The sequence below is a fragment of the Felis catus genome, chromosome B3 (assembly GCF_018350175.1).
Source record: "Felis catus isolate Fca126 chromosome B3, F.catus_Fca126_mat1.0, whole genome shotgun sequence".
NCBI lineage: Eukaryota > Metazoa > Chordata > Mammalia > Carnivora > Felidae > Felis > Felis catus.
This window is the reverse complement of record NC_058373.1, coordinates 85,395,435-85,467,523: the sequence shown is the minus strand read 5'-3', so window position 1 is coordinate 85,467,523 and position 72,089 is coordinate 85,395,435. Positions and strand designations below refer to the sequence as shown.

The following is a 72,089-nucleotide window of genomic DNA, read 5'->3' as shown; positions in this document are numbered from 1 at the left end:
TAATGGGGTAGATGATTCTCCAGTAAGGCAGAACCTCTGGACTATCTCTTGAGGAACCACCAAAATAAATACTTGAGAACGATTACCATTGTTCATTTTTTTGTAACTGCTTAGACTAAGGACATTAGTACCATACTGCACTGCTCTACCCAGTTAGAGGAAGTATCAGACCTTAATACTCAATTAAGCCAAAGGCCCCATTAGCATATGCATGCGTATGTGTGTGTGTGTGTGTGTGTGTGTATAATATTTTCAGATTAAAATTTAGTAATTTTAACTTTAAGACCATTTCAAATCAAAATTTCATGATTACTACTTCAAGGCTGTTAAATATGAATTTCTATTTTATTTCTTTGTTTTCATTTTACTTATCACCATACTCTCAGATCTTCTATACTCAGTGTATGCAGCAGATATGGGAAAGAACCAGGAGTACAATTTTGGGAAGTGATCAAATCCTCAGGGACCTTAGATTGACTAAATGTGGTCCTTGGGGTACAGTTTGAAGACTGACATTCATAACCATAACTTTTCCTCTAAAAGGCAAGGTACTATAAAACTACTGAGGAACAACAAAGTCAACACAGTGATATAAATCAAATGCCATGAGTTAAAGTACTGCTTTTTCAACTAACTTCTTGAGTTCTACTTATTTTGTATAGCTTCCTCATCTGAAAAATAGGATTGTACTATTCACCACAAACAGTTTTAGGGAGTAGTCACTGATGAAAATTTCTGCCTTTGGGGTGGCCATCTGTTAAGTGGAATAAAACCTATTAGGGATCATGAACACTTAAGAAATAGAACACTGAATTCTCTGACTTAACATTTATTTTCTTCTTTACTTCTTCTTTTTACTTATTTCTAGAATACAAGTAAAATTATGAAATAAATTTTAGTGAATAAATCAATAATTAGGATTTACTAATTTTATAATCTTTACAAATATAAAGACGGGAAATTTTCATTAAATTCAACTCAACTCAATTCAATAATATTAAGTAGTTGCTTCTATATAATCATTGCCATTACTGCTACCATACCTATTATATCTAGCTACTTTATATATGTTTCATCATTTATTGACAACTCTGAGGCAGATCCAATTACTATTGACATTTTATTTGCTTTTTTATTTTAAAAAAACCACACATGGGGCTCAAACTCACGACCCCAAGATCAAGAGTCATATGCTCTAGCAGCTGAGCCAGCTAGGTACCCCTATTATTTTTTTTTTTTTTTTTTTTTTTTTCAATGTTTATTTATTTTTGGGACAGAGAGAGACAGAGCATGAACAGGGGAGGGGCAGAGAAAGAGAGAGGGAGACACAGAATCGGAAACAGGCTCCAGGCTCCGAGCCATCAGCCCAGAGCCTGACGCGGGGCTCGAACTCACGGACCGCGAGATCGTGACCTGGCTGAAGTCGGACGCTTAACCGACTGCGCCACCCAGGCGCCCCTAGGTACCCCTATTATTGCCATTTTATAGGTGAGGAATTCGAGGCTCTAGAAGCTAGAGTAGTTTAGCCTTCTCTACTTCTCTGTCAAGCTCACCTTGGATGTGAACCCAGATATGTCTCCTTCTAAAAACCATGCTTTTCCTATGAAACTATGGTTCATGCTTTAATTAATATAGGACACAATGAATTTTTATTTTTCATGACTTGAAAACACAGTATGCTCTTTTACGAGGTAGCACATGGGTACAGGGTATTAGGTAGCATATTTATATTTTATGATATATGTATGAGTCTTTCTAATAATTGTAACATAAGTTAAATCAACCTTTTATCTCCAGGTGGAATAACCAAAACTTTTTTGGATAGCTGAATTAATTTTTCTTAACTATTTCTAGAGAGTTTTCATCAGTGACCAAATTTATACTTGAAAATTTTAACCAAAGACTACTTTTATCTCAAAGGCATGGTCTATCTCACCAACCAGATTGAAACACTTAAAGTCTAACAGGAACCCAGTCTTCAGCTTTCTCAAAACATTTTTGTAACAAAATATAACTTCCTCGGAATTTTTTCTTCAGGTGTATCCTTAAAACTCCTACAATTTAAAACAGTCTTTTATTCTGGCTTTAGCTGAATCCACAGTTTCTTACTACTTCCCATTAGGTCAAATATAAAGGTTATAGCCTCATGTTCAAGTTCACAGAAAACTAATCCTAACGTACTATTTCAACTTTTAATCTCACCCTTTACTCCAGTTGAGCAAATCTCATCTCTCCTTCTTCCTTGCTCATTCTCATTTCTGGCTTCTTACTTGCTGTGTTTCTTATTAGAAATAACTTCTTTCCGGGGCGCCTGGGTGGCTCAGTCGGTTAAGCGGCCGACTTCGGCTCAGGTCATGATCTCACAGTCCGTGAGTTCAAGCCCCGCGTCGGGCTCTGTGCTGACCGCTCAGAGCCTGGAGCCTGTTTCAGATTCTGTGTTTCCCTCTCTCTCTGACCCTCCCCCATTCATGCTCTGTCTCTCTCTGTCTCAAAAATAAATAAATGTTAAAAAAAAAAAAAAGAAATTTTCTTTCCTTCTTTTGATTAAACTAAACCTAATATTTCATGTCCATCTAATGATATATCTTCTTCAAGGAAATTTTCTTAACTCACTTAACACTTATCTTTTCCTTAATTTCACCTACCTTTTTTATTTTATTTTGTGGCCTATAAACCATTCACTGGAATGATATGATAGTCTGCCTCATCCTCCAGTTGTTTCATGGAGCCCAGACCTATGTTTCCTGACAAATTATAGCCTCCTTGGGGGCTAAAGAAGAAATAAGTCCATAAACAAATGAGTGAAGAATAAAAGTTTATCCTAATGCTCCATATAATATTCTCTTACATTTCTTCCTTTGAAGAAAGTTATCATCCATCAATATCCTTCTCGTCCTACAACTAGAAAAGGAAGCAACACTCAAATCTGGCTTGAACAGAGAATGAATTAAAAGAGTTGCCATCTCCAGTCCATTCTAGATGAGTATAGAACTCATTAGTATACTAAGTAAGTCTGGCCTTTCTCCTTCTGAGCACATGAGGGGACTATCATTCTTGATCCCATTTGAAGTTAGCATGGCCATATCCTTTGCATTAGTCAAGTAATGTGATCAGAAGTAACAAAACATCACTTTTAGGGAGAAGCTTTAATATTTTGTGCTTATTTTCCATTTTACTTTTTCTTTTCCACAGTAATTGTGAAACAGTGTAGGTAGACCCCCTCTTCAGCCAGAGTCTCTAAATGAGCATAATGTACAGGAGAGTCCCCAGCCAACTAATGATGTACATGTAACAGGAGCAAGAAACAAAAACTTGTCATGTTTTAAGGCACTAAGGTTTACTACATCAGACTATGCCTGATGTAGTAGCTTACTTAGTTCCCTATGGGAATCAATGTCAAGATATGAGAAGACTGAAAAACAGAATGACTAAATTAAAGCATCTTAAAATATAATCCATAAATATATAAAATTAGGCATTTCACTTTTTAATCTGCTGGGTAAAAAATCAAGCTAAATAGATCCTTCAAACGTCTTCTTACTGAATTGTCTACAATTTCTTTTCTTTCTCGTCTTTGGTATCCATCATACTTTCAAACTCTATACATTATTTTAAAATTTTATACTGACCACAGACTCTACTAAAATGTTAACCACCACAAAATTTAGTGTTAGATTTCCATAACTTTTATATATGTAATATTTCTCATTGAATATTAAAATATCATTTGTATCCTTGTAGATACAGCTACAAAAGGATATGCATATTTTGGGCATTATTTTGCTGTTGGTATTGTCCAGGGAGTCAAAATAAGAAATCACAGATCTAGCTTTATTCACCTACTTACAAGTTTCTTTTATTTAGTTATAGCATAAGTACACACTTTAAAAATTTTATTTATTGTTTTATTATCCTTGTTTCAAAAAAGAATATATAGCTCAAGTTTCAAATATGACATATGATAACTTACTGAGTATGCTTATTTTGTTTTTACTTCTATTCTTTTTTATATACTAAGATTCTGACAGATGCATTCCCCTCTGACTACATTCTTCACCATACATAAGTACTATATAGTTATGAATAATGAAATTTAAAAAGCACAATGAAAGAACAGCACAACTGTTTTTTATTTCTCACTCTTGAGGACTCATCGCAATATTTCCTGCTCCATATTAAGTTTGAGAGCTTCTGAGTAGTATTCTCAGAATTCTGATCTTTTGGAAAGAATAATGATTCAATTAGGGTTTTTTTTTTAATCATGATTACTTTATGATAATGATCTTATATAGCTAAGATGTTGCACTTATATTGCACTTAGATGCAGCATTTCATTTTAGCAAATTCCAAGAATCATCCATGACTTTATTATTGTACCTGATTTTTATAAGTTCTTTATCCAAGAACCTCTTCATTCTCAATTGAAATGGGGATGCTATTTGATAAAGTGCAGTGATAACCAGTAGCAGCTGAAAAACATGACAAAATGAAGACTATCAGAACTATTTGAAAGCAAACCAAAAATTCCCATTTGTAGTCTTCAGAATCCACCTTGGAACTGGTTCAGAAACCTGTCATTCAGAGGTGCCTCACAATTCCCTTTAAGTTTCATTGGAGAAATCTAGACTTTAGTAACATATTTGATATAAAGCATTAGTTTCCTCCAACAATAAACACAAGGAACTATGGCTATACCACTATCACCATTTCTAATAACATCCTGCTAGCTTAAAACTGAAGCTGGCCAAATTGCTGACAATTTCATCTTCATTCACTGGAGTGGCGAGACATGGATAGAAATAGCATTTAAAATGAATTGTTTATTAGAGTGATTAAAGAAAAAAGTTTATTTTGTAAAAAGATTAACTATTTTTTCTTTTGCCATCCCCATGTAAGGTATTCAATTTATCGATGTTCATTCAACCAATGTTTATTGAACCCTATGTTATAGAAATGAAACCCATGGCATTGCACAGAAGTAAAAGGCAGGTTAAGATATATATCATAGGAGCAGCACAGACAATGCTGGTTCTCTCAAGAGAGCTTCCAGTTACAGGGGCCAGAGAATGTTTGGTGTGAGAGATGAGTCTTAAAAAATAGGTGAGATTAAAAAAAAAAAAGTAGGCGAGATTTTAGTTGGTATAAATGGGAATAATAAAATGACAAAATACGGGGCACCTGGTGGCTCCGTCGGTTAAGCATCCGACTTCAGCTCAGGTCATAACCTCATGGTTTGGGGGTTTGAGCCCCACATCAGGCTCTGTGTTGACAACTCAGGGCCTGGAGCCTGCTTCAGATTCTGTTTGTGTCCCCCTCTCTCTGTCCCTCCTCTGCTCACACTCTGTCTCTGTCTCTCAAAAATGAATAAACATTAAAAAAAAAAAACAGACAAAATGAATTCAAGAGGACAATATGGGTGACAAGGAAATAAGTATGCTATAGTAATTGCAGAGAACTTATACAAAAGGTAAGTATGAAAATGGGATGGTTATAGTCAGTAGGGTCAGAATTTTAGTTGTTGATGATGGTGATGGGTTTCAGAGAGGTGTGTTTAGATATAATGAAGTTGTCCTTCTTTGAGAGAGCTGAATCACTTTCAAAGAGGAAGCAGAAAGGAATGGTAAGAAGAGTTTAGCCCTGGAAATAAAAAAACAAAACCAAAAACAAAACTCTTCTTTCTTTGCAATAGGAAACCATCCTTCTTTACTAAGAACATCCAAGGTCAAAATTACCTATTGTGCCCTTCCATTCTGTACTCCTCCTCTATGTAAAGTATCTCAGCCCCTAGACCTATCTTTTCATCAACACATAGATTCATTTCAACAGTTATTGAGCACCTACTATGTGCCAGGAACAAGCATAGAGCCCGGCACATGGTTGATAATAAAAGTTTGCTGCTTGAAGGTAGAGATAAGGAAAAATTAAACAGCACTAGTTACCTGTAAATTTCTCAGTAAAGTTGGATGGATATTATCTGGTGAGAATGGAAAGGGTAAGTAGTGAATCAGATGTGTGAGCAGAAAGATCTGAAGCACCTTCTAAGGGAAGTGTGCTGGGGAATAAATGGGAGATCAATATCAAGATTGTCAAGCAGCAATGAGAACCCAGTTGGAGTAGGTTAGATTGATTTTGCAGTGGGCCAGGGGTACACATAGTGTTATGACGTTCTCCAAGAATACTATTTGAACAAAATTCTCTATTGGACAGGAAAAGGATCAGGGAAACACATAGGGTAGGGTAGGGTAGTGACTAAAGATGAGGGCATGGCAGAAAGATAGGGGTTTAATAAATGCAAAATGCAGCTTCTCATTTCCCTATAAGCAAGCCCTGTCTCCTCCAAATAACATGGTGTTACATATTTCTCTCATATTCTTAATCCATAAAAAATGAATTAGAATTATATTGTAAACTGTCCTATTCTAAAATCACATTTTAACATGACTTCTGAAATAGCTGATTAGTAAACTAGTCTTAGAATTTTTATTTATATTGAATGTCCACAGAAGTGTCCTCTTATGATAAACTTCTATACTAAACTTTCATAAAAATATACAAGTATTAAATGCAAGATGTAATAAAATTAATATTAAATAAATAACATTTACTTTACCATTGTGAGATTTTGGCAATCCCATACTATAAGCCTTAGAAATCATTTTTTAAAAATAAATTGGAGATCCTTCCAGAGGACATTAAATCTACACAAAGTAAAGAACAGCCTCTACCGGTTTAGCTATTAGCACATTCATTTATGCTGCTCATTGTCTAGTCAGAATTTATATATCCCATGTGTCTGCATATCTGAAACGACCATAAGAAAATATGGCAAAACTGCATTAGCTTATTAAAAAGTGATAGGATTGAATACATCACAATTCTAAAACTCTGTGGCAGAATTAGTATCTTTTATTTTAAATCAATTTTCTGACACCTGGATTTTCTTCAGTGTAGAGGGGTTCCTAGTCTAAGATGGACAGAAGCTGACTGATTCTGGCTATTTTCAATTCCTCTCGTTCAGAAGCCAGGTAGGTAGTCCAAGGAAGCTATTATGCAGTGGTCAAAAAAACATCATTTAAGAACTAAAAGGCTCTTCAGTATATGTAGTATTTTTCCTTTGGGAACCCTGAAATTCTCAGGATAGAGCTAGGTACACACCAGACACTCAAATACTTGTGTGACTAGACTCCATAAAACCCAAGGATGGATCTGTATCTCCTGTTCATAGCTGGATCTCCATTGCCTACCAAAGCATCAGATACATAATTGGTACTGAGGAGGAAGGAAGACATGAGGTCCAGAAGTAGTTCAATTGTAAGTAATAACATTCTCCTGGGCAATATCTTGAAAGGGCCAGGCACTGAAGAAAACATCTGCACTTTAACAACTGTGTTAATAATAGCACATGTTATTAAATACCAAAAGACTTTGAAACCACTCACATTAAAAAAAATTTAGAAAATTGCATTCAAATTATAGATAATCTACATATGAAATCCCTTGCAGTTAATGTGTTGCTTAATAAAGACACGTTTGTGGGGTGCCTGGGTGGCTCAGTCGGTTCAGCGACCAATTTCAGCTCAGGTCATGATCTCACGGTGTGTGAGTTCGAGCCCCGCGTCCGACTCTGCTGACAGCTCAGAGCCTGGAGCCCGCTTCAGATTCTGTGTCTCCCTCTCTCTCTGCCCCTCCCCCACTCATGCTCTGTCTCTCTCTGTCTCAGAAATAAATAAAAACACTAAAAAAAAAAAATAAACACACGTTTGTTCCTGTAAATTTGGTATTTTCTTCCCCCGTGATTTAACTAACTCACCTTTTAGAGAAAGTTGTAAAACTGTATTTTAAATCTCAATAGTTTTATCTTTTTTTTTTTTTTCACGGGGATACTGCTGTTGCCTGGGTACAAGAGCAGGAGGTAAAACCAGCTTAAGGGGCTTTGTTTATTATCATCATGGTAAGAGTTCAAAGCAATAACAAAAAAGGTAATATAGTTTATTATCCTCAGGGAGATTTTCGAAGTGTTCTGCTACCCCATTTGTATTGACAAAAATAAATTAGATGAAATTGACCGAAAAGAGAGCTCTCTATAGGAAGAGTTCAAAAGATGAATTATATTACCCTTCAGTTATTGCTAATAACAATAATTTAGCTTACTACTTCATTTTATAGTTTACAACATGCTTTCACTTACTCTGTCTCAATTGATTTGAACAACTTGTAAGTTAAGTCATGCAGCGAACACTAGACCATTGATTTTTTCCCCCTATTTCCTTGATTTTTCAAGCAATTCAGTCATCACAGAAAATTATAGGAAAAATTGTCAGGAAAGTATACAAAAAAAAACCTACTCTAAACCAATCACAGTTAATATTTTGGTGAATTTCCTTTCAGTCTTTTTTCTATGCATCATTCCAGTATTCGAGTTAACAATCTATACAGTTTATTATCCTATCTTTTTCTTTTGACATTATAACAACCATGTTCCCATTTTGAGTCTTTAAGTATCATTTGACTGAATGCACAAGATACTTCTAGTTTTTAAACATGTATAAATAGAAGGGTATTTGGGTATATTTATGCTCAAAACTTTTTTATTTTTTTTTTAAATTTATTTATTTATTTTGAGAGAGAGAGCACAAGCACAATTTATTTATTTATTTTGAGAGAGAGGGGCAGAGAGAGGGAGACAGGGAGAGGAGAGAGAGAGAATCCCAAGCAGCCTCTGCATCGCTAGCATAGAGCCTGACACAGAGCTTGAACTCACAAGTGGCAAGATTATCACCTGAGCCAAAACCAAGAGTTAGATGCTTAACCAAGAGTTGGAGACACTCAGGCACCCCAAAACTCTGTGTGTTTTAGAATAATTTCTTAGAATAGATGGCAAGATTACATTTACCAAATACTAGAAGCAGCCACAGGATTAGAAGGGATTTGATTTTATGTAGTCAATGTTCTTGCCTTTGAGAACAATCCTATTTTTATAATCCTAAAAAAATCTATAAAAAGTTTTCCTTGCATCCCCCTTAAATGTTAAAGACAGAAGCCCTCAAATGTGTTTTCATTTTCTCATCTCACTACGTTCTCTGGTGAAGAAAGAAAACAGCTAGTTGCTATCTTAGTACAGTAAGATATTAAATGAATATATTTAATATGTTCAAAGAGATAAAAGAGATCAACAAACAAATAAAAACAGATGATAAAACACACAATTACTTAGTAGTTAAGAAAAATAACCAGACATTTTAGAAATAAAAACTATATTTTATATTAAAAAAACTCAGAAGATGGGCTAAATAGAAGACCAAATATAAATGAAAAGAAAATTAATGAAGGAAGATGGAACTGAGGAAAGCCCCTATCACCAAGATATAAGAAAAAATATAAAAGATGGGGTGCCTGGGTGGTTCAGACGGTTAAGTGTCCGATATCAGCTCAGGTCATGATCTCCCAGTTCGTGAGTCTGAGCCCTGTGTCGGGCTCTGTGCTGACAGCTCAGAGCCTGGAGCCTGCTTCAAATTCTGTGTCTCCCTCTCTCTTTGCCCCTCCCCTGCTTGCTCTCTGTCTCTTTCTCTCAAAAATAAATAAACATTGGGGCGCCTGGGTGGCGCAGTCGGTTAAGCGTCCGACTTCAGCCAGGTCACGATCTCGCGGTCCGTGAGTTCGAGCCCCGCGTCGGGCTCTGGGCTGATGGCCCGGAGCCTGGAGCCTGTTTCCGATTCTGTGTCTCCCTCTCTCTCTGCCCCTCCCCCGTTCACGCTCTCTCTCTGTCCCAAAAATAAATAAACGTTGAAAAAAAAAAAAAATTTAAAAAAAAAAATAAATAAACATTAAAAATTTTTTTTAATTAAAAAAATTTAAAAAAGAAAAACAAAATATAAAAAAATGACATTCATATTACATATTTTCAGGAGGAAAAAATAGAATGGTAGGTGGGCAATACGTTAAACTAAAATGAGTAGCAATTTGGCAGAATTTTAAAATTTTGTCAAATGCTGATCAAAATTAAGTTAAAAAAAATTCATATCTGAACTCATGGTGAAGCTTGTGAAAAGTAAAGGATATTGACAAGCTTCCACAGAGAAAACACAGAATACTGTAAAAAATGAGAAAATACTGTCATTAGATTTCTCATTAGTAACACTGGTACTAGGAAAACAAACAAATACAAGACCAGAAAAATACTTTCAAGGTATTGAGGAAAAAGAAAACAAAACTTGGAACCTAGAAACCTTTGACAAGTCAAACTATCACTCAAGAATGATGACAAAATAAAGACTTTTCAGGCATACAGAAAGTTTAACACTCACAGATCTTTGCTTTAAGATGTTTGGAGAAGTGGACTTGTAGTTCTTGAAGCAAACTTAGTAGCAGAACCACTCTTTTAAGTGGTGTTAAATCAGAGTCAGAGAATGAACTTCTAAGAACAGTAGAATATTAGAGGTCGAGTCATTGTCAGGGACATCTGGGAATTATCTGTGCTTTGACCAACACCTTCTCCCTCCCTTATGAAAATGTAGCCCTGATAGTACTAATGGCTTAGAATAAATTTGGCTTTCCCAGTTCTGGAGGATGTTACCTGTGCCGAGTGTCACAACCACTGCATGAACTATAAGGGAATCAAAAGGCCTAATTAAAGCAGTGGCAGACGGCTACATCTGACCAAGGGGCAAGATTTATCCTCCCACTTAAATGACTAGGTGGGGGGTGGGGGGTGGGAAGCAAAAACACAAAAAAGAAGCAACCGTCTTTTGGATATTGGATAATAGAAAGTATAGAACTGTCATCCCTGAGGGAAAGGAAACAAACAAGTTGAGCCCAGTAATTGTACAAGTTTGCTGCCTATAGACAGTTTCCAGTCTGCAGGTCAGGGAGATGGAATGCAAGTAAAGTCTGTCTCACTGGGTTGAAGAGACAGCAATCAGTTTGCAGAGTCAAGGCAGTTAAGAGTCTGTGGGACAGAGTATCAGAGAAAAGGGAGCTCTGCAGAGAGAGTTCTGGAGATCTATAGAGGGGTATCCTAGAATCTTTGAGTATTGATCCAGGTACCTGTGAGAGGAAAGTACTCAAGACTTGAAACTAATAGGCAGAACAATTCCCAGTGCTCATTAGAGGGCTGGGGATAAGAATAGTTTGTTTTCACCAAGAGTGAAAAGCTCTTGCAATGCAAGGAACATTAACTAGAACACTCAGAATAGGTATTACCTTCGTTGTGGGGCTAAATTAGCCCTGACCTACGGCTATTCTAAACTTGCCAAGACAAAACTTAAAACCAAACCTCAAAAGCAGCTTATTACATGTAATTTAACTGCATTTCAAAATAAAACACTATTTAAGTGAATGCTTCAAATTCCACAAACCAACAATGTAAAATTGATGTAATATTTGTGTAAAATGTCTGGTAACCAAAAAATCAGGAAAATATGACTGATAACCATAAGAAAATCAGTAGAAACAGACACAAAATTAAGAGATGATGTAACTAACAATGATATGTGAAATAGCTAATATAAATATACTCTGTATATTTAAGAAAATATGAGGAAACATGACATGATGAGGAGAGATGTGGAGGATATAACAGTGACTCAAATGGAACTTCTAGAGAAGTACAATATAAGAAATGAAAAATACAATGGATGGGATTTAGAACAAATTAAACACTTCAGAGATAATGCCAGTGAACTTGAAGACACAACAACAGAAATTATCCAAACTGAAGCATCAAGAGAAAAAGAATGGAAAAGAAATAAATAGACTTCTGAGATAATATTAGGTGGCCTAACAGATATATAGCTAGAATCCCAAAAGGAAAATAGAGAGAAGAGGTAATAGAAAAAAAATATTTGAAGAAATAAAATTTAAAATTTCCCCAATTGATGAAAACTACAAACCCACAGACCCAGGAAGTTCAATGAACTCCAAGTAGAATAAAAACAAGGCGCAGCATAAACAAAGTTGCTGAAAACCAGCTATAAAAAGAAAAATGTTAAAAGTAGCCAAAGGAAGAAAGAGATATATACAGCAAACTTCTCAATAAACCATGCAAGCCAAAAAATAATGGAGACACATCTTTAAAGTACTGAAAGACAAAAAATACTCAAGATTTTTTTGTCCAGCAAATATATTAAAAGCTGAAAGCTCAATAATAATTTTGTATGTGTGTAGATTTTCCTGACTATTCTTGTCTGTTTATTTTTCCACATTAACTTTACTTTTTTAAAGATTTTTTTAATGTTTATTTATTTTGAGAGAGAGAGCTAGCAAGCAGGGGAGGGGCAGAGAGAGAGGGAGAAGGAGAATCCCAAGCAGTCTCTGCACTGCCAGAAAAGCGCTCCATGAGGGCCATTCAAACTCATGAGCTGCAGGATCATGACCTGAGCCAAGATCAAGAATTGGATGCTTAAGTGACTGAGCCAGCCCGGTGCCCCCATATTGACTTTAAAATGAACATTCCAGGTCCAGAAAAATTTTTGTTCGATATTTGTATTGGGATTGTATCAACTTTATACATTCATATGGAAAGAACTGTCAAGCTCATAATGTTTAATACTTAGCCAAGAATGTAGGTCTTTTAATTTGTTCAAGTCTATTCAGTGTTTCTCAGAAGTGTTTTACAATTTTGTTTATATAGATTTTGTACATTTACTGAGAAACAAAAATCTTAAACATTTGGAACTACTGACTTGTAAAAATGAATTAGAAATGAAGACTAACTACCTCTGAAATTAAATTACAAGTCAAAGGGGGAGAAAGTGGGATTGAATTTGTAAAGCTTGATTTATATGACTTTTTCAAAGAAAAAAATATTTTTTTTTAATTTTTTTTAACGTTTTTTTAAATTTATTTTTGAGACAGAGAGAGACAGAGCATGAACGGGGGAGGGGCAGAGAGAGAGGGAGACACAGAATCGGAAACAGGCTCCAGGCTCTGAGCCATCAGCCCAGAGCCGGATGCGGGGCTCGAACTCATGGACCGCGAGATCGTGACCTGGCTGAAGTCGGACGCTTAACCGACTGTGCCACCCAGGCGCCCCGAAAAAAATATTTTTAATGTGAAGTATTTATAAAAAATAAGGTGATTCATAACTAAAATAAAAGAAGAAATGTTAAATGTGTCTTTCCTCTCTTGAATGAGTCATTTTCTTTTACTTAGTGTATCTCTACCAAATGTACCAACCCACATACTGGTTTTTTATTTTATTTTTTTTTTACCAATTATTAAGAGAAGAGTGTTGAAAACTCCAAATATAATTGTGGATTTATATCTTTCTCCTTTCAGTTCTATTAGTTTTTTCTGATAATATGAAACACTTTTGAAGAATTGTTGTTGCTGCACAAACAATATTGTTAAAGCTTCTTGGTAAATTGGCCCTCTAACATTACATATTGCTCTTAGGATACCTACATTGTCTGATATTAAAATAGTCATTTTAATATTTCAAGATTTATTTTTATGGATACTTGCATGGTATTTTTTTCATCTTTTAACCTTTAAGCTATCTCTGTCTTTATATTTAAAGTGAGTTTCTTTCAGTCAGAATATAATTAGAACTTAGTTTTTAATTAGCCTGTAAATTTGAGTTTATATCATTTACATTTAATGTAACTATTAATACGGTTGAATTAAAAACTATTACCGTTAGTTATTTTCTATTTGCTCCATCTTTTTTGTTTCTTTTTTTCTGACATTTTAAAATTAATTATTTTATAATTCCTTCATATTTCCATTATTAGCTTATTAATTATATTTCTTTTAAAAATATTTTAGTGGTTACCTTAGGGCTTAAAATTTACATCTTTAATTTATCACAGTCTACTTTCATATAATATTATATTGCACCATGTACAATGGAGAAACCTTACAAGTGTACACTTACAATTGCTCCCTCCTGATTTGTGTTATACATTCCTCTTATGTATGCTATATCCACAATAAATTTGCCATTATTTTTGTTTTGGATAGTTAGTTATCTTTATAACAAATAAAAATAAGGAAAAGATGTCTTTTATATGTTACTTTATTTTAACTATTGGTTAAGGTCTTCATTTCATTGTGTAGACACAAATTTCTTTCTGGTATTGTGGTATTTTTGCCTTAAAGAGTTTTTTTTTTTTTTCTTTTATTTATTTTTGGGACAGAGAGAGACAGAGCATGAACGGGGGAGGGGCAGAGAGAGAGGGAGACACAGAATCGGAAGCAGGCTCCAGGCTCCGAGCCATCAGCCCAGAGCCCGACGCGGGGCTCGAACTCACGGACCGCGAGATCGTGACCTGGCTGAAGTCGGACGCTTAACCGACTGCGCCACCCAGGCGCCCAGCCTTAAAGAGTTTTTTAACATTTCTTATAATGTAGGTCTGCTGTACTATAGGAACTATATTTTGTTTACATAAAAACAATCTTTACTTACCCTTCATATTTTTTTTTAGTGTTTATTTTTGAGAGAAAGAGAGACGGAGCACAAGCAGGGGAGGGGCAGAGAGAGAGGGAGACACAGAATCTGAAGCAGGCGCCAGGCTCTGAGCTGTCGGCACAGAGCCCAGCATGGGGCTTGAACTCACAGATAGAGAGATCATGACCTGAGTCAAAGTCAGACGCTTAACCAACTGAACCACCCAGGTGCCCCTCCTTCATATTTGAAACAGAGATGTGGAACCTAATTTCTCTCCTCTTGAGTATGGGCCAAACATCATAACTTGCTATAACAAAAAGAATCAGATGGAAGTGGCACTGTGTGACTTGAGAGACTAGGTCCTAAAAGGCACTATGACTTCTGCTTTCTCCTCAGTGAGTGAAAGAACCACCAAAGCCACTCCTGAATTTCTGACCCAAAGAAACTAGGAGACAAGAATTTTTTGTTGTTGTAAGCCACTAAATTTTGGGGTAATTTGTTATATAGCAGTATACAATCAACACTGGAGTTGCCTGGTTTCTTGGATCTGTCGTTTGATGCTTTCATTATTTTTTGGAACTTTCTCAGTCATTATCTCTTGAAATGTTTCTTCGGCCCCAATCTCTCTCTATTCTCCTTTAGGGATCCCAATTACATGTATATTAGACTGCAAGGTGCTGTACTACAGTGCTTTGATGCTCTGTTTGCAGTTTTAAACACTTGCCAAATCAGCCTAATCACATCCCTGCCTCTTAAGACACCAGTCCCAGCTGAGCACCATCTCCTTCTCTGAGGAACTCCACAGGAATGCTCCCCTAAGCTCTAAATCTTAATAATTCCAAACTCTTCACTTTGCTTCCCCAGCCCTAGAGGGGTTAGTTGCTTCCTGAATTTGCTAATTGTGATATATTATTGTTTCTTGGTATCTTTTGAGTTAACAATGTACCCTAATAACATTTTTACTAACATTTTCTCTGTTCAAGTAACAGGTATGGTTTCTATTTTCTAACTAAATCTTGACTGATTCAGAAATTGTTATGGAGAGTCCCAGGAAACAAATCCTCAAAGGTAGGATTCTGGAATTTGTTTAGTTGTGCCTCGACTTGATCGTAGTGTGAACTCCTTGCTAATAGGAAGTGGAATACTGTGACCCATTTCATGACATGGCAACACAATTAGTCAACATTACTCCAACTTGTTTGGCCATGGAAACTTCTGTTGAAAGAAGCATCTTACAGAACTAGTATTCAGCAGAACAAACTCTGGGAAATGCTGGCTCAGCCATCCTTCTCTATTCAGTATATCCTCCCGAAACACACCAAGCATGTTCAAGTTGCTGCTTATGCTTTATCTAAATTGAGAATTTATACTCATCATTTGAGCCTCAATCCACATTCTATATCAGTTTAGAGCTTCTCCTGACACTGAACCCAAACATTTCCTCAAAGGAATTAACTGGTTGTATTATCTTATACATACTTCTAAAATGATCATTGTCACACTATATCATAGTTGTTTGCTTACATATATACCTAGCCCACTAAAATTGGAGCTCTTTGAGAGTCTTTGCCTGATTCATCTTTATATTGCCTATGCTGATCATAGTGTCTGGCACACAGAATGTACAATTAATTGGTATGGCTAACATTCATGAGAATGTTTATGGAGGCTAGCTATATTTATTCATTAAGAAAAATTTGAGCACTTTGAAATTGGCATTATTCTAGAAGAGGATAAACAGACATGCTTTGTTATTTGAAATGAATTTGCATATCATTCTTACTATGAGTTACAATTTCCCCTCAAGTATAGAAGCTTGTGGGTTTTTTTTTTCCCATTTACATATCTGTTCACTCTAGATAGGCAAATAAACTCAGCTTAACAACCATATACTGATTAATTAGTATAGTACCTGACATACAGGTACTATACTGAACCTTAAATACACAAACATGATAAATGGTCATGGCTCAATGGGGAGACAGGCTCATAGTCAAGGAAATTTCAATATCAATATGATAAATACAATAATCAAAAGTATATACAAGTTGCAGGAGCAGTTTAGCAGAAAAGATAAACTCTTCATGAGAATTGAGGGAAGACTTATCAGAGATTTCTGAGCCATAGTTTGAAAGAGGAATAGGAGTTTTATAAACTGAGGTGGGGGCATAAATAAAAAACATGGAGACAAAAATAGTAAAGTTCTAAAGAACTAAAAGCAGTTTCAGGAGCATTAGCACCAGATGGTTTGTGACAGAAAATGAGGCTGCGAATTTAGGTAAAGGCCAGATCATGAGAAGAGACTAAGATGCCATTCTAAGGAACTTGCACTTATCCATCAGGTGATGGGGAAGCAGAGAAGATAAATAATGTTTATTTTTCTTTTGCTGCATTAGTTAAAATTTGTACTATGTACATTGAACAAACATCTGTTGAGCATGTATAATACTACAGGCATTTTGCTGTGCACTGGATTATTTAATGGAGTTGTGCCTTTAAGGCTCTTCATAAAGCATATTTTTGTTGATAAGATGGATAGTCCAGATTTCATTTATACGTTCTATCCTCTCAACTGATTCTTAGCATAAACTTGCAGGACAGTATTTCTAATTCTGTTGGTAACACAAAGACCAACACTTTGAATCATTTCCGTCAGGCAGCAGATTTTGCAGCATCCCACTTTATAAACTATAATTAGCCTTCTATAATGAGAAAATTATTTTCTTTATTCCCTTTCTAAATGCCATAGCTTTCATCATATTTTTTGTTATACATCACTATCTACATATTTCTATTTAAAGTTAGCCCAAGGAAATCCACATCTTTTCAGCCTATTTAAAATAAATAGAAGAAAATAAGAAATTTCCAAACTGAAGGTAATAAGCATCAGGAAGGAGTAAGAAAGATCCCTGGAAAGTAGGAATAATGCACAAAAGAGTTAAATTCCAACTATTATCTCATTAAGCAGTACTAAGATATAAGTGTAAGTTTGGATGTTGAAACAGAGTTAAATAGACAACATACATAAAAATCAAATGGCTATAAATTCTATAATAGAGGAATAAGGGAACAAGTAAAACTTGAAATTTCAAAATCAGTGATGGCATGGACAGGAATGAGCAGTACCTAATTAAAGATGCTATTCTTATAAGATACAAAGCGTGGTCCCAACTGTGTTTCCTACCAGTGTCCTGAATATTGGGGAAAAAACAAAAACAAAAACAAAACAACAACAAAATGTTCACACCTAGATGAAAAGAAGTGATCTGAAACTGGTTGCTAATTTGTTACAAAACAAAAATTTCTAGTTACCCTCTTATATTCTCCTTGAAAAGAGACCTAAGGCAAAAAATGCTAGCATTGCAAAGAATCGTGAATTTAGGTTAGGTATGGAGATGAGCGCAAAGAATCGTGAATTTAGGTTAGGTATGGAGATGAGTTAGGTATGGAAGGTTGCTCAATTTGGGATTACACATTGTGAAATCTTTCTCTGGATGTTTCTAGACATAGGCTGGATTATAAATTGTATATCTTGCTGTGAACAAGGAAACAGACAGGATTTCTCAAGATCCTGTCAAGCCTCCTGATCTTTGGAAATGAAAGCCTAATTAAGAGGCTCCCAAGGGACAGGTCAAAGGCGTTCTTTTATCCCTACTGCCCCTATTCCACTTTCTTGATGCCTATTCTGCTCTTTTCATTCAGCCTACTCTAAAACTGAAGAATACATATTGTGCAAGTTTCCACCTTTGCTTTCTCTACTGTAGATGCATTAGACTATTAGAATTAAGAATTTTAAATCCCTCATCTCTTATCTCTACACTGATGTGTTTTGTCTTTGAATAGAGCTTAACATTAAAAATTCTTCTAAAACTTGTGTTCTTCAACTGGACAAAACTTTTTAATGTTAGACTGTGACTATAAGATTGAAAGTCCTTCAAATATGTTTTAATAAATCTGATGAATAATACTCTGTCAAATTTCAATTCGGATTTATGCCTTCCTTCTAATTCCAAAGATTGTGTTACAGGCAATTACTTGGGTTAAAGGGTTAGAATTGTATTGACAGTGTCTCACTTTGAAAGTTTTAGGGTGAGCGTCTCTACAGTATCACCCAGAGAATAGCAGCTGATGCGCGTTTTAAAACTTGACATAATTATTTTGCAGATTTAAAGTAATTAACGTCATTCCCTTGATAGTAAATGAGGCATTGTAAAGCATCTTACTGTTCTTTTCTATCCTCCGCTCCCTCGCATGAAATATTAGTGACGTTAATTTGTGTAAGTTTTAAACAACCCTGTAGATTCTACAAGGTTGTAATGTTCTAAGTATGACAATTCTATGTGAAACAGTTTTCCAATGTTTAGAAGCAGGTGTGGGCACTGCTGTATCCCCGACCTTTCTGCAGACCATTTCACAGCGCCATGTTAAAATTTTAACTTTTAATTTAAAAATTTAACTTCTAAAACTCTAACATTTAACTATGTTTCCTCTTACCATCACTGATAAGCAACATCTAAGAACCAAGACAGTCTTCAGATGCTAACACTCAGTGGACCACAGCTCCAATCACCAACCCAAATACCTTCTGCAACCTCGTTCAGGTCTACAATTCCCCGCTCCCAGTCCTCGGTGTGACGCTATAGCTGCACCTGATTGGTGCACGGGCTTGTCAGTCACAACGAGAGAGTGGGTCCTCGAAAGCCGAGTCTAAATGAGACGCTGTGTTTTTACGTCATCTCTCAGAGACGAAAGCGGGAGGGGGTGGGTTTGTGAGCACAACTCGGTGGTGGCGGGGGTAGCCTGTGAAGGTGTCATGGCTGCTGTCGCTGAGCTTAGTCGCTCCAGCAGTGGTGACAGGAGTTTGGAACGGAGCTGCAGCCCTAATCTCTCCCAAGAGGTGCTCTGCGAAATCTTTCGCTCTCTGCATAGCCTGGTGGGACAAGTGAGTGGTGGTCTGTGGGAGTAGGGGTATGGGAACTATCCGGCCCCTCCCCCCTTTTTTCCTCTAGCGGAGGCGGGGGGCCGAGGACGCCGGCCGGGATCCGGCCTGAGTAACTGAGGCCGGAGGAGGAGCCCGAGCCCAGCAACCTACGGTCGGAGCGAGGATGGCCGTACGGACTTAGTTCAGGATGGGTTGCAGACTAGATTTCCTTGCAACTCTTCTCCCCAAGAGTGAGAGAGGAGAGTGTAAGTGGAAAACCCGGCTCCGAGAACATGTTTGGAGAGAATGAATGTGTAAAAAGCTGTGTAGGTTGGGAAGGCGCCTGGCGCGTAGGACTCTATTTCCTTCAGTCCATTCATTATTGAAATTGATAGGCTAGTGCGGCCTGAGAGTTTTGGAAAAGAGCTCTCAGCCTTTTTTGAGTGATTTGCTGTAATGAGTCACTTGGTTTTCTTTTTTTCCTTCTGGTCGTTGTGTGCATCTCTTACCCTTTCATACAAGGAGGAAAATAAAAGGAATTAATCTAAATACTTCTTGCATAAAGTTGGATGAGTTAGCCACGGTTGACAACAGTTTGCATCGGGAGCTGTTGTTTAATCGTCATTTAATTATTAACTAATTTAACTGGCTAATAAATAACCTCTGCAGATATATCATAATAAATTGGGCTTAAATAAAAGTACTCCCTACACTCTATTACAATTAAGTGACTATTTCGTTTCATGAAGTAAAATGCAAAGCATATTTTAAATGAGAAACACTTGAAAATACGTTTGTTTGCTTTTAAAAAGGAAATCTTTTCTCATATTTTAGATGGAATATTTTCTAGCTCTAAATGTTTGTTGTGGGGTTGGTACTAGTGCGGGTAGCAGACTTTTGTGTCGAAGATAATGTTATCTTCCTTTATAAAAATGGATCATTTGTCTGATTGGTAAAACATTATTTTAAAAAGCCGTGGGTAGATAGAGAATACATTTTTTTTTTAAGTTATTTCAGTATTTAAAAGAAATTCTAACATGTCACGACTTGCAAAAAGTACTACTCCAAGTTGAACATTAGTTTGGTGTAATGGAACAGTTATTAATAGAATCTGATAAAAGTTATAACTTTTGAACTCAATTGTTTGCCACGGACTTACTAAAAAATTTTTAAAGACTGGGGGACATAAATGTTTTAGTCTTATCACCGAAGACCTGTACTGGTTTAACAGTTTAAGAATGTTTTATGACATTGGAATTGTAAGGTTTATTTATATTTAAATGTCAGGATGAAAAAAGTTTTTGCTCATCTATAATTTACATAAGGTTTTTTTTTAGTGATGAGATATTTTTTAAAGTAACATTAAGAAATAATTTAAACATTTCTTTTGAAATATTTTGCATACTGAATTTTTACAACTCATTTAAAAAATTTAAACATTCAGATATTCTGAAGGTACAAATAGAGATGTGATTAAAGTTTACTTATGTCACTTGTCAAAAATGTTAAGAGTAAATATTTGGCGAGTTTACATGACACAGTGAAGGGACCATCTATACAAGTGTCAAAAAGTAAATCCTTGTCTCATCAATTAAATGCTAACCGTTTTTTACAATGCTAACCATTTTGATATTACTCTTTATGTTTTGAGATGTATTCTTTAAAGATAAGCATGAAAGCCACAATACTTATCAAATTGCTCCTGGAGGAAATCACTATTTACTTTTGCAACAAGTTTGCAGGCTGCATTTTTAATTATAAGTTTCAAAAAAAATGTCAATATGCCTAATTTCATTCTGCATAGTATCATTATATTGTTGGCTCTCCTCAGTAAGAAACAAAATTGAATGTTAAAAAGTATTTTCTATCCCAGATTTCAGATTTACTGATTTTAACCTTCTTGCTTGCCTCTCCATGGCCCATTTTACCAAGCTGAAGCATTATTTATTGTTAGCTTGGAGTTTCATATTAAGTTTTTACTGAAAATGCATATTTGTATAGGCCATATTAATATCAAACTAATACATTTTTGAGTGAATGGTTTACAATAACAAGTTCTGTAGGGTAAAAATGCATAGAACTCGTATTACTAATAGGGAATTTGTTAAGTAAATAGTTGGATATATTGGGATAATTTTATTTATTTATTTATTTTTATTGGGATAATTTTAAAGTTAATTTGTATCATGTGGTTTTCTTGAAAGACCAAATATTTTTAATTGTGCTTGGAAGGCTTACATAATCATGCCGAATTGAAAGGAGAATATGGTCCCAACATTAAGATTTATTTTCTATAAGTTATTTTCTCTAGAAAATTTGATGCTTTGCTTTGGTTGAGGATTTATCTGTGTTATCCCTAAACTCTATTATAACTAGTGTTTAGGGATAACTCTCTTATGAATAACACATAAATTTATTATCAACTATAGATCTCTTACAGGACTGTAGAAGTACAGTAATAGTTTACTTCCATACGTAAGTTGTTGTCTAATGAAATTTTTACAGGCATTAAATAATATAAACTAAGATTAATGCAGTAATCTTAATGTAAAACCTTAGTTAACATAAACTAACCTTTGCCAATGCAGTCTATTCAAAACTTCTATTTCTTTATACGTATCTAATATGGACCTTAAATGTTTCTTGTCTCATGCAAAGGGTGGGGGTGGTAAATTTTTGTCATATAGTATTCATTGAGTATAGTGCCTTTTTGGTAACTTTGGGTCTCTGGTTCTTTATTCAGTGATTCATCTTTTTGTTTTATTATAATCACAACTCATAACATCTGTATTTGAACTAATGTAACACTTGCCTTTATTTTGTACAAAATAGGACTTTTAATAAATGGTTTCTGAAAAAATAATTCTACGATGCAGCATATCTTTATAGTATGCTCTAAACACATGTCCCTAGAAAAGTTTATTATGGTTCACTTTTATTTACTTAAGAGCCTAAATATGGAAGCTTTCCTTCTAAAATTTTCACTAATTTTGATACTACTTTTATATTTGGGTTCTTGGTAGTTTTCTGTATATAATTTTATTCTAACAGGTCACACATAGCCAACTTATAAGAAGTTTTATATGATAAGCCCTCACACAATACTAGAAAATACTATTTAACCAAAGATTTGGCCAGTGTTGTGGAAAAGTTTTTGTTTTTCACTTCAGATTCCACAGCTAAGTAATTGTTTTTTTATTTGAAGTAAATAAACATGCTGCAGTTTATCCCTAGATTTTATAATATGTATGAATAATCTTGAGTTTTAAATTATTTTAAAAATTGGTTAAAGTTGAAAATGATAAAAATGTGATTCAGAAAACATCAGAGTAATGATGTATGCCAGTTATGTTTTTATGTACATATTTAACAAAAATGTTTATATCAGAACTTGCATAAATGTACTTGCCCCTTCTGTTTAATGCTCTGAGCTAGAAGTACTGAAAAGGGCAAGTCTTTCTTGCCTCTCATCCAAAGGTTTTAGATAATGAAGTATCAAAAAAAGCCTTATCTTTCCATCTTTCCTGGACAGTTTCACCTGTGAGATGGTCCCATTACACAGACCCAAGAATAAAATTAGAATGAGATGTCATTGTGATTTTTTTCTATAAAAATTGCACCTTTCTTGGCCTTTTAAAATGGTAACTAGGTAGAGCATTTTAATGTATCATTAAAAACCTGATAACTTTGAGCTAAATAGGCATGTTACTCTAAAGAAATATTATTTTTGTGACATCCCATATATTCAGCTTAATCGTGTAATTTTTGTGATGTCGCTGGTTTGCCCCTTTGAAGCTTAACCTCAGAGATGATGTGGTGAAAATTACAATCGATTGGAACAAGCTCCAGAGCCTCTCGGCATTCCAGCCCACTTTGCTCTTTAGTGCACTTGAACAACATGTTTTATATTTACAGGTAAATTTCTTGTTAAAAATGTTAATTCAGTATTGAGAATAGAAATTAATTGCAGTTAAATTATAAGCTAGAGTATTTGTCAGGTCCGTCTTAACACTGTATTAATAGTGTTATCAGTAAAAGGTTACTTCAGCCAGATTAGATCTAAATCTGTTCATTTCCATAGTGATCTGGACAGTCTCACGAATATAGTCCAATAGGCCAATGTGGCTATGAAGACTGAATGAATGCAATTCTATTCAATTCTAGACTTGTGCCGAAAATTCAATACAGTAGCATCTATGGTGGGTTATAATTAAGCAATAAGACACGGCAGGTGTGTGTCATGCTATGATAATGATTCCATGCCTTGGGTGAGTTTGGAGGCTCATGGAGTGCTTTCAGTGGTTCAAGAAGTGGCATTATCCCAGCATGACACATCCTGGAGTGTCTATTGCAATTAAACAGTTTCAGCATACTTTTTAAAAAGAAAGTAATTTCTGTGACATTAATGTCTCATCTTAGTAAGTAGCCAGTCACTATTTTATCTTTTCTTTTTCTTAACAGTTTGAAATAATTCATCCCTTATATTAGAAGTCAACATTGAATTATTTATAATAGTATTGCTATATTTTATAATATTTCAGTTTAATAACTGAACTAGTTATTTGCTAGTTTCCAGCTGAACATCTCTGCAGTTATAACTGATGTTAAGTTTGCAGTTTATCTCTAATCAAAGTATATAATATGAAGTGTCAAAAGGTAAGTGGAAGAACTGTTTGGATTGGTCATTTTATTGCTATTAGGATGTTACAAGGTTTCAGAAGAATAGTTGGTATATAGTAAACAACAGAAGCAAAATTATAGGTATGAAAAAATAACTGGAACACTGACCAGTACTGGTGTGTTTTGATTAATGGAGTAAACATTAATTCTCAACCCTCTGTTCAGTGACTATGGGAAATTTTAACTCTGTTTCATATTGAAATAGTTAACCCTAAGATTAAAGGACAGAAATAATGAGTTGTAGAACTCAATTGAGGCCTGACTGTTGGGGGGGTGGAGGGTGGAATTAGTGGTATAATTTACATTATACAATAGGGTTTTTTTGTTTTTTGTTTTTTGTTTTTTTAATTCCCTCCAGTTTAGTGAATGATAGGCATATATCTCTTTTCAGCTATGGAACTTGGGAGTTTTTATTTTCTTTTTAAAAATTTAATTTCGTGACCCAAGAAGGTACCTTGCCATGTCAGGAAAAGCCTGAGTGTTCACTCAGCATAACACCTATATATTTCATATCTATGCTGTCTCATTCACTTTGGCCAACTGCAGTTTCAAGTGGAGAATCTCCAGTGATACAGTGATAATGCAGGGCTTTGCTGAGTGAGAGCACTGGCTCTCATGTTAAGGAGGAAAAATACTAAGCCTTAGTGTTCTGAGGAGGCATTTGAATGACATGTTAATTAAGTGGCATTGGTGCCAGAGGCTGAGGCTTTGATTTGGCACAAAATAAAAGATGAGTGACAGAATGATTCCCTCAAAGAAAATTTTAAATTTCCTCAGGTTTTCTTTCTTTCTTTCTTTCAAACAGATTTATAGCAAATGATAATGGTCACAATAGCAGAGAACAGCAAACACATGTGATCAGATCTATGTATCCTGATATGCCAACTTTTTATATTTTGTTTGATATTAAATATTGCATTTACTTAGCAGAAATTTATATAAATATATTAAATGTGTAATTAATTTTGATTAGTTTGAACCTCTGCAGATGGAATTGTGTTTTTCTCAGCCTTTTTTAGCAAAACTTCAGCCTCTGATTAAAGAGGAGAATACAACTGTTGTTGGAGGGACAGAAAAAACAGAAATGGGGAATAAGAATGAAGTAAATGCCAAATTTCCCATTAGTGACCTACAAGAGGAAGAAAAGCACAAAGATTGTGATTTAGGAGATGTGAAAAAGACACAGATCCATGTTGATCCAGAAGTAGTTCAAATAAAGGCTGGAAAAGCAGAAGTAAGAAGTTTTGTTTTTTTTGGGGGGGGGGGTATTATTTTTTAAAATCTTATGCTTGAATTGTTAAAACATGCGTACTTATTGTTTGTAGATTGACAGACGAATATCTGCATTTATTGAAAGAAAGCAAGCTGAAATCAATGAAAACAACGTGAGGGAATTTTGCAATGTTATTGATTGTAATCAAGGTAACTACCTCGAAGAAGTTAATTTTCATAGGATTTTAAGCACAGTTTTTATAGTTGCTCTGATTTTTCATTTGTTTTTAAAAATGAATAACATTAAACCAGTTTATTTCACAGGTTTATTTAGAAGCTAAGGCAGCAGAATTTCTTTCTGTTTAATAGTACACTACATTGCAAAAACAGGTTTCATTTTAGTTATGCAAAGATCAAATGCTACACACAAGGGCTACCACAGGTGAAGATTCTTTTAAATTTCCTTTAGAAATGAAGATGAAGTGTGGGTGGCAGTGTTGCTTAGTCTCCCAAGAAGGAACTAAGCTATATAAATTTCAAGCCTGTAAATGTACTTTTGAAATTATGATGTTAATACATAAAGTGAACTTAGTAAAGTTAATACTCCTCAAGAGGGAGCAGTTTTCTCACTACTCATGAGCTGTTTGAAATGTTTTCTGTCACGATAAAAAAAATTGTCATGAAGACTGTGGTGTCTTATGCTTTCTTCCTTTCTCTCACAGTGCATGCATTTGCTGTTCTTTTTATCAGATTCTCCTTTTCCTTTCCACTTGGTGCTATAGTATATTTACAAATCTGCAGGTATGCTGCAGTATACAAAATATTGCAAAGCACTGGCATAGATCTTACTCAGGCATCATAGTAATAATCAGAACAAGTAGTTCTTAGAAAAAATTATGGAGAAGAGTTCCTAATTGGAATGAACATTTTTCTTGTTGCCTCTACCATCTCTTAGCTAATTATGAATACAGAATTGTGAGATGAACCTAGAATTGACACTTACATTGGTATACTGATTCTCTTAATAATGAAATAATACAGGCTCAAGTGGGTCCTGAATTCAGCCTTTTCTGCTATTAACATTATACATGCATATCTCTAGACTTAGTAAATTTTCCTGTTAGCTTTTCAGAACAGGTGCAATAGTGGCAGAATCTCAGGTATTGCAATCCATCCAACTGCAAGCAACCCATGAGAAAGGGTTTGTTGAGGGAACAAGCACATGTGTCACTAATGTTATTCCTCTGTTCTCCCTGCTAACTCTATTATTATAAACCACCAGGGGATAGAAATTGACAAGAATTGAAATGCTCAGCAGGATTCCTTGGCCCATTCAATCCCTTGCTGGCTCAAAACAGTGCTAGCAAGAATTGCTGTGGAGAGTGGCTAGCACTCATACATTCACTATCTTCACACCATGCTGAATTTCTCACTGATGGGTCAGTTAATCTATATACATGGAATATAACTCTGGAATGGATGATAGCTTCTTTTTTTAACCCTTAGCCCCATGAAATGTTAGAAAAAGAATGGAGAAGTGATGGCCCTTTGAACGTATATTGAGGTATCTCAAAAAAAAAAAAAAAGGAAAGAAAAAGAAAATGATTGTTTACTATCTATATAAAAGATAAATTTAGAATATTCACATAATTTAATTTGTCAGCAGAACTGTTAAGGAAACTCAGACTGAAAAAATATGAATGTATTATAATGTGTTCGTGTATTCCTTTGATACCTGTCAATCTGACTGAAACAAAAAATATTTTTTTTTGAAAATCAGTTTCCATAGGGAAAAAAAGAATTTTCCCTCAGTATCTCTTTTACCATCTATTTTTTATTATAAAATAAGGGGAAATTTTCAGGAAATTTACTGCAGTGCATGGCTTAATGTCATTTTAAGTGTAATTTCATAATATTTGACACATTTATGTTTCAAATTTATTCATGTTAGGTTAACATTATTCCAGTTTTCCCCTGGGTTTGTAATTAATTTTTGATACCTAATTTGAGAAAAAAAAAAAAAAAAAAGCTATGCCTTTCAGCTTAGAAAAAATTGGAACAAATTTTTACAACTTATTTTTCCTAAAATTGTACCTTTAGACAGGAACAGTCTGGAAAGAGATATATAGCTTTTGGGATTCTGAAATTAAAATGTGTTAAATGTATAATTAATCCTTTTTATTAGATGATTGCTAATTTGACCAATAAGTAATATCAAAATGCTGTATTTTTTTAAAAGGCATTTTGGTAAAAATAATGAGTTCTATTTATTTCTGTGATGAAATAAAGGGAATAAAGTCTCTTTGGCTTAAAATTAAAATGCTTTCTATAATATATAAAGTATTTTCTCCAAAGGTCCAGATGGTTTGGGTGGATATTGGTATTTGTTAAAAAATTATATTAAATTATGCCACTGAATGCTGAGGACTTTTCTTTCTGTAAATGTAAAAATTAGGTACGATTAAAGCTTATACATTTTAGAGGGTAAAGGTCACTAAATTTTATCCTGAATAAGATGGTAATTTAATTACTGTTATTTGAAATGATAATTCTTTTATTAGTAGCATGTTAATATGAATTATTGGAAGTTTATCAAAATCTCATATAGTTGAAGTTAAGAATATATTTAAACTTTTTTTTTTCAATATATGAAATTTATTGTCAACTTGGTTTCCATACAACACCCAGTGCTCATCCCAAAAGGTGCCCTCCTCAATACCCATCACCCACCCTCTCCTCCCTCCCATCCCCCCATCAACCCTCAGTTTGTTCTCAGTTTTTAAGAGTCTGTTATGCTTTGGCTCTCTCCCACTCTAACCTCTTTTTTTTTTCCTTCCCCTCCCCCATGGGTTTCTGTTAAGTTTCTCAGTATCCACATAAGAGTGAAAACATATGGTATCTGTCTTTCTCTGTATGGCTTATTTCACTTAGCAAGGAATATATTTAAACTTATACTCATCTAAATTCTTCTTAGAAAACAGTTGTGCAAGAACTGATGCCATTTTTACTCCTTACCCGGGATTTAAAAGTCATGTAAAAGGTAAGTATCCACTACATATCTTCATCACTGACAGAAGTTTATTCTCAATTATAAACAAAATGGAATAGAAATCACCTTCCTATCTAAATTTTGTTTATTTTAAAACACAAAAAAAGTCTTGCCTTCATACTTGGGTTGGTTAGATGGTCTTTATAAAGTACTGTTAGGGAGATAGAATTTCTGACTTTGGAGCGTATTAAATTTACATTTCAAAGTTTCTTAATTTAGTTTCTAGAGTTGTGAATACATATGGACCACAGACTAGACCTGAAGGAATTCAAGGGTCAGGTCATAAACCTAACAGCATGCTCCGAGATTGTGGTAATCAGGCTGTAGAAGAACGACTACAAAATATTGAGGCTCACTTGCGATTGCAGACGGGTAAGCAGAGTGCTGGGCAGTGCCCTAACAAGGTACCTTTGCAAGTAGTTAAACTACACAATTTACTGAGTCACAGAATTTTCATTGAGCACTTGCCACGTACAAAACATGCTTCTGGTTGGTATGAAAATGAACAAAGCATGGTCTCTACTCTCAAGGAATCTACAGTTCATATGTTCAGGTTCTCCCTCCTCTTGCACTTCTCACCAATTTGAGACTGTTAGTAGAAAGGGAACAGATTCCAAATAGATCCTGACACTCTCAGTTTATTAAAGTCATGGCTGAAAATTAATGTAGTCTTTTTCCTGCCACCAGTGTCATAACTTAACCACGACTATCTCCCACTGTGCTAGGTACCAAGTATTGATAAATGTGATCCTAGTCCCCAAAGATCTTTCAGTGAGGAGAAGCATATAACTAAGTAAATACCATAGGGGAAATGAACTAACATTTATTGAATAATACTAAGTGCCAGTCACTCAAAGTATTATACATGTCAACTCACCTAATATTTAACAGTACCTTTGTGAGGTGTTGGTGCTGTTATTGTCAGATGATGAAACTGAGTTCAGGGAGCTCAAGCAGCAGGCCCAAGGTAGTAATGACAACTCGAAATCAAACCTCAGTCTTAACTGGCTGTAAAGCCAGTCTCCCTTCTCATTTACTCACCAGATAACTGTTGATTCTGTCTTCTAAATATCTCTCAAACCTACCCACTTCTGTCTACTTCCACAGCTGCTTCTCTAGTTGAAGTCACTGTTCTCTGCCTGAGACTGATGGAAGGATATTTGCTGGTTGCTTTGCCACTAGTCTTCTTTCTCTTCTTCCTCAAGACCAAATCTGGACCAATGGCCAAACTGCTTTTTCTGAAGCTCAAATCTGATCTTGCTGCTCCCCAGTTAAAAATTCTTTAATGGTTTCCTGTTGGCCTTACATGCATACCAAACTTAGTACTTATATATTCATTCCACAAATAGGTATTAAGTTCCTACTGTAAGCCAGGTACTGTTCTAGGCACTGAGAATACATGTAAACAAAAATTCTAGTAATAAATTATATGCTACACAAGAAGAGCTACAGAGAAAAGCAGGTTGACCAAGAGAAGAGAAAGGAGCTTAGGATGGGAGGGGATTATAATTTTAAATAGCACGATGTACTCCTACAGTTCCAGCCCCCTCTGGACTTCCCAGCTCCTACTCATTTTGCTGTCCTTAGGGCCTTTACCAAGGCTTTTTCTTATGCCCATGCTTTCCCCTCCTGATCCCAGACTGTTATAGATTGCCCTTTCATGTAGTCTCAGTAGCACGTGGTACTCCCTGCCCTCCTTTACAGCAGTTAGCGCAGTTGTGTTTGTTTAATATCTATGTCCCTTGCTAGATAGTAAGGTCTGTGAGAGCAAACTGTCTGCCATGTTCATTACTTTGTGCTTAGCGCAGTGTCTGGCAAAAAACGGGTATTCAAGAGGTTTTTAAATGAACGATTGCTCATTTCCCTTTTCAGATGTATGCAAAGTACAGTGGGCACAAAGTTAGTGTTCAGAACTCTCAGGAGAAATCAAGAGATGGTATCCCTGGTGAAGTGTTATTTGCATCCTTGAAGGATTAGTAGGAATTTGTCAGCAGGCAGGAGCAAATTATTCCAAAAAGAGGGAACACCGTGTGCAAAAAGTACTGAGGCACAAAAATATGGTTAGGGAATTTCTGAGTCCAGTCTAGCTGGAGTATTTGCCGGATAGAAATAGAAGATAGAAGATGAGAAGGAGTAAATCTTTGAGGGTAATAAGAGATTAGCATTAAATTTTAACCCCTCCCCCAGAAGTAAATTCATTTAAAAAAACAACTAGATAAAAGGATTGATTGGCTTATTAAGTCTAATAGTATCAAGTAGTTAATTATGAAAAGTATCTGTTGAGTGCCTACTATGTGCCAAGTACTATTTTAGACCCAAGGGGGACTGAAATGATATAGCTGCGGTCCTTAGCTTCAAGAACTTCACAGTCTGGGAGAAAGAATAATGCTGAAGTGGAATGTTACAGGGGCTATGAAGGAAGGACATGGTGGGGCACAAGGAGCCTCCATATGAAGAGATTCAGGCAGTGCTTCACTGATTCAGTGAAGTTTGAACTGACTCTTGAAAGATACAGAGGTGAGGCAGAGGACATTCTAGGTAAAGGGGGCAGCAAGAGCAAAGTCAGTTGAATAACTTACTCATTTTGCTGTACTCAAGAGCAAGAACAACCAAGATCCTGAGATAAAAAAATTCTGAAAAAAGAAACCCATTTCTAGAGTTTTCATACTTCAACAAAAGTTGATACTTTTGATAGAAAATTTGCCTGTATGCTTTAATTGCATAATGATTATCTAATTATATATTCGTTCAGTCTGTAAATACTGAGCACCTGTTTGTGAACTGATGATTCCTAGGTTTGTGCAGTGCACAAGCTGCACAGCCATACCAATGAACACAACAAAATTTTGCCCTCCTGGAGCTCACATAAAAGTGGAGAAACAGGCAATAAAACAAAATATATGGACTGTAGTAGTAATATATGGAGGTGGTAGTAATGGTTTGGAATAAAATAAGGGAAAGAATAGGGAGTGTCTGTGGGGAGGTTTAGCGTTGGTATTTTTTAAAGGGTGGTCAGAGAAGTCCTTCCTGATAAGGTAACTTTTGAGCCCAGACCTAAAGTTGGTGAAAGAAAGCTTTGTGTAGGGAACCACAGGTGCTAAAGCTGTGAGAGTATTTGGCCTACTCAAATAACAGAAAAAAAGGAACCAAATGGCTAGAATGATAAAGGTGTGGGGAGAATGTCCAAATTGTTTAGGACCTTATATACTACTGTAGAGGCTCTGGTTTTTAGTCTGAGTGAGATGCAAAGGTATTGGAAGGTTTTGAGCAGAGAAATGACACTATCTGACTTACGTGTTAAAAAGATCATTGCTGTGTTGAGAACAGACTGGGAGCAAGGCAGAAACAAGAAGTCCAGTTTGGAGGTTGTGGTAATCCGGACAGAGATGGTGGGGGTATAGACAAAATGGTCACATTGATGTACTGAGAAATAAAAGGATTTGGGATATAATCATAACATTGAAATTTGAGTAACTTTAACTTATCTTCCCCCTCCACAGAAAGTTTGTTAGGAATTATGATGAAGCTCCTAAACATTCTTTTAGGTTAAAGGGGAAAATGTGGCATGTAGGGAGAAATATAACTTGAAAGTGATAAAGACATTGCAATCACCAAATTGAACTGTCTGTGGTCCCCATGCATTTTTCTCCTCACAAGTAACTATCAAAATCTGTCAGAAGTACAAATTGTCCGATACAGGAACTATTCAGTAGCATGTAATAAATTTAACATATAACAAATCTTCTAGAAATATAGGAAGCATAAATGGGGCTTGGGGAGAGGTGTAATATAATATATCCCACAGTGTATAACATAAAAATATGAGCTAAGGATTTCATTTTATTTTACTCTTGTTCGTTATCTTCTGAGGCTTAAATATTTCCCATTCCTCTGCACAAGTTTCTCTGCATAGTATTTTAAGAATAAATATTGTAAGAAGAATTATTCAATAGAATCTCAGAATTTTTTTAAATGTATTTAGGTGGTCCAGTGCCAAGAGACATTTATCAGAGAATTAAAAAACTTGAGGATAAAATCCTTGAATTGGAAGGCATCTCTCCTGAATATTTTCATTCTGTAGTAAGTATAAGTGTCTTTAAAAAAATAAATATTTTATTTTATGATGCTTCATCATATAACAAACAATTCACTCATTTATCTGCTATATGTGAAACACTGGTGGGTTTTTTTTTTTTTTAATGTTGAGAGAGAGAGAGAGAGCGCACGTGCGAGCGCGTGAGAGGGGAGGGGCAGAGAGCAGAGGTGACACCAAATCCAAAGTAGGCTCCACATTGTCAGCACAGAGCCCGACGCAGAGCTCGAGCTCATGAACCGTGATCATGACCTGAGCCAAAGTCTGACACTTAACCAGCTGGGCCACCCAGGTGCCCCATGTGAAACACTGTTTTAGTAATTCAAAGATAGAGGTGCCTGGGTGTCTCAGTCAGTTAAGTGTCCGACTTCGGCTCAGGTCATGATCTCACAGTTTGTGACTTTGAGCCCCACATCGGGCTCTGTGCTGACAGCTCGGAGCCCGGAGCCTGCTTCAGATTCTGTGTCTCCTTCTCTCTCTGCCCCTCCCCAACCTGTGCTCTGTCTCTCTATGTCTCTCAAAAAATAAATAAATGTAAAAAAAAAATAATAATAATTCAAAGATAAACATAGTCATATGTAGGGAATTACCTACTTTTTAAAAAATTATGATTTTGAATTTTGTATTTAGACTCATAATTTTTTTTAAAGGGGTAGTTTTATTAAACATTACCCAAATTCTCAAACTTCAGCCATTTTCATGGCATAATATATCAGCCTAGGTAGTTGTCAGTCCTGTCACTTACGAAAATGCTATCTTATAGAACAAAGGCTTCCTCTGGGACCCTGCTCTGTCAGTTATCCTTTCTGTCTGTTTAATCTCTCACTGTCCAGACTCCTTCCCTCAGCTCATACATGTTTACATTTCTCCTCCATACTAAACAAACAAACACCTCAATCTGCCACCCTTTTTCTTTAGCTTAACCACCAAACTTTTTGAAAGACTAGTCAACGCTTGTCTAATTCCTCAACTCCGGCACTTATTTATTCATTCATTCATTTTTACCCTTTTTTCCAAGGACTTTAAGAAACGGTGTTGTACTGATAAGTCTCTTTGTCACATCAGCAGGTTTCAGACAAGTGACCCTGAGTTCACTGTGTTATTTTACTCAGTCTTCTGGGGTGATTATACATACACCTGCCTTTCCTGAGGTTTTATTTTGTTTTTGTTTTTTTGTTTTTTTCTTTTTTTCTTTTTTAAAGCAGTGTCATATTAGAACTTTTCACCTAAAAGTGAACAAAATGTCATCTAAAAGTGAACAAAATGTTTTAATTTACTAAATTTTTAGTGAAAATTTTACTAAAACTCCTGGGTCAGAAAAACTACGTAAAATAACTCATACTAGCATGAATCATTTATAAGTCACTGGTGAAAATATATTTAAAATTATTTTAGGTAAACCAGCAATTTTTCCAAAGTGGTGAATTAGGTATTCGAGTAAGGTAAAGAAAAGAAGCATTTCCAGATGAAGAAGGCAGGTTTATATAACAAAAGTGAGCAATGAAGCTTAAAGATCAAGAATTTAGAGAAAGAGTTTTAGTGATTTATTTCCCTCACATGTAAAATAAGGTTTATTGAAGTTCTAAAGGCTGAAGCAAGGATTAAATGAGGTAATACCAGTCAAGCACTTAGCACACTGTCTAGCATGTGGTAAAAACCTCAGTAACTCTGCATTTACTTAGTTTCAGAAACCAGCTATGAATACACTGTGTCATATGTAAAATGTGGATAAGTCATACAATTCCTTTAGCCTTCAGTTGTCTAATTTAGAAAATTTCTTGGTTATATTACATAATTGCAAAGGTTTTTCCACTTTTAGGGTTGTTCTTTGAATGTATCTTCCTAGAAAACTTGATAAAGATTTTATGCTTTTTCCTAAAACAGTCTGCCATAAGTTTTTTTTCTCCATTCAAGTTGCCTTCATTAAGTAATTCCTAGGCAGATTATTTTTCTAGTTCAATTTCATACTTTGTTAATATAGCTCTTGTTAACAACAGAACTGATCTTAACAGAGAATATCGTAGTATTGGATGCCTCCAGAGAGACCTTGCTCCATCATTATTCTCTTTGTTTTTGATTTATAAAGCTTAACATCTACCTGTTACTGAACTTGATTAACAAAAGAACAAGCCCTTCAAATCATAATCTTGTTTTGGGGATGTCTTATACACAAGATAGAATGTTTAGACTGTTTTGGTTAAAGAGGTAGACTAGTCAGATTGTAGAGGACCTTAAATACCATGCCCAGAAGTTTAAAGCATTTAAAGTTTAAATGCTGTTGAAAGCATTTCAGCAGGGAAGAGACTTGTGCAAGTTACTCAGAAGATTTATCTAATACTCTGTGAGATAAATGAAAGGGAGAGACCAAGAATAAGGAGACATTATTATACTAGCTTAGATATGAAGTGAGATTCTGAACTAAGGACAAGAGAGTGTGAATAGAAAAGATTAATGCAAGAGGCATAGAGCAAGGGTGAGTCAATTTTCTGGTTGGAAAAATTATACTATCATTGACAGAAATAAGAAAATCTGGAGGGGGAGTTATTTTGGGAGGAAATGTGAATTTAAAGTCATATCAGGATATGCAGATAGAAACATCAGGTAAACTTTTCAAGAGTAGGACTTATACTTCAAATAATTGGGAAAGTCTGTAGAGGTGATAATTAAAACACAGAATGGGTAAAAGAACACTGGGATTGTCAGAGGCCTGAAGTCTGAAACTTGGTGACAACTTTAGGAGCAGGAAGCATTATACATGCAAACAGGATTGGCCTGTATGTGTTAGGTTGCCATACTTGTGATAAAACTAGTACTCTAAAAATATATTTCCAGATATGTTAAACAATATATATTTGATTAGAAGGATCACTTCTGGATTAGTATTACAAATGACAAGTCCAAATTAATAGCTACAAGGAAGGACAAAACACTGAAAAGGTTTAAACATTCAGATTAACTCTATCCTTAAGGCCTATAAATAAACATGGCACAGGCCCAATGGCACAGGCACTCACCCCTCCTAAACAGAATGAATGTGCCATCTCTGGGAGCCACACTCTTCTCTTAAAGTAGGTCCGGCTCTAGGAACATCTGTGGACATGGGCAGAGTTAAAACACATACCCTGTAGAGGACATATACTCATCACTCTCACCATCCTCATGCTGGGAGTACATGTATGGAAATCACGTATTTCTACATATCTTTCAAAAGTGTATAGAAAAGAGTACATACGCTGTACAGTCTTCTAACTTCTAAAGTTAGTAAGGGAGGGGTGCCTGTGGCTTAGTCAGTTGAGTGACTGACTTCTGCTTGGGTCATGTTTTCATAGTTCGTGAGTCTGAGCCCCATGTAGGTCTCTGCACTGACAGCGAGGAGCCTGCTTTGGAATCTGTCTCCCTCTTTCTGCCCCTCTTCTGCTCATGTGCATTCTCTCTCAAAAATAAATAAACATAAAATAAACTTAGTAAGGGAAAATTGAGCCCATTATATTTCTTATGGATTGAATTTTTATAGAAACTGAATTCTGAACTCAGAATATTTATCTGTGTTTATTCCAGATTTACATGTAGATGAATTCTAAACACAGGGAAGACTCATAGTTGAACAGAGATTGGTTATCATGGGTAACACTGAAGCACAGCATATGAAAAGGGAAAAGCTAACGGAAAAAAGATATAAATTGCATTTGGTTCAGGAACAAAAGTAAGTTACGTAAAGTTCTCTTCAGTTATGAAACAGACATAAAACTCCAAAACAATGTATATAAAGCAGGAATTACAACAAAGATTAGTGTTTTGTTGTACCTTTTAAAGTAATAGTTCTAAAGGTCTTCATTCTTCACATTCAACATGATAAGATTTGAATGGGATAATGTTTTAGAATTTTTAAGGGCATCCCTTAATAGACATTTAAAAGATAAAATCCTTATTAGTATTTCCAAAGAATTATTACTGATTTTAAATTTTGACCCTTGAAACGGCAAATATAACATGCTTCACAAATATATTTTTATAGCATTGTTCATTTTACAGCACTTACCACTTACATGTTTACACATCTGTTTTTTACACTATATTTTGAACCTCTGAAGGGCAGGAACTGTGTCTTGTTCATCTTTGAACACATAGACCATAGTAGGCATTGAATAAATGTGTGAATGGATAGGGTTTGGGTGCTAGTTCATTACTGGACTTTTGAAGGTGTGTTACCTTTGTTCCAAAGCACTGACTAGGTGGATCCTTAACCTTGTCTGTAATGGTAACTCCTGGTTCTGAAGGTAAGTATAGGAAGAAGGGAGTCAACTTCATGTGCACAGGCCATGTACGTGTGAAAGTGTGTCATGGGCCTGAAGCGTGAGGTAGTAACTGGATCTGGCTAGAAAATAAAACTGCAAACACATTTTGGAGGGCCTTGAAGGTCACACTAACCAGTTTGCAATTCTGGTGTCACTGGTGCACAATTAAGTTTTTGAGAAAGAGAAACTTGTTCCTATCTGGTGGCATTATGAAGTTTGAGTTAGAGATTAGAGTCCAGAAAGATAGTTTAGGAAATAGATCATTGTCCACACCAAAAAGAAATCTGAATCACGGTAGTGGGATGGGACCACAATGGAAGAAATACTTAAGACCCTACACCTAAACTAAGCCCCCCAAAATCACATTATACTGTTTTTAAGTTACTGAATCTGATGTCCTTATTCTCCTCATTCTGATACTTCTCACTTTGGTTTTGTGATATAATAATAATCTGATTGCTCAATGACATGGAAACTGTCAATATTTTAATAGACTAAACTGTTAGGAAGACAAGGGGAAGTATATTTTAATCAGGTGTGTAAAAAGGCACCCCTTGGGAAGATAGAAGACTGAGGAGTCATCTGACCAAAATTAAACCTTAAGCCCTTACCTGCCTATGGGCCCCATTACAGGTATCCAGCTTAGTTTGGCAAAGGAAGGAACCTGTTTATATAAACACCTTTCCCCCCATATTTAATAATTATAGTACTTCGGGGCACTTGGATAGCTTAGTTGGTTAAGTGTCCGACTTTAGCTCAGGTCTTGATCTCACAGTTCATGGGTTTGAGCCCCAAGTCGGGCTCTGTGCTGACAGCTTCAGATTCTGTGTCTCCTTCTCTCTATGCCCCTCTCCTGTTCATACTCTGTATCTCACTAAAAAATAAATAAACATTAAAAAAAAAAACCAATTACAACACTACATGATTTCCCACTTACTGTAACTACTGATAAAGAAGCATACCTCAGTATTCTTTGAAACAGCTTTTGACACAAAGGAAAATGAAAGTTTTTACCTTTTATTCTAAATCTTAGTGGTCAGAAATATTCATGAGAAATTTTTGCCACCTACATTGACAATTTCTTTGTCAAATATACCGATATACTAATTTGCCATTCAGAAGCTTATGGTTCTGTGAAACTAAGAAAATCTAGAAATTCATTTGGCCAAGGTTTAAAAGGCTCAGCAGCATGTCAGTGAGAATGTTGTCAGCTTAAGTAATAGAGATTTAAACTTAAATTGGCTTGAACAGCATGGAAATTATCTTACAAAGTAGGAAGTTCAATGGTAGTACACTCTTCAGGGTTAATTGGTTCTTGGGCTAAATCATGGTTGTCAAAGAATTGGGCTCTTTCCCCCTCAGCTCTGCTTGGTATTGGCTTTTCCCCCAGTGGCAGATTGCAAGACAGCTACTTTCAGGTGTCCTATTCAGACACAGCAGTGTCCAGAGGAACTGCCTCTTTTGAAGGCTTTCTCTTAGAAGTGAGAAAGCTTTTTCAGAAGCTCTCTCCCGAGTCTCCAGCAAACCTCTTCTTACTCATTGGCCACAACTGGGCCCATGTCCATTCTAGTCGCTGACAAGACCAGTGGGATACGATCAGCATTCCCGGGTCCTATAGAGGAGCAGTGGGTAGCTGCTTGTACAACCACAGTGATCATCAGACTCAACCAAGGATGTGTGTGCATGTGTGTGTTTTCACCTGGTACTCCAAATTCTGTTTTCCTCTATTGCTTCACTTGTTCAGTATCCTGAAAGGCTATAAGAAAGGAAACTAAGTAGAGAAAGTCCCCACAGCATCTCCTTCCATAATTATTCCCCCTCATTAGAAGCTGGGAATTAATGGGAATGTGTGTGTAGCCAGGGAGGGGCATGTTGCTTTGATGTTACTACTATATAGTTGTTGTTTTTTTTTTTTTTAAGTTTATTTACTTATTTTGAGAACAGAGAGTGCTAGCAGAGGAGGAGTAGAAAGAGAGAGGGAGAGAGAGAATCCCAGGCAGGCTCCTTGCTGTCAGCACAGAGCCCAACTCGGGGCTTGATCTCCTGAGCATTGAGATCATGACCTGAGCAGAAATCAAGAGTCAGATGCTTAACCGACTGAGCCACCCAGGCACCCTATTACTATATACTTTTAAGATCATCTTTTAGAGAGTATCTTCCAAGATACAAGGACGCAGATATCAGTGGCAGATAGTGCTTGATGAGTTCTGTCGGCTTTGTTTCTGCCAGGGTTCTCTGTGTTGTGTTCAGTATTCTATAAAGGAAAATTGTTTATATTTTCTAATCATTGATTACGTACTTTCTTTTTATCTAGAGCTTTTCCGGAAAAAGAAGAAAAGTACAACCACCTCAAGTAAGTTACTGAATTCTCATTGTAGCTTCTGAAATAGTTGGATAAATTTTATGCCTCTCATCAATAAAAGTTTCTACACTGGTTGTTTTTAGATCATACCCTGGGATTCAAGATTGAAAAAAAAAGGGGCAGCATAAATTAATGAACTTGAATTAAATAATTTTATTTCAAGGGTAAGGAATGATTCATATGAGTCATATAAATGTGAAAGTATCTAGCTGTTAATTGTGGCAGAATGTATCAATTACCAAATGCAGAAAAATAATAAATGCTAGGTAATTTAAATCCCCCCCCATCTCAGGAACCCCAAGATTAAGAGCCCTATGCTCTACAGACTGAGACAGCCAGGCACACCACCCGCCCCTCCCCTTTTTGCTGACCCTACTAATTAGCAGCATCTAAATCCAAAAAGGATGTTTGGCAGAGGTTGACTTCAGCCTACCACTGTCCACAGTCCTACTATATTAATTAGTTGAATCTTAATTAGTGAGGTTCTCATAGCTGTTAATGGTAGTAATGTAAATTTAAAGTTGGAGAAAACTTAAAAAAATTTTTTGGTTTATTTTTGAAGAATAGTTCTCTACTTATTTTTTTTTTGTAAAATTTTGAATAAATTTCTGAGAGCATCCATGTTTTCCAGGAGAGGTAGTTGCTTGCAGTTGATCCATCAAAAGAGAATTTCTAGCAGTTAAGCTAATCCTAAAGTTTAATTTTTTTACTGTGAGAATAGTCAATTAAAGGAAAAGTTTTTACAATCCTTTCAAAGTGAGAGTAGTCAGTGAAAGAAAAGTTTTTACAATCCTTTAGAAGTATCCAGGAGAGCTTCCTCATTAGGAAAGAGAAAAAAAAGTATGAAATATTTTAAGCCTTGTTATTTTCTGCCTATCTGATATAGCCAACATAAATAGTTCAATTTAAGAATTATTCTTATGGGGGCACCTGGGTCGTGCAGTCGGTTAAGCATCCGACTCTTGGTTTTGAGTGAGGTCATGATCTCACGGTTCAAGAATTCGAGGCCCTTGTCAGGCTTTGCTCTGATAGCACAGAGCTTGCTCCTCCTGTCTCTGCCCTCACTCATGTGTCTGTGCTCTCTTTCTCTCTCTCTCAAAATAATAATAATAATAAAAACATTTAAAAATTACTCTTATGAAGGAAAAAAAAGACATTTACTGTATTGTCAGTATTTCTAGTTCATTTAGCCCTTTATCTGCATTAAGATACTTCAGAGTCTTATTCAGCAATTTCTATTCTTGTTTACAGCAGAATTATTCACTGGCTGAACTTGATGAAAAAATTAGTGCCCTCAGACAAGCCCTGCTCAGAAAATCAAGAGAAGCAGACTCCATGGCTACCCACCACCTTCCATGAAAAACTCCTCTCATTCTTGTCATTTTACTTTTTTTATATACATGTAACTTACAGTGCAGTTAATTAAGTGGATATGTGTTTATCAATGTAACTTTCCTTCTCTGAAATCAAGGTTCTTTTCATGAGAGTCTGGCCTGCAGCAGGTCATCTGCAGATATTCCAGTGAAGTTTGAAATGGTTATAAGGTGTGGAAAACAGCATTGTTGGAACGTGTCCCCTTCTGTTCTAAAGGAGGTATTTTGGAAAACGAAAAACTTAATTTCAAAGCACATCTTTTTGTGTGTGTATACATGCCACAGAAAGGACGATTTATTTTGAATAGTGATATTTAAAAGGACTTTATATTTGTAACATCAGTGTTAACCAGTTTTTTTGTTTAAATCAGTACTTTGTACGTAATAGGCAAGAAGAATTTACCAACTGAAATGAATTTTAAATGAATGCATACTTTTTTTCCCAAATGCCAACTTTAATGTAAATAAACAGTAGACTCTACCTTTATCCCCTTACTGTGTGACCTTTAGCAAATTAATCTCTTTGTATCTTAATTTCTTTATCTATAAAATGGCATTGATAATAATAAAACCTACGGTTGTCATGAATAGGTGAGATCATGCATATACAGCTTTTGAAACGGGCCCAAGGGCAGTGCTCAGTAAATGTTAGCTATTATTCCAGTATAAAACCAAGTCTGTCTTTGAAAGTGTTTAGATGTTACAAATAGTCCCTCTCTCTTGACAGCCTCACTTTTTTACAGTGTCCCAGTTATGTTAGGCAGCATATGTATTTCTATAGTTGCAAATTAATCATTGAAAAGATGCAGCTACAGTCAAGGAGCAGATGTTTAGGTCAAGAATTGTTTTGGTTGCAAGAATCAAATCTACCTAAAATAGCTTGTAAATAGGAAATTGTTGAATCAAAAAATCTGGAATTTAATTATAAGAAGTATAGCTGGACGTTGTGGTACCTAGGAGGTCACCAACAGTTCATCTCTCTCTGTCTCTAGCTGCCTCTGACTGTTTCTATGTCTAGTTCTCTGTGCCCTACCTTCCTTCTTTTCTGCTGTCCCTCTTCCTCTCTTTGCCTCTGTCTCTCTTCTTCGTTCTTTTTCTCTTACCCCTAATCATCTATGTGACTGCCTTATTCTCTGTGAACTGATTTCTCTGAAGGCCTCTTCATTACTACTTGATAGTAACTTCATTACTCCATACAGGGTGACATGTTAGCCCTGTCTCCATAGCCTTGGCATTCATGCCTTTGAGTTGACATGGTGCAAACTCGAACCCAACTCTGCAGAACCTCACAACTCCTCTTAGATCTCACTCAGTGTGATCAGGGGTCTCTATCAGTTGTGGCCAGGATGATGGGGCAGGACCTCACAGAAATATACAGTATGCACACAACCTTGCACAACCATTTGTGGAAGCTTTGAGAATGGGGGCACGAGGTAAAAAACAGGGGCTTTGAAATCATTCCCAAGAAGTAGCTGTGGACTAGGTCGATTCCACTAACATTTTAACCACTATATTTCTTCTCTGTGGAGCAACTCATCCTTCAAGATCGTCTTGCCCAGCGTAATCCAGTATTACAGGCACACCAGCAGATGACTGCTCCTCAGTCTCCATTACAGTCTGGTCATTGTAATGATCCTGCCAGAATGACCTCCTCTGGGTTTACTGGCACATTTACTACCATCATGCCAATAACAACAGGAAAAAAGTCAATAAAAGTAAAAATGAGGTTGACTTAGAGGTAGAGAAGAAACCTAGAAAACAGGATCACATACTGGTCACTAGTCTGCCCTGAAATAAATGTCTTGAGTCTGTTTCTTGACCCTCTTGACAGTAGAATAAGTTCCCAAATCATGCCTAACAGTCCTAGGATCTGTCCACTAGAAGGATTTCCTTTTACCATTGTCCCCTTCAGGCCTCCTCTCTCCACTTCAGTAAGTGTTGTCCGGTGCCAGCATCCTTTCTACTTGAGTTCAAGCCTCCAAAAGAGACCAGGACTAAACACCATGTTGATTTGAGTTGGCATAGGTACTTATTCAAGACTAAGGTTCTGATGATAACTACCCCAGAATTTTAGAGAGTTTTCAATCACCGTCTTTCTTGAGTACATCCTTGACTGAACTGAAAGTCAATGCTAGGAATTTCTGTGTGGGTAAGTTTGCTTCTTTAATTACCAGGCTACCTAATGACCATTTCCTCAGGATTTTTGTTAGTTTGGCTCCTCTTAGACCCATTGTTCTTAATGGCCTGGTCCTCAAGAGAATAAAGGAGGAAAAGTGGAAAAGGTTTTGCAAAACAGGAAGCACTTCCACCTTAGGAGTCTACCCCTAAAAATCCCTCCCCTCCAGTCTAAGGAAGTGATTTACTAAGGGTTGGGAGCTAGCAGGGGTGATAGTAATCAATATGTTTATCCTGAGGAAAAGGGCTGGGTTTCCAGCTACTACTGGATAGCCTTTCAATTGCTAGGCTCCTGAGCCCTGAGCTTTTCCAAATTCATGAATGGTATCTGGACCTCGTCTTCAATAATCTCATTAGAAAAGACTTACCTTTATGAAACAGATACGAAATTCTGCTTTTCCCTATCTGCTTTTAGCCAACCGGGTATAGGAAACTTTTTGCCACTGCATTTTAATCATGTCCATAGGGAATTAATCCTACATTTTGACATTTGACAACTTTTAAATCAAAGCTTGGCCTTTAGTGACATGTGGTTTGGGTCCCAAGAAATTTTAGACAATTGTTTAGCTATTTTGCCAGCTCTTACCTCCATACTACCCAGTTTTCCATGGCATAAGGAATCCTTTCTGTCACTCCTGCCTTTATCCCTCTGCCTTAACTCCACAGCTAGTTCTTCATTTTCAGAGTCTGTGACTTGCAATCCCATTGCTGGCACTAATTTCTGTTTTAGGGATTTGTTGTTTTCAAGAAACAGAAACCCAACTCTAACTTACATAAAGGTTGTTATAAAGAATATAATTCAGGGGTGCCTGATGGCTCAGTTGGTTAAGCACCCGACTCTTGATTTCTGCTCAGGTCATGATCTCATAGTTCATGAGTTTGAGCCCCTTTATAGGGCTCCACATGGAGCCTTCCTGGGATTCTCTCTCTGCCCCATACCCCCCCCCCCCAATAAATAAAATTTTCAAAAAAGAAAATAAAAGAATGTAATTCAGGGCGCCTGGGTGGCTCAGTCGGTTGAGCATCCGACTTCGGGCTCAGGTCATGATCTCACAGTTTATGAGTTCGAGCCCCGCGTCAGGCTCTGTGCTGACAGCTCAGGGCCTGGAGCCTGCTTCTGCTTCTGTGTCTCCCTCTCTCTCTGCCCCTAACCCACTCGCATTCTGTCTCTGTCTCTCTCAAAAATAAATAAACATTAAAAAAAAAACAATGTAATTCAAATTGCAGGAAGTTCAGCCAGGTTTTGTCACTCTGTCACACTGAGCCATGTCGTCTGGATTCTGAATATATGCCCCGTTCTGCTTATAGCTTGACTTCTCTGAAAATGTCTTCTTTTCTCCTTCTTTGCAATTTAGTTTTGTGTAAGACTTTGGGGTCTGTGTGCTGCTAGCTCTCACCTATCTCTTTGGCTCCAGTGTCCCGTGTTTATTACAATTCAAAATATGAAAAAGGAGTAATTTGTATTCAAAACTGTCTACCCCTGGACCAATTATCTGTGGCCTGAGAGGATATTCAAGAACAAAAAAAGCCACATGACCTAGCCCTTTGGGGGAATAAGTGGCACTTCCACCAAAGAAAGCATAGGCCAAAACTCTGCCCCTGTGATCTAGATTGATGGAACAGTTGGCCTTTACAAAGTTTTTAGTTCTCTAAGAAATACTTTTCTCCCCCATGACTTTATCTGAAAATGTTTTATGATCTTTTAACCCTAGAGATATCACATGAGTCCATTAAACAAAATTTTAGCTTTGGGTTTCTTTTTTGAGCAGTGCTAACTTTATAAAGATTGATATTTCATGACTTTTAGTCTTTTAATATTCTCCAAGGGATAAAAAGAAAATTTACTTTTTAAAAATAGAATAAAACTCGTATTTTTCAATTCCCATAGAGGTCCACTGGACCCTTCTATAACTCTAAGATACATTATGGGATCTCTGATTTAATTTTTCCTACATCTTTTGAAATATTTTATTTCATCATCCCAGCAACTATTTAATTATTACTAAGCAACTATTTGCAACTGTGCTTTAAAAGACTAAAATAGTAAGGAAATGGAATGATGATGGAAACACCTAGAAGAATATAATAGTATATATAACAGTAAAATAAGTGAGGATCCTTCTGTTTTCACATAACATTGCCCAAAGTATTGCATTATCTTTTAAGAAGATATAAGGGTCTAGAGAGACACCATCTTTAGAGTTTTTTTTTTTTTTAAGGCTTTCAGTGATGATTACAGTTAATAGTTTAGATTTCTTTGTTTTTACTATAATGACAAGTAGAAGGAAATTAACAGAATTTCCACAATTATTAAAGGAATCAGAAGGTAAATGCAAAGAGACAGAGGGCAGTGCTCTGGATCCTAATGTTGATGAAATTGACCACATAAGCAAAATCTCAGATCATGAGTCTTCAGACTGTGTATTCAAAGTCTGTTTTCTCAAACTCAAGAATGAATGAGTGAACCATATATTTCTAAGCACAATTAGAATATCAGGTATTTTCATCCACTTATTCAATAGTCATCATGCAAATTTTATAAGGACCTGGACCATCTAATTTTGCTAAATGGGTGGTGTGGTTGTATTTTTTCACTTTTTATGATGTTTATTCACCAAAATTTACTTGATATAGTTCCTAAGTTGTAAAGTGCTGAAGACAGCATTTTTGTATATACAAAGGTAATTGAAAGGATATAAACAATGTGGAAATGAAAAAATTACTGGACTGTTCATTCTAATTGATGCTTATAAATCTAAAAAAAATTTTAAATGTTTTCCAATAATTGCCATCCTTCAATAAAATCATATCATCAAAGTTTTTTTTTAAGTTTTGTATTTTCACGATACAAGTGCAAAAGAACCATAAGTAATGATAAACTAGAACCTAATAGAACTGTATTTGAAATCTAGAGTTACTGTTTACAAGATGGATATGTTCCAGGTTCGTGCCTGGCAAGTGATGAGCAGGTGGTCACATTCAACTGACATATATCTATCTACCTTTAAAATATGTGTGTGTGTGTATACATCTTCAAAGCCAAAATATATGGAATAAAAATTGTGTTTATCATGCTTAAATTCTTATTAAAGTTTCTAATTGAACTACCCATTTATACTTCATAAATTATTAATAAAATGACTTAAATACATATTATAATTATTTTATTTTAAAGATTCACTGGACCCAGATGGTAAATGGCGATGACTATTTTTCCTGGTATATTAAAGTTAAGATGCAGTTTTAAAATCTGAAGATCTGTGTAAAATTCACATATGCCTAATATTAATTTTTATAACAATACCAAAGTAAAAAAAAATCATATACATAAGCAAGCCAAAATTACTTTCAAATATTTAATTTTTAAAAATGGTTCTAAGAAATTTAAAGACATGTGAGGTCATATCCCTACACACTTCCTCTAGGAAACTTTAGTCAAAAGGAATGAATAAAAATGTGAGAAAAATCCCTGGATTACAAAATGTTCACATGCTTCTGCTTTTTAAGAAAGTAAAAATTTAAGTAGCAAACTGCTTTCCCTGTGTAAAAAGTTGGGATCGTTTCAAAAACAAACCATCCTTGTAGGACAAAATGCTTCAAATGTTCTTACTTGCCTCTTATAACTTGCAGCTCTTGGTAAGCACAAAACTGTCTGAGGAATTTATTACCATGACTACTGTTTTCTTTAGTCCATTTAGACTATTTTCATAGTCTTTAAATGGCCTTTCTAGGATGACCTTTTTCTACACTACTATGAAATAGAATACAAATTTTTTCCAAGTTATCTCAAAATTAAAAGCTTGAATACTGATATAACTTTAGATTATCAAACAGGGTTAATAATAGATTTTGCCATGTGAAATTAGTTTCTTAAAAGTGTGAACTAGTAGGACACCTGGGTGCCTCAATCGGTTGAGCTCAGGTCATGATTTCATGGTGGATGTGGGATTGGGCCCTGAGTTGGGCTCTGCGCTGGGTGTGGAGCCCGCTTGAGATTCTCAATCTCTCTCTCTCTGCCCCTCTCCTGCTTGCTCTCTTTAAAAATAAATAAATAAAAATAAAAGTATGAACTATTTCAAACATATAAGAGTACAGACAATAATATATCAGACAACTGTTAATAGATGTTAACACTTGCCATATATATTTCAAGTTTTTATTTTTAAAGGAAAAGACCAAGTACAGATATAGCAAAACCCAGTTGCTCCTCCCTCCCTTTCCTACTCCCTCCCCACCCCTCTCTGTCTCTCTCCTCAGAGGGAACCTATATCCTAAAGTTCCTATGAATCATTCCTTTGCATTTTTTTACTATTTTTTTAATATATTAACATTAATCGTATCATGCTTGGTACTCGCTACTTTTCACTGAACATTGTTTTTGAGTTTTACCACATTGATCTTTACAGCTATGCTTTATCTATTTTAACTGCTATTTAACATTTCAAATGTATAAATAAACTAAATCATGTCCTTCATTTGAGGGACCTCATGAGGGACACCTAAAATTGTTTCTACTCTTTTTATTTCTTGCATGGTACCCTGACCTATGCGAGGCAGACTCTGGATTGGTAGGTTTTCCATGCACATAGCTTCCAACCTTGGAAAACAAGCCACCCCAGAGATTTACTAGAATGTTATTTTGAAAAAGGGATGTTGTGGGAGGGGGTGGGATAGGCTAAATGGGTAAGGGGTATTAAGGAATCTATTCCTGAAATCATTGTTTCACTATATGCTAACTAATTTGGATGTAAATTTTTAAAAAATAAAAAATAAAATTTAAAAAAAAGGATGCAAATTACTTATAAATAAAAATCTTACTGACAGAGCTAGATATATACCTAGTGGTAGGTGGAAAAGTATAACCAAGCATAAAACGTATGTTCATTTTTAACTGTGACAATTCTGTTTCTTTCCTGTATCTCAGCTGATTTAAACATTTAGGGCTTAATAGCATGGGAAGTATGCTTTGAAATTCACTATTGCTAAAGAACTTTAGCCTTCATGTGGCAGCCTATTAAATAGCTGCTATTCACTGCCTTTTTCTTTTTTCCTTGCTCTTGGAATTCTGATCTCAATAGAAAGACAAGCATAGATGAACTCTCATGCCAATTAACAAATCTGGAGAAAAAAATATGACTGATGCTTGAAAAGTTCTGGTCTCTGACCTTTATTTGCCTTTATAAGGTAAAGTTAGAAAAAGGGAATTGAAAGGGCATTCTGTTAACCGTAGTCTGTTGCCTGAAACTATCAGTCCAATGTACCATCATGGTAAAAACCACAACAAAAAAAGAATTATGGAAAATTTATTTATTCATTTAAAATCTATTGAATAATAAGTACTATAATGGGGCTGGGTATATGTTGATACATAAAACAGATGGAATCTGCCCTCAAGCCTTAACCAGTGTATGCCCTTGTCCACAGCAGTGACAACAGCCCCAGTCGCTCCTTTTCAACAAAACCAGGAACAACTGGAAATGCCCAAGAAGCACAACTAACATAATCAAGAGAATGTATGAATGAAAATAACCAGAAAAGCTAATAAACAAGCTATTAGAGTTTGTGTATCCACTATGCTACTTTTGTATACAAATTACAGAAAACTTCTACTTAACTGGCTTGAACAATAAGAGGGTTTATTATCACACATAAAAAAAAGTCCAAGGCTGGTTAATTCACTAGTTCAGTAACTGTCACTGAAGACCCAGATTTTTCCCATCTTTCTGTTATCACCTGCAAGCTTTCATGATGGCAAGATGGCTGCCACACTTCCAAGTGTCACATCTTCTGCTATAGGACAGCAGAAGCAGCAATGTGGGACAATGTCAGCATTTCTTCCAGGTGTCTCTTTTCTTATGAGACATCCTCTTACATCTCATTGGCCAGAACTGTATTACATGTGCCTTCCTAAACCAATCACTGGCAAGGGGAATTACATTTCCATACCTGGCTTAGACTACCTTAGTTCAATTAAAAATATTGAGCACCCACATGCCAAATGTTTTCTCCTTTTAACTGAAAAAACAAATACAAACAAACCAAATAGAGGACAAGTATTGTGCATAGCTCAGGAATATGCAGACAGTGAAACAGATGTGAAATTTAAATCTCTGTGTTAATAAATTGATTGACTAATTTGTTTCTAATGTTTCCATCTGACCTCACTAGCTATCTGCTACTGGGAGACAAAATCAATGTTGGGAGGTGCCTATTCCCCCAATAAAAGTCTTCTGATGATTCCTGGCTCTCAGCAAAATAACTACAAATCTGAAATTTCAAATGGGAAATATAATAGAAATTAGTCATCACTCAATATTCAAACTCGTGCTCATTTCAATGAAATACCATTACTGAAAGAACACTATCTTCTTTCAAGAAATACAAGTACATCCCTGACTGTTTTATATTTTGCCAATAGTCAAATTTAATGTTTTGTGTTGATGATTAGGAGGAATTCTTCTTGGATTAAATAATACTGGTGACAATAGGGAAATAATCCCTTGAATTTGTAGAGTACTTTATGCTTTCAAAGTGCTTTCTCATATGTTAATCTGAATTATATCTCATTCTTACTCTAGGAAGGGGTAAACAGCTGCACTGAATCCTCATTTTTTAAATGTGAGAACTGGGACATGTCAAAAGTTAAAAGATTTGCCCAAAGACTTCACAGCTAAGTAGTTAAATAATCAGGATTAAAACCAAATTACTTCATTCCTAATTCAATGCTTTTGGAGCTATTTAACAAACTCTCAGGTAACTTAAAATTATTTGATGCTGTAAAAACCTATTTTAAAAACTGTTTAAAAAGTTAGAATCTCTCTTGTGAGTACATTATAACATCTTTTAGATCTTATCTTCTCCAACCCAGACCCAGTTGTTAGATCCCTGAAATCTAAGGCTCTTAGATGTATGTTCCTTTTTTCAAATGTTCCTATCACCTCTCCTATTAGAAACTGCCATATATTTCATATAAACTGAAAATCCAACAAGCCTGGACACTTGTGTGACTTTAAATTCTATTTATACCCTGATTCTGAAAGAGCCAAAGTCAAACTTAAAACGAATGAGTTTACAAAGAAAAAAAAAAAAAAGACAGAAAGAAAGAATAAGATTACCCAGAATGAGACCCTCAATGACAAACTTGAGAAAAATCTCACTAGAAGGGACCTTAAAAGGGAACTTGTGTAGGAAAAATAATTCTTCTTACTTTCCTGAATTTCAGGAGAATTAAAAAACGAAGAAATATTTTAAATCTGTCACTCTTACCTCAATCTTTGAAAAGTGACAGGTGATAGGGAACCAAACAAAGCAACAGGCTTAAAGAAAGGTATTTTCTCACTAAAACTAGAGGGAGCAAAAATTTCCCAAAAAGGACTGTGACAAGCCATTTCTCTTTGGGAATGTTGATCTAAATGGAGATTGTGGAGTGCACAAAATATCTCCTCTCCTGACCACATTTCTATATCCACTGGTCCACTTGAAGTCTCTGCTCAGATGTCTTGAGTTTTATCAAACTAACCACTTCCTAAAGTAGACTCCTGATACTGTCCTCTGGCCTGCTCTACTTCTATCTTTCCAATCTCAGTGGAGAGCAGCTCCCTTCTTTTCAGGCCCTCAGACTGAAACCTACCTTTCCGGGGTGCCTGGGTGGCTCAGGTCATGATCTCACAAGGTGGTGAGTCCCAGCCCTGCATCTGGCCCTGTGCTGACAGCTCAGAGCCTGGAGCCTGCTTGGGATTGTGTCTCCTCTCTGCTCCTCCCCTACCACTGTCTCTCAAAAATAAATAAATGTTAAAAAAAAATTAAAATAAAAGAAAACTACCTTTCATCCTTTAACTCCTATCTTTCAAATATTCGGTTTGTTAGGAAATTCTGTTGTCTCTTCAAAATATATTCAAAATCCAACGATTTGTCTTTACTATTTCCTATCACCTCAGTTTAAGCCACCATTGTAGTATTCTCCTAGATTACTGCAAAATCCTCCTGGGGTCTCCCTGCTTCTGCTCTTGTCCCTCTGTTCTCTATTTTCAACACAGCAGCGAGAGTAATCCTTTAAAATAATAAGTCATAAGTCAGGGTGCCTGGGGGGCTCAGTTGGCTAAGCGTCATACTCTTGATTTTGGCTAATGTCATGATCTCACAGTTTGGGGGTTTGAGTCCCACATGGGCTCTGTGTTGATGGCATAGAGCCTGCTTGGGATTCTCTCTCTACCCCTCCCACGCTCACACTCTCTGTCTCTCAAAATAAATAAACATCTAAAAACGAGAGAGAGGAGAGAGAGAGAAATAAGAAGTCAGTTCATGTCCCTTCTTTGCTGACGTGGATCTTTACATAGTTCACTCAAGAGAGGTAACAAAATCTGTCCAAAGGCCTACAAGCTCTCCATGTTCTGCCTGGCCCCTTCTTTCTCATCTCCTCATTACTCCTCAGCCTCTTGCTGCTGGGAATGCACCTGCCATACTCCCACCTCTCGGCATGGTACACTCTTCCCCTAGACTGCTGTCTCACATCCCCTTCAGATCTTTGCTCAAATCTCACTCTTAATGTGGGGGTAGGACTGGAGGGGATATGTGTGCCAGAAAAACTATAAGGTACAAGTAAAATTTGAATTTCAGATAAGCAATGAATAGCATCTTAGTTTAAGTCTGTCCCAAATACTGAATGGGACACATGTATATTTTAAAAATTATTCATCGTTTATCTCAAATTTGCATTTAATTGGACATCCTGTTTTTTTTGTTTTTGTTTTCTAAAACTGGCAATCCTACCATGGGTTCTACCCTGACCTAAATATATCATGTCTTCCCTCTACCCCCAGACTTCAGATACCATCTCACCTGCTTTATTTTTTTTCTTTCTTCACAGCACTCAGTTTCCTCTAACTAAGCACATAATTTAGTTAAATAGCACATTTACTGTCTGTATCCCTCATCTGGAAAACTTTTCCATGTAAGAAATTCCAAGATAAAAGGAAAATTTAACTTGTGGTTAAAGAATTTCATTTTTCAGCCTATTTCTTTTCCACTGTTTTGAAGAGTTGAAAGTTTTTCATGAAAACAGGGAAACTAGGCACTTCTCTCTCTCCACTCTTACTATTCTTACATATCTAATACATATGCACATGTTAATGTAACTGATTTCCATTTAAAACTAACCATTTGCTACAACTGAAGAACTCTGCCCTCCAAAAAATACACGAGATACGTAACACGAGACAAAATAAAAAATTACCATGTTGGGGGGGGGGGGAATTACCTTTAACAGAAGACCATCTGTTGAATTCTATAGTTCGACAAAAGGTATAGAATATGTAACCACTTTGTTGATCCATTCATTTATGTATTCATTCAACACACTGTCCTTGTTTAGCCACCTTGTGCAGAGCACTGTGTCTGGCATGGGGCGGGGGGAGAGTGGGAGTGATATCCTTGAGAGGGAAGAAGCACCCAAGTCCAAAGGGCCTGGTAAATCAGCTTAAAGAGCCAGTGGGAGGAGCAGGGGGATGGCCCCATCAGATGTGCACATTAGAAAAATTATTCCAGCTTCTGGCTGCACTGTGGAGAAGAGATTACTATGCTTAGGTACATTACACTTGATTAAGAACTTATTATTATAAACAGGGTCTTAACCTTAACCTCTGGGCCTCTAAGTAAAAATTTCAGAAAAGGGCCCCCTTTGAAGAAACCACAGATCTGTTTTAAGTATCTTATTATGTTCTGTTTAAATGTAGCTTTTAAAATTACTATATGTATAGCAAACATCTGCAATTTCATTCAATTCTGTGAATTTCTACTAATGAATGGAGAAAAAGGAAGAGCTGGTATGAACTAACAATTGTGAGTACTTCCTCAAAACACAAAGGATGAAGGTCTTCTCGTGCATTATTTCATTTAATCTTTACAATATGCTGAGAGGTTATTGTGTTATTATCCCTATTTGCAGATAAGGGATTTGAGACTCAAAAAGGTGAGTCCTGCCCTCTGTAAAAAGCAGGGTTGGTTAACCTGCCCTCATGCTTTCTCAAGCCCACATTCTTGCCCCTAACAAGAGTGCAAATTTATTTACAGTACAGCTAAGTTAGGCAGCAGATGGGTAGGGGAAAGGCTGAGGCAACCTTAAATAAAAATAGAATAAAGAGAAAATGGTCAGCTAGAGCAAAGGCAAAAAAATAACTGAAAAAATAAAATTATGAGTAATTACCCTTTTTTGGTAAGAGCAAAAAAGGCAATTTGCTTCTCAAATGGAGAGATATAGAGCTATAAAGATTATCAACTTGCATAGTTTGGAATACCACAAGTACAACCACAAACACACTTTCTACTGAACTACAAAATTCAAGAGATGGCCTTTTTGCTGAGGTGCCAATATTAAAGATAAAATGCTATAGAAAAGAAATCCACTTATTAACTTATGTAATTTAACCGCTCTCATCGAGCCTGGTATTTGTCATTGGCCAAGCAGGCTTGATCAGCATGCAGACCCATGAAAACCAGCTACTATCAGTAGATTTGGTCCTCTGGCAGAGTAACGTTCCTTGCTGAAGGGAACAGGGGGTCTCCTGTCCCCAAAAAAACTTTCATCCAGGTCTGTGCCAAAAATTCTAGAATACAGACTGTTTTTGGAGAGAGATCCAGTCACTCTGAAGCATCGCTTCATGCCTTTTCAAAGACACAGGGCTATCCAGGGCCAGTTGGACAGTCAATGGTCACTCACATAGTGAGATTTGAGGGACACAAGCAATGTCTCCTTTCTGAAACTAGCCTCTCTACTGGTAGAGATCTCGGATTAATGTGCATGGCCATTGGATTAATCAGCCAAACACCTACCAAAAACTACAGGGAGTGGAACACAGATTTGGCACAATTCGACAGGCAGGATACAAGGAGAGAATGTTGGCCCAGGTAATATATCTCAAAGAGAAGGCTAGCTAGCCAGGAAACAGATGAATCTGTTGAGGTAAAGAGGACAGGATCTGTATATCTGACATACAGTGGGTTGTTATGTCTGATGTGGAAATACTGGGGTTCAGAGCAAATGGTCAAGAAAGAATTCTTGAGAGGTCTTTGGTGCAAAGGGTGGTTTTATTAAAGCAGGGGGACAGGATCCGTGGGCAGAAAGAGCTATACTGGGGTTGACAGGTGACTAATTCTACACTTTCAAGTTGGAAGGGGGTTGGGGACAGCACAACCCAAGATATTTTAGAAACAGGTTTCCAGAACCCTGAGGGGGCTAGCTGTTGTTAGGAATAGGTCATTTATTACTGCTTAGTAAACAGTCATGAGACCCTTCACATGTATATCAGTGGGCCATATGCTTGGAGGATGATTGCTAACACATATCTTGGGAGGATAGAGATAAAGGAAGTTTCCAAAGGAATTTCTATGTTAAAAGTAGACTCACAGGATCCTGGGGGGGGGGGGGGGGGTCAGGATAATGTTAAGCTACAATTGCCTTTTGCCCTTGGCAAAGTGTCAACATGGAGGCAGCTGAGCTCCCAGAGGAAGGTCACTCTGCCTGTTTCAAGGACTTGTCAATAGTCTGTAAGTTGTAAGGAAATTTTTTCTTTCCATTTGCCTTTGTTCCCCACATCAGTGTCCACAGTCACTATTCATTGGTTCTTGAATAATTGTTACAGTGTTATGGGAAGTAGGGATGAGGGGTCAGCCCTCACACTAATACCTATTTAACAAGTTTTCCACTGCCTATATCTGAACAGGCAGAACACTGCTTAGCTGAATAAAGTGATGGTACAGTGAAAGTTACATATACATAATGTATGTATACATATATACATATAGTATATGTATTTGTGTGTGTATACCCTCTCCATGGGGCATGGTGTGAACGATGTGTGAGCTTTTCTCTTGTTAAAAAGAAACAGGTCCAAAATGGAATGAATTGTGCTAAGCTCCACATCAGCAAACCAAGACTTAATACCTAACTTAATTGCAGTATCAGTCCTTCCCAGGAATGAAATCTTAACTGGTCAGACTGGATTTCCTGGTCAGCACTAGTAAGGTAATTTGTCTGATAGACCCCTTTCACCTCCTAAAAGTGAACGAACTTGCCTGAAATAAGCCACTCTTCCCTACTTCTGCCTATAAAAGGCTTCCATTTTGTGCAGCTCCTCAGGCTCCTTTCTCTTTGCCAGATGATATGCTGCCCAATTCATGAGTCATTGAATAAAGCCAATTAGATCTTCAACTTTACTCATTTGAAATTTTTTAATACTCTTCTAAATACTCCTAGATATGTTTGTGCCTTCCTACTTCTTACTAACAAAGAAGCAAAGAAAAAAGATGGAAGAGAAGGAGGGGGAGAGAGACAAGACCAAATTTAGTAATTCTCTTAGCCCCTGTCTGGCCTTTGTCCCTGGGGTGGACTTTATTGAGGAATATATTCTTTTTTTTTTTTCCTGAGAAACTTAAAGTCTAACTGGCATCAGTCACCTGAAAATGGAAGTGGAAAGTCTTTGAAAATTCTGATTCAATAAACCAACAGCCAGTACCCTGAATAAGAACAGGAGGGAAGAGAAACATTCCCACTGCCAGAGTATTTTGCAGATAATTAAAGCAAAGACTGAATCGCAGCAGGATGATTTTAACATACCTGACACAGGGCTTGACTAGAGCTCTCTCAGTGTCTCTTCCAGTGCAGTTATGCTATTAGCTTTCAGAATATCATATGTGGGGAAAACACTTTTCCTTGAGCTATTCCATTTTTCAATTACTAAAGAGCTTCGAGTTTAAAAGTTCACCAAAAAACCCATCATGTTCCCATCTCGGACATACCCCTTGTCTAATGGGTAGTAACGAGATCACCCTTTTCAGATACTATAGTCCACATTACTTAAACATCAGGCTGCCCTATTTCACACCTAGAATAGGCTATGCAATAAATCTATTTGATCTTTTCTTTATTGTCTGTTTTAGGAATAGATGCAGGATTTTCTTCTTTGCTATAGGAACAGATTTCTTCTTTGCTGTGTAGGAAGTGATTCACCTCTAGGAGGCTAATTTCTTACAGTTGAGTGCAGGATCTTAATAAATAAACCAAAAAGTGAAGTGCTATTTTGAACAGCCCTCACACCAGCAGGAAGAATCAGTGAATGAGGAACCATGGAAGACTGTTCACTTCATACCCATTTACTCCAAAATATTATTTGGATCAGCATTGGATATTTTTTAATAAATTATAAGTGATTCTTCTTTCTGTATTAATTAAGAACGTACACTACTCAAGTGTTTTAACTCCCCCAGTGCCAAGTTTAAGCCCTCCGGATTATTCCTGATGTATGAAGAGTTTTGAAAACATAACAATGGTAAGCAATAACCCAGGGTGCTTAGGAAATCAAGATGTGTGCAGATGCTGGTAAAAAAAAAATACAGAATGATAGCAAATGGAAATTAGAAAGATTGCCAGACATATTGTGAGAACATACTAAAAATTTAAGGCTTTGAATATGCTAGATTTATATCACATCTCACTTTAGAAGAAAGTGTGAAAGGGAGAAGGGTAGGAAAATTATGAAGGATGCAAAGCTTTTAAGATAAATACTCAAAACAAGTTACCATGAAACAAATGAAAAATAGTGACCAAAGATAGGGATGGAAAGAGAATAATATTTCTGTAGTGATTTTAAGTAGGTTTCCAGCACAAAAAGGCATTTTTTTTTTTTTTTGTCCAAGCCGGTGACATCTGATGAGGTATCTTAGGCATGTGTATTAGTCAGAGTTCTCCAGAGAAACAGAGCCAATAGGATAAATAGACAGACAGGTAGGGACTTATTATGAGGGACTGGCTCACATGATTATGGAGACAGAAGTCCAGTGATCTGACATCTGCAAGCTAGAGACTTAGGAAAGTCGGTGGTGTAGTTCCATTCCAAACCTAAAACACTGAAACTCATGAGCTGTGAAGTCCAATGGCAGGAGAAGATGGATTTCCCAGCCCAAAAGAAAATAAATTTGCCTTTCCTCTATCTTTTATTATATTTAACTCAATAGAAAGGATGAGGCCACCGTGCAATGATAAAGATGATCTCTACTGTCTACCAATTTAAATGCTAATCTCTTTGAGAAACACCCTCACAGATACACCCAGAAATGATTTACCACTGGGGTGCCTGGGTGGCTCAGTCCGACTTCCGGCTCAGGTCATGATCTCGCAGTCTGTGAGTTCGAGCCCCGCGTTGGGCTCTGTGCTGACAGCTCAGAGCCTGGAGCCTGCTTCTGATTCTGTGTCTCCCTCTCTCTCTGCCCCTCCCCCGCTCATGCTCTGTCTCTGTCTCTCTCTCTCTCTCTCTCTCTCTCTGTCAAAAATAAAAATAAACATTAAAAAAAAAAGAGAAAGAAAAAAAAAAAAAGAAATGATTTACCAGTTATCTGGGCATACCTTAGCCCAGTCAAGTTGACACAGAATTAACCATCACAGTATAACTATCAACTTACATCGCCGATTTCAGTTTAATCAGTCAAGCAATCAAATCATTTTCATGCCAACGTAATCTTCTCTTTCTGTAATACAGCCCTGCTTCTTCGTGTATAGGCTTTTCTCAGTTTGGAGAACTTGTAGCCAACAGCTTCCTCCAAAGGAATTCTGAAAGGATGGCCACTGGAATTTTCAGTCCAGATCCAGTAAACTGGAGGCTTCCCTGACAGGGGAGGGGGCAAGCAACATGTAGTGATATTGAAGTGTCTCATCTTTCCATAAACAGAGAGCCAGGACCCAAAATCTGTCCCTCAGGGCTCCCTAGTAATGATCTCCTGAATAGTCTCGTGGCTAGAAAAGTACTCTCAGTAAATTTTACTTTCATGGGAGAAGAACACCTCAAGAAAGCTAAATGTTTCAGATTTTGCCTAACTTTAGCCCAACATGCAAATGTTCTTCATCGATGGGTTTTTCATAGCAACGAAATATAATTTAAGACTTTCTTGACAAATAACCAATAGAAAGGTTACACAGTGTTTCCTTTGACCTCTTTCAAGGTAAGCCCCTGCCCAAAGGTTCAGTGCTGACTTCTTTAAGTGAAATACATACTTTACTCTTGATAGCCAATGTTCACTTTCATCTAAGCAACTGGATTTTTAGTTTGAGTTATAAAGTTAAAAACAAATACAAGCTAATTTTATGGAACAACCTTTCTGGGAAGGAACAAACCATATCAGAACAATCCCCTTTGTAGACCTCCTATTAAACTATGCTGTGTCACAGACAAAATACTCATAACCAGGAATAGGAAGGTATTGTTTCAAATCTATTATGTACAAATCACCTAATTTCTCAAGGTTAATGAGAATAATTTACCCATCTTTGGTTACTAAAGGGGCCATATATGATGAACAAAACTTAAGAGTTCATCCATTTTATTTTTGTTGTTGATTCACCTACAGTTGTTTGGCTTTTATATCCATGTAATTGATTTGTATAATTCTGTCCAAAGCAGATGGGCAACTGCTCATGACCACTTGCAAACCATTTAGATTAATTTTGTACTGATGTTTATTCAAGGCCAAATGGAGAGAACATAAAAGGTGTGATGTTCAACTTAGCATAACAATATCATGAAAAATCTATTTGGTCTCAGCAGTAAAATAGATTCTCTCTACCAATCAGTTTCATAAGTGCAAGTGAATTACTTCCGTCTGTGTTCCTGGACTAGCTCCCCAAATTAATTATGGCACAGTTCTCTAGTTCTATAATATACTTCAAACTTTCCAAGAGCATAATAAAAGGTCATTACCAATGCTACATGATATTAAATTTCACATTGAAGACTTACATTTCTCCTCACACCTTCGAACCAGAAGATAAAAAATTATAATCATCTGTTACAAACAAGTAAATAGATACATGCTTGTTAATCCAGAGAGCCATAGTCTACTTAAGTAATTCACAGACAGTACTGATTCCAATTTTTTTCAATGAATGGATTTTTCCTTACTTTAGTAATGTTGAACCTTGCAACTTTATAGTCCTGCTTTGCATTATGATTAGTACCACTGAAATACCACAATGTCTATTCAGAACCTTTCACTGTGTTGGTTTTTTTTTTTTCTGGAAATAAACTATATAAATTTATATAGATATTTTCTATGACATCTGGATACATTTAAACAAGTTTAAGGGGTGCCTGTGTGGCTCAGTCAGTTGAGTGTCTGACTTTGACTCAGGTCATGATCTCATGGTTTGTGGGTTCAAGCCCCACGTCAGGCTCTGTGCTGACAGCTCAGAGCCTGGAGCCTGCTTTGGATTCTGTGTCTCCCTCTGTCTGCCCCTCCCCTCTTGCACTCTGTCTCTTGCTCTGTCTCAAAAGTAAATAAACATTAAAAAAAATGCTTTGGAAGAACTGGAAGAGTGTTTTAAGTTTTCACCTCAAGTGGTAATAACTCAGTCTATGAAAGAGACCAGAGATGTCAAGACACTTAAGATGTACGCATAAAAAGGCCAAGCTAAGAGACTGGGAGAAAAAGTAAATGACCTCTAATCTTTTGGTAAAGATCATTGTGGCTGAGATCTGTTAGAGATTCACCAATACTATTTTATTTCTCTGGGCATAAGGGAAGACTACACTTTTCAGATTCCTTGCAGTTAGATAGGGACCATGCAAATAAATTCTGGGTAATGGAATGTGGGTAGAAGTGATATAAGCCATGGATGTGATGTGAGTCATTTTCTGTGCTGGCATAACCCTCTTCTTACCAGATTGTCTCTGAGTCAGTTCCTCTGGGGAAACTTAGGTCTACTTTATTTTATTTTATTTTTACAATTTTTTTTCTTTTTATTTATTTATTTATTTATTTATTTATTTATTTATTTATTTATTTATTTATTTTTTAATATGAAATTTATTGTCAAATTGGTTTCCATACAACACCCAGTGCTCATCCCAAAAGGTGCCCTCCTCAATACCCATCACCCACCCTCCCTTCCCTCCCACCCGCCCCCCATCAACCCTCAGTTTGTTCTCAGTTTTTGAGAGTCTCTTATGCGTTGGCTCTCTCCCTCTCTAACCTCTTCTGTTTTGTTTTGTTTTGTTTTCTTCCCCTAACTTAGGTCTACTTTAAAAATCAGATAGAATTTTAGGCTAAAATTTCCCTAACCCAGAAAGCTACGGAATCCTTCAAGAGTTAAAGTTATTTGGGCCAGTCTAATAAAAGCTACGAGCATCACAATAAACTTGTTTTTTAAAGACTGCATGTCTTGAAAATTGAAAGTTCTACTTATAATGCATTACTGAGTGCCACGGATTAATATACAATAATGTAAAGAGGTTTTTAAAAACTCTACCAGATGTAATGAAATCTTTTTTTGATGACTGTGCAGACAAGTCAGAATTCTAAATGCTGTTCACCATTGTGAACATCAGTGTTCTGTGAAAGGTACGATCGATTAAGAAGGTAAGGGTGACTTGGCTGACTCTGGAGAAGCCCGTGATACTTTCTAGGTTGTATTTTTAAACAAAACCTTGAAAGGCAAGATTTTTTAATGCTTCTTTCTTTCTATGCCACTACCAAGACAAAAACACTCCAGTGATTTTAACTTTCTTGTGTATTTATTGCAAATGAATGGGAATTTATTAAACATACATTAATTCAATTTATTCAAATCATAAAATCTATATTTATATCCTTCTCACAAACACCTGACACTAGCCTCTTTCTCTAAGTGAAGGGTTATTTAGCTTTATGGAAATATACACAATGCCATGTTTTGTACATATTAATATTTAAAACCTCAATTTAAAAGGCTACAGATTTTACAGTGAAAGATAAGATGTTCAACAACTTACTCTAAGGTGTACTTTAAGTCTTGCATTGAAGTATAAAGATTATTTTCTTTTATTCACTTGAGTATTTACAAATTCAAAACCTTTGAAATGTTTTTCTTCTTGTATTTAATATAGCTTCATCTTTTACTTAGAAAAACAAATTGCAATATTTATCAATTTTCTGAGAAGTTCCAACAACTTTAGTTTATAAAATGCTAAAACCACCGTGTAATGGTAACTCTACAATGAAATCAGATATTTTTGCAATCCTTTTCTCTTAAGTGAATAATTACTGGTTAAAGAATAGTTTCTTCCTAAGAAGGTTTTTGAATGGTATGGTCCATAATGCCACACGGTAACCTCAGAGAGTGAATGAGCTTGTCACTAGGGCATATAATCCTCCAGGCAAAGAAGAAGAAAATGTGTTAGGACATAATTAAATACTTACTTCTGGGGAAAATATAGGAAAAGAAACTTTATCTTTTGTCAAACACACTTTTGTTAACCCAGACTTTGCCAGATTTGCAGCATGTCAAAACTGGTCCTTTCCTTAGCCATTTAAGTACCAAGAATGCACACTCATTGTTCACAACTAGTTTCCGCTTGCTTGTGACAAAACAGCTAGTTGGAGAGTCAGCCTCGGTCAGTGTCTATTTAGGGCAAAATGTCAAAAAAGAATGTCCTGCATTTGGAGCTCAACAATAATGAACATGGCTAAATCTGAAAATTAACAAAAGAAAGTGAACAGCTTTTTAAATTCTGAAGAACATTAGATTCTGGTGTCCTTTTTGTTCTGATTGTTGTGGCTTAACATTCTGAAAAGACCACCTGTTGGGCAGCCATTTTGTGATTGTATTAAATGCAGTGATTGCATAAAAGAACACTTTCCAAAATAACCTGGCATTATTATTCACTTATTTTATAGTAAATCTGCATTCAAAACCTGCATTAAAATATGAGGCTTTTCTCCTAAGTGAAATTTAAACTATAAGTTTGATATAAATGCATACTCAACTGCAAACGCATGATTTTATGGTCAAATGCATTATACTTAAAAATGAGTTCAAGTAAACCTTTGATATGGCAATTAGAGAGTGTGCTGAATGAAGTGAAACAGTCAAAAGTGGTGCAGAGGAGACAGGGAATCCCGGAGGAAATGACACAAAACTGATAGCATATAATTATTAGACTGACTGACACAGAGAGACATAATGTAGATGGAGAAAATGACTGCTGCCTATTAAGAGAATATGATATCCTCAGCAATCCTGAAAGCATATTTTATTGGAACAATACCTCCGAATGCATGAATAAAAGAAAAGCCATGTCCCAAACTCACAGGCTTGCAATTCATTTATGCTAAAAATCCCTCCTAGAACGTGGTGGAAATAAAAACATTATTGTTGAGGTCCAATTGATGAAAATGAAAGTTTATGCTGTAAAGGACAACTTAGAAAATACAGGAAGAGAATAACTAAAATGAAATGAAAATGAAAAAAGAAACTGTTCCTAGGACAAAAAAGATAATTTGTTGTAACTTTCCAATAGGTTTTAAAAAAATACATATTTTGACACTAAATACGACAGTTGTATCAAAAAAATCATATGAGGTGCATAAACAAATGGTTTGGGGGCATGGCTCTATTTTCAGCTCCGTGAGTACTTTGTAATAGTGTGCTGAAGATCGGTTCTGTATTCCATGAGTTTTTGGGGTACATGAGCCTGCAGAGCAAATGCATTTTCTGAATTTGGTAAATATAGCTTTCAAAATGTTTTTTAAAATATTACATTAAATAGTTTCTAGGATTTCCTAAATATTTCACATTTCAACTTAATTCTGATTATAGTGTCTTCCTCAAGATGAATTATTTCATTTGTGTTAAATTTGCTATATTTAATGACCTAAAATAAGTTGGGTGGAATTAATGATTGTATTGTCACAAAAATAACATTCCTTTGTCACAGAGATCCATCCAAAGAGTTTTTCCCCAAGTTTTTCTAAGATTCCATTCACTGAAGGCTTTAATTCTAAAAGTGTTTTAAAAAATAAAGATTCACTTCTATGTTGTATTAGAAGCAAATCTTGCCTTGGAAGAGAAAAAAATAAACGTGCTTTCCTTAAGCCTTATTTCCAAGTGGAAAGGACCACCAAAAAAGAAATTTCCAAGTTAAGTTTAGGAAAAATTTCATTTTTTTTTAAATTTTTGTTTAATGTTTATTTATTTTTGAGAGAGAGAGAGAGAGAACGTGAGCAGGGGAGGGGCAGAGAGAAAGGGAGACACAGAATCTGAAGCAGGCTCCAGACTCTGAGCTGTCAGCACAGAGCCTGATGTGGGGCTCAAACTCACAAACCGTGAGATCATGACCTAAGCCAAAGTCGGATGCTTAACCGACTGAGCCACCCAGGCACCCCTCATTGTTGATTCATACAAAATATATTGCCACATTAACCAATGCTACAATAAGTTCCTCAACTTATGGAGACTCTTATGTGATCCAAACTCAGAATATTTACTCAAAGTGTAAGTTAAAAAAAGAAATTCCTCTTGGGGTAGATTTAAAGGAAAACTTTTTTTCTGATAAATAATCACACTGGGATTTTATATCTTCTCTGACTTTTATTTTTATTTATGTTAATATTTTTTATTTTATATCATATTATTTAAAGAAAAACTTACATCTTCCATACCCACAAGCAAACATAATCCCTAGCTTTTAAGAACATTATTTTTTTCCTTACACTTCAGAGTCTTGTGTAGAGAAATAAATATCAAAATATAAACTTGTGGAAGAATACAACAAACAGCAAATATTCACAAACAAATAACTCTCCTTCATAAATTTGGGATTTCAGAGATGAGAAATTATAAATGCACACATATGTCATGGCCATGTATGTGTCTGGAAGAAGAGCTTAAGATATTAAAATTATTTGGCAATTTAAAATTTCAGTTCATCTCTTATAAGTTTAGCTTCCTAAAGATCTGTTTTCCTGACATAAGTGACACTCAATGGGATATTCATCACCCTTCCATAAGAAAAACCATATGAGGGGCACCTGGGTGGCGCAGTCGGTTAAGCGTCCGACTTCAGCCAGGTCACGATCTCGCGGTCCGTGAGTTCGAGCCCCGCGTCGGGCTCTGGGCTGATGGCTCAGAGCCTGGAGCCTGTTTCCGATTCTGTGTCTCCCTCTCTCTCTGCCCCTCCCCCATTCATGCTCTGTCTCTCTCTGTCCCAAAAATAAATAAACGTTGAAAAAAAAAATTAAAAAAAAAAAAAAGAAAAACCATATGAAAAAATGACAGAGGCCATCATGTCATGTTCAAAGCATGTCATAATCCAGTGTTATTAGAAGTCAGTATAACTGGAAGTCAGTGGCTTAGCAAGGTTAGACAATATTTTGTGAAGCTGTTCTATGCCCAGACTACAATATGCTCTATTTTCCTAAGGAAAATAATATCTTACAAACACCCTCAAAACAAATACAAAAGTATATAATATATAACAAATTAATATAAGAATTCCGTTTCCTAGGAAGACTGAGTCCATGAATCTAGTTAATTAGAATCATGGATAGAAACTTGAGTTTATGTAGAAAAAGAGGTTGGTCTTGGGAAAAAAAGAGGAGTGTATCTTTACTAGAGTTGCACTATACCTGGAACTTCAAGGGTTAATAAGAAGTAAGGAGGAGGTGAAGGGGAAGGAGAGATGAAAGAAATAAGAAAAACTGAGCAGGTGAAAGAAAAGATTCAATGGGAGGTATTCTTGGCCACAGCTAGGTGTCAGAAACAAAACTAGAAAAATGGGAACTGCTTCAACATTGGAAGGGAGATTTTAAAAATGAATGTATACCACACAGTAAAAGAAAAAGAAAATAAGAAATAATAAAAAGGCTTTCAGGAGTTCCACAGAGCATATCTGTGAAAAAAATCAAGCAAGCAAACAAGAAAAGAAACAGTGAAATTGAAATTTCCTACAAAGGTATCTCATCTAGAAGGCTTCATTGTGCCTTTCCCTTTCACATCAAGAATTTAATTTTGCATCCCCTTTGTCTGTCTAGAGGCACATTTCTAGTTTATTCCATGGATTTCTTTTTCTTTAAAAATTCTCCTTAGTGGCTAAAAGAAAGGAATAAAAATCAGATCCTTCCCTAGTTTCTTTTGACCCAAAGATGGGAATGCCTTAGTCATCAACATTTCAATATTTGCTCATTTTCTCTGCTGTACACATAACAGTCACCATTTTCATTATCTTTAAGACACTCTCCTTATCATGCTAATACTAGCAGACTCTATATTATGAATTTACCATTAATCAATAAAGCTCCTTCTGTATATTCATGGGATGGAATAGAATAAGTTGAACTGCTCTTTTCAACCCCAGTGTTGTGGTTCTAATCTGAGGATACATTACATGCCTGGCCTTTTGGGGTCGGTCAAGGCTGCTGTGGAAAGTCCCAACCATCAGGAAGGGTGATTTATTCAGGCTACCTTGAGCCTCTTCTCTAATAAACTCAAATTCCAGATTTGACTCTGGAAGAATATAAATGCTTCCCTCTTTTGCTGGTTTTGGCCCAGGGCCACATAAGCTTATTAAATTCTGCCCATATTTACAGTTTGGGGTTAATTCTGACCTGAGTTGACCTGCAAGCAGGAAGAACACCTGGCCAGTCCCTAACCTATAGCAATTGGGAGAAGAACTCAGGCCTGGACAACAGAATCAGGTCACCAACTGACTCTCATATTACTTGGGGCAAGGAACTTCAGTTTATCTCCTTATAAATTCAAGGTTATTTCTCACTTTACAAGCATATCACAAGTATACAGACCTATTCTCTCCCACTGACCAACAGTACACAGCATTTGTTAAGGCCCCATGGAATGAACAAACCACTCAGCTGATGATGCCAGACCCCGTATATTGTGCCTCCTGCTTATGCCCATCCCCCACAAGTAACCTCAGACAGCAGTCCTGATCCTGAGCTTCTCTCTGGTGCCCATGGCAACCCCATCTATTAATGCTGAAATGTTACCGCAGGTTTTTTTTTTCCTAGAACAGTTTTGAAATGAACTGTTGATGCTGCAGTTTTTGCACATCCTTCAACTTATGCAGAATTCACAGCCGGAACTTACTAGCCTGAATCCAATCAAGTTCTCTAAGACACACCATCTAAAAGCTGACTTATGCATTCTTACTGATTAAACCTGCCATTTAACAAAAGCGTTTTTGCATTTCAAAATTCATTTTCTTCCTTTCACTATTTTTTCTTAATTGTTATAGTAGAAAACTACTCTTGGGAGCAAACTCTCTTGCATAGACTTACTTTAGATTTATGCGAACCACACCCATAGTAAATGTGTGTGTGTGTGTGTGTGTGTGTGTGTCTGTGTGTGTGTCTGTGTGCACGTGCATGCATGCACACATACATGCAATATTTGAAGGAATCAGCACATGTATTCTATTATCTAGAAGGTCATATGTATTCTACATCTAGAAAGTTCCACGTAGTTTCTTTTCAATTTACCATTTCTTTGCACTATCATATTAACCAATTGATATTGGTTAAGGACAGAACCTTACTAAACCCCCCTTTGCATCAAAATATTTAATAAATTGCTTATTTGCTAATTATTATCAGTTTCTGAAAAACATGACACAAACATCAGTTTCTTTAAGGAAATTTGCTAATGTTCAAGTAACATCTGATATACTTGAATATTTGACAACGTTTCCTGCTTTAACTTCTTTCCTCTCCGTAGCACCCTGCTTTAGGGGTACTCTTACTCTCACTGGAAATTATATATTTACTCCATTTATCCATTCTTGCTTCTCTAATACAATTATTATTCTTTTAGCTTTTTTTTCCTTTTAGCTTTTAAAAGGCTTGTTTTAAGACTGTATTCATTTAATGTGTTTGTCTTTAATAGTTTAAAAATCCTAAAGCTCCTATGTTTGTATGTCACTTGTTAAGGGAGTATCTTTTATAAACCACAACAGAATGCCAAGTTAGTCAGAAAAGCCAAACTCTATCTGCGAATCACCCACCTCTGAAGTTCAGCCCTCCTTGGATGAAGAGCAGTAGCTGTGAGGAAGTTTAGCGCTGCTAACATTGTATACCTGGGTAAAGCAGGAAATAAATGGAAATTCTCTACCTGAATGTGAAGGGCAGGATTGGGGAAAGGGGATGTTTAAAGCTGGAATGCAATGACCCTACGTGAGAATATGAACCAAAAACTCAGGATTAAATCTTGCCCTATAATAAAAGATGGATAAGGCCCTTATCAGAGAGAGGGTCTGCCAAGCACTTGGCCAAGGCATGTTCTTCCGGTGGAGAAAAGGCTGCCTCCTACAGCATTACTGAGGGTACCAGCTGCAAGGTAATTGCGTTCTCCCTGTGCAGACCATACAGAAGCTACCAGAAACAGAGGCAAGACCTGGCACTGCAGCAGTTCTAGGGAGTCGGTTAGTCACTCCAAATGAAGAGGAGCTTTCTGGCTGCTTTTAGGAAGGATTGGCATAGGCAGAAAGAAGTGAAAGCTGACAGGTTTGCTAAGCAAGGGCCAGGTAGTTTCAGTAAGGGATGGTCTTTTTCTGTGAAGTGCTCTGTTAATTATCCATGTGGGCAGAAATTGTTTCTCTTGAGCGATTACTGATACAGATATTCAAACAGTTAATGAAACTCCATCTGTACAGGAGCTTGCAAGGGAGAGTGCAGGCTGAATTCATTAATTTCAGATGTGAGGGTTTTTTTTTTCTTTCTTTTTTTAAGCAAGGAGAAAACCCACAATTCGAACAAACATATTCGTAAAGTTCTGAAAAGACCTTGCCGCTGGAAATGGGGAGGAAAAAAAATGCTTTCGAGAAAACCCTAATGTGTTTAAAATGAAAAACAATGGTAAAGGTTTCCATCTGTAATTAAAATCTCATTCTGAAGTTACCACTGCCACTGGCTCCCAAAGGACTCAATTAAGAGGAAACTGAGAAGAATATGATATCTTCTTTGAGATGCTTTAAGAAATACTCCTAAGTAGGCAAGAGGGTAGATAGTAGCTTTTCTGTCCAAATGATAAGCAATTGTAGTTCATTCCAGGGTAGAAGAAAAGGCTAAGAAGAGTAGGTTTATAATTATGACAATTACATTTTCAAGTGAGAATACATATCATTAGACCTATGCTAAAATTCAGACTGAAAATGGTATGTTTGGTCAAAGTGTAACCTTTCTTAGCTATGAGAATTACTTCTTTCTTTAAAAATAAATACAACCACCACCCCTTTCACCGGAGAAAGGATAGGCTCTCCCTCTGCACACACTTGACCAATGTCTCCTTTCCCAGACAGAGGCTTTCTTACAAGTGGAGACTAAATGCACAGCCCTGGGGATCATCGAAAACTCTAAGACTTGGGTTTTCCAAGTGCCTGGGACACTATCAAGGTTTAATTTCAAAATACTGAATGAGGCCTCCATTGGTGTATGGAGATGGTAGCAAGAATGGAAAGGACAACTCAGGTCAGAGTCTACATCTCAGTGACGTTGACAACCAAGCTGGTCAGCCACAGGTGATTTGATTAAGCACTGTTTCAGGTGTCTGTCTTTCCTAGTGGGTGAAAATTGGGTCTTAGGAATTCAGCAGCTGAAACAACCCACTGCACACCCAAGCACTGACAGACTAGGGCTCCCCTGCCCTGAAGAAAGTAGACCATGTCCATACTCAGGAAAGGCAACAGCACTGAATGCTCTTAGAGCTAATGAGCCAAAGCAGAGGCAGCTGGGATGTAAAAATAATTAAATTATAAATACCAGCAAGCTATTTGTTAGTTTCTACCTGTGAGGACTAGGAAAGCTAAACACCTCAATTTCTGGACTTTCCCTTTGATCACAGAAGCAGACTCTGGGAATGTCTCCATTCCATCTTTTCTTGCAGGCTTTTTTTTTTTTTTTTTTTTTTTGGTCCTTAATGGAGATCTTGAACTGCAGAGCCGCCGTGTCAGAACTCAGATGGTTAACATTCACTTCTTGCTGTTTTATTGCATATTACTGTGCGCGCCTGAGCAGCGGGAGCAGATTCGGGCAATTACAATCAAGTCAGGGCACACGCCGCGGCGGAGCAACACGAGCATGATGAGGATACTGATGAGGCACTTATCGAAAACCCCACATCATCCACACTCATCAGCCACAACATGTCACCCCAAATGAGGCATCAGCTGCCTTCAAAAGGCTCATTGCACAGTGTTTACCGCTTCCCTCGGACCCACTTTTGATTTTACGGTCAGAGCTGGGTTCAAACAGCAGCTGTCTGGCAAAGACAGGTCTGTGCTTCTAGCAGCTTCCCCCAGAATTCTGGGGCTTTGTCTGGGGAGCTTTGGGGAGCAGGAACTGGCAAGGCGAGGGGACGCGAGAAGGCAGAGAAGTGTCCAGTTCTGTTTCTCTCAAAGAGGAATCTCTTTCCCAGAAGGGGCCCTTGATTAATTTCAAGCACTAGCACACAGTGGTGGCATAATGGGGGTGGGGGTAGGGAAGCAAAAGAAGGAGGCTTTCACAGATCCCCTTAAAATAGTAACAGGGTAGGTGGGACCTCTCAGGAAGGCAGTAGTCCTAGAAAGGTCAATCCCTTTGAAAAGGACAGATCCAACCAGGAGAGCTGTTCAAGTGATAATTTTTAATTCTTTCACCATCAACTTATTCTTGGGTGATTGGGGGTGGCATTTATTAGCAATTTAAAGGAAGGCTTTATTTCAAAAACCCTGTTTTTCTGCTATAGAAGGAAGCAGATATACTCCTAGTAATACTCCTTCAAACTATGTTGCTTTGGGTTAATGCAACTTGCAGCTAAACACCTGGGGGAACCTATTTGTTTACTTTGGAGAAAAAAAAATATAAAAAAAACCACTGCTATCTATTTTTCAGTCTATATCATTCCTGGTAGGGAGAGGGCTTCAGACTGATACTTCTTTACACATTTTTTTAATGGCTGGGTTAGTCAATGCCATTTATTATAAAGCTGGATGTTCTTAATATTGTGAAAACATCCTGCAGTAAAACAGTTTCCAGTTAGATCTAGACTACTTGATCCAAAACCAAGAAAAGCCACACAGACTTTAAATTTTTCACTCTTTTCAGCTGCACCACCCTCTCCAACCAAGCCCTTGTGAGTGCCACCTCAACCATACAAAATAGTCAGAAATAATGGTAGCATGTGATATCGAGCCTCACGTGAGGCAGGCATGGAATAAAGGTGGGCTTCCTCTCCTCAAACAAATGGTCTGTCTTGGAGATAGTGTCACATGTAGAGCATTGCTCAGCAAGGAGTTAGGGGAGATTAGATAGGTTCAGAGAGAATATGTGGGCATGAGGCAGGCCACCAGGCAGAGCCACAAACCCTGACAAAGGTCCAGGATCCTGGGACTTTGGAACAACCCCAATGTACCTGACAGTCTGAGGTGTTCCTTTCCATACCGGGTACCGGGTGTCATGAACTCTCTTCCTTCAGTTTAAGCATAATCATTCCTAGTTTATTTGCACTACTTTTTTGAAAGTAAACTCCACACCCAATGTGGGGATCAATGTCACGACCCTGAGATCAAGAGTCACAAGACAACTCAAGAGTTGCACTGACTGAACCAGCCAGGCACTCCTATTTGCACTATTTTTATATGTGATTCTAAAGTAGTTGGCATTAGGCTTTTTAAGTTCATTTATTTGAGAGAGAGAAAGAGTGTGCATGAATGTGCAAGCTAGTGGGGGAGGAATAGTGAGTGAGAGAGAATCCCAAGCAAGCTTAGCACTGTCAGCACAGAGCCAGATGCAGGTCTTGAACTCATGAAACCATGAGATCATGACCCAAGCCAAAATCAAAAGTCTTGGATGCTTAACCAACTGAGCTACCCAGGCACCCCTAGTGTTAGGCTTTTAATGATATTTTAATGTCTTTACAAAAAGTGTAGAACCAAACTAAATACTTCGGTAGACTTCTAGGTTTGAAGAACTGTGATAATTATGATACATTAATTTACCTTTTCTGGTAAGTCATTTTATCCACCCTTCAAAGTTAAAGCAGAAATTCCCAGAAATTTCAGGAAAAGGGCTCCTTCACTTTCATTCTGTCTCAGAGCTTGTTCGGGTTTTCTTTTCTTCTAGGTCTCTTTCTCTTCTAAACCTTCTTAAACTCCTTTCATGTCCCTTCCCTGATGATATTCCAGACTGACCCTTTCTGCCCAAACTCTACTACAGTTTCTTGGGACCTTTCCTAAATTTAAGCCCACAGGTTTGTATCAAATGCTTGAATTCAAGGCAAAACACCATGACACAGTCTAGGGTGGTGGCCACATGGCTCAGAGTGGCACTAGGCTTCGTTAGCTCCACAGGAACCAAAGCAAGAATGTGCACACATTTCCTTTGTCATCTTAGACACCTCAGTCTTCCCCCAGGAAGAAAGAGGAGACTTGATGACTGAAGAGCCTGTGTTTACTGGATGATGGTAAGCAGCACCAAGTATAAATGCAGAAGAGAAAATGGGTGGGCACATGGGATAGTGAAGTTTGAAAGGTTGGCTAAAATTAACTCAAGAATCTCAAATTCATCTTACTCCTTCCAAGTTTTGCCTATGACTGATTTTCACTAAGTCATGTCTTATCAACCTTCCACTTAGTATTTCTTTTTGGAGCTCTTCAAGTAGGTGGCATCTATCGATGACACATAGAGAGAAAATGGGCATTTAATTAGAGTTCAGCAGCAGTTGCAGAGAGGATTCATTAAGCAATCAGATGCACTTGCATGGACATTAGCAACCTTCTAACCATCAAGGATGCCTGCCTTGGTTACTGGTTCTAGGGGTTGCAAACATTACTTACAATTCTTTAGCAGATTTTTATATTACTGTGGTTTGTGTGTTTAAAATGTTTACATACTGGATACCTTTGTATGTCTTGCTACTGACAGAAAGAGTGGGGAGGAAGGCAGGAGAAGGACTGCAAATTAAAATACAGCATGATAAATTCTAGGCAATTATCCAAACCAAATGAAAAGAACTTATTCCTGTAGAGTATTCAGAGAAACTCACTGGTGAGGTGAGTACTGAGTCTCCTAGTTTTCAAACTTTGGTTTGGGAATCTACCGAAAATCCTGCAAGATCCTTGCTGGGAGCTTCAGAGAAGATCCAGGCAAGAAAGAAGCGGTTTGCATGTGTGTATACGCATGAGGCATGCACGTCTGAAGTGTACGTGTGTGTGCGCGCGCGCGCGCGCGCGCGCGCGCGTGCGTGTTATCTCTTTGTGGGGTCATCATCTAACGCTCTTTGTGATGCACATTCTAAATTAGGCAAAAGGGATGAATCTTTCAAATGCAGATCATGTTTGCATTAGAAGAGCAATGAGAACACTTGTCAGTTTCAGAACATTTATGTGCTAGAAGTACTGTTAGCAGAAGAGCAGTTTAGATAAATTCAAGACTTTTTTTGCTGATCACAAACATTAAGCTTCACACCTGAAGCCCTCAGCCCCCCGCTGTGCTCTAATCCTGGCACCATTCACCCTTAGAGACTCAGAGTGCTGTGCCTCAGCTCTCAAACCTTTGATTGCCCTTACTTTGAATGCCACCACCTGCAAAAATGCCTTTTTATTCCCTTTGAGCCTCTTGAGAAGGAAGTAAAAATGATAATTCATGACAAACATTAATTAATTGTTTACAAGATGATCTTTTCTTTTTCCAACTTCTGTTCAGCAGACATGTTGAACTGCAAGATTCCACTCGCAAGGCCAGGATTCGTCAAGAGG

At 36.6% G+C, this 72,089-nt stretch overlaps 1 protein-coding gene across 11 annotated transcripts; it reads left to right on the top strand.

The window, feature by feature from the left end:
* Positions 1–19,134: 19,134 nt before the first annotated feature.
* On the top strand, positions 19,135–40,959 carry MBIP (MAP3K12 binding inhibitory protein 1). Of its 11 annotated transcripts, none has more exons than XM_019832939.2 (10): positions 19,145–19,328; positions 23,103–23,222; positions 24,997–25,221; positions 25,313–25,409; positions 28,174–28,239; positions 28,468–28,620; positions 32,231–32,328; positions 38,951–38,989; positions 39,082–39,162; positions 40,253–40,959. In XM_019832939.2, exons 1-9 carry the CDS (start codon positions 19,200–19,202, stop codon positions 39,124–39,126), a joined length of 972 nt encoding a protein of 323 aa, XP_019688498.1. In that variant the 5' UTR covers positions 19,145–19,199; the 3' UTR covers positions 39,127–39,162; positions 40,253–40,959. The 11 variants fall into 11 exon arrangements, 9 of the variants coding, with proteins under 9 accessions (XP_006932869.1, XP_019688499.1, XP_019688498.1 ...); XR_006599532.1 differs by lacking the exon at positions 39,082–39,162 and adding an exon at positions 35,900–36,044 and having other exon boundaries at positions 40,253–40,310; XR_440549.3 differs by lacking the exon at positions 39,082–39,162 and adding an exon at positions 35,900–36,044 and having other exon boundaries at positions 40,250–40,310.
* Positions 40,960–72,089: the final 31,130 nt, after the last annotated feature.

Coding starts and splice junctions, on each gene's coding strand:
- MBIP (XM_003987544.5), top strand. CDS start 19,200: ATGGCTGCTGTCGCTGAGCTTAGTCGCTCCAGCAGTGGTGACAGGAGT. Junction 19,329..23,102: donor TGCATAGCCTGGTGGGACAA/GTGAGTGGTGGT, acceptor GCCCCTTTGAAG/CTTAACCTCAGAGATGATGT. Junction 32,329..38,950: donor CTGAATATTTTCATTCTGTA/GTAAGTATAAGT, acceptor CTTTTTATCTAG/AGCTTTTCCGGAAAAAGAAG.